Consider the following 72089-nt stretch of genomic DNA (forward strand, 5'->3'; position numbering starts at 1 on the left):
AATCATCTTCCACACAATACGGTTAATCCTTTGTTACAGCAAGCCGGTGAGATTGACAACCTCATCTGTTTCGTTGGGGCAAAGTACTTTGGTTGTGTTGTGCGGGTTCCACGTTGGCGCCGGAATCTCCGGTGTTGCGCCGCACTACATCCCGCCGCCATCAACCTTCAACGTGCTTCTTGGCTCCTCCTGGTTCGATAAACCTTGGTTTCTTTCTGAGGGAAAACTTGCTGCTGTGCGCATCATACCTTCCTCTTGGGGTTGCCCAACGAACGTGTGAAATACACGCCATCAGGGCGCCGGACACGAGTCAGTGGCTGAAGCCACGTAGGATACAGAGAGTCGGGTTCCACATGCTAGAGACATAAACCCATTCCAATCGCCACATTGCCTCCCCTCCTCCTCGAGGCCACTCCCACCGTGCGAAATAGTCAATGCCGTTGCTGCCCATTCCGACGTCGGCTATTGACGAGCCACCTCGCCTACGCCAACCGACCCTACCCCACCGCCTCCTACCCGGATCCGCTGTCTATCGTCCATGCAGAAGGTTCAAGGTGTGGGAAAAATAAATCGAAGGCAACACATGGAGGGTCATGTGATTCTCTACACCGGCTATCAACGAAGAGTTAACATATACCCCGAAGGATTTCCACGGACGATTTAGGATGAACAAGGAGTTGTTCATGAAGATACAGCATGGTGTGAGAGAATTCGATAACTACTTCGTGATGAATAAAGATGTAGTTGGAATCCCTATTTATCATCAATTTAGATTTACACTACCGCAATAAGGATGCTTGCATATGAAGTTCGTGGAGATCTAAAATATGAGTACATACGCATGTCTAAGTCCACAACTCAAGAATCCATGTACAGATTCTGCAGGTTAGTGTTTAGAAAGTTTGGTCCACACTATTTGAGAGGACCAAATACAAATGAGACAACTCATATCATGGCACATAATGAAGTGTGAGGATTTCCTGAGATCAGTGGCGGAGGACGGAAAAAAATTAAGATTGGGCGAAATCAAGAGTACTAAGAATTTTGCAAAATAAAAAAGAAATTTAGAGCATAAGAAAAAGTTGATGCAAAATGTTCAACAATGATGAGTATTTAATCCTATGAATAGAAAACGAGAATGAGGTATCTATACCTAATAATAAAGAAAATAAGGTTTCCGCGGTTCGGTCCGTACCTGTTTGTGTCGTCCGTTCGTCCGTCCAGTTTATAGCTAAAACACCTGTCAACAAATCCATAAAAGCAGCTAACGTAATCGTTTCCAAACTCCTCCACGCAGCCCACCATGGCACGTCCAGAGTCCGGTTCCAAAACTCCTCCGCGTAACACGTACAGAGTCCTATCCGAACTACAAACTGCCCAGCTAGGTCTGTATATGAGCCCGGCTCCCCGTCCCTAATCAAAATAAAAAGGATCTGCTAATTAGGTTTACAGCCCAAATAGCTCTCGGCTGAATCGTTGCACGAAATAGCTCTCGGCGGAATCTCTCCCGAACTGTCGGTTGAGTCGCCTGGGTTGTGCGACGGCTTCCCCAGGAACATGCTCCCGATGACAAACGGAGAGAGAAGGAGGATGAACAACCGCCGCGCGGATGGAAGAACCAGCGGTGGACATGCGGAGCTATCGCACCGGCACGGGTTACCGTGTTTCGATAAAGCGTATTAGTTGCGTGGACACAATGAAGTTAAGATTTAGCACAACGCCCGAGATTCCGCTGGCTGGGATTGGAGTGCCGCCTTGGGAGAATGCTTTCACGCTGCTCCTCTGCGACGGTCAGTAGTTGCTCCACAACATGAGGTTGATGAGGCGGGACGCCGGGCCGAAGAGGTTGCATAGCGCATCGGAATCTTCCCGTAGAGGCGATACCTGACAAGGTTGAGCTGCTCGACAGTCAACGTGCTTCATGACGAGGCCGCCTCCCTCCATCGCACACATCATCTCCACGGGCTGACGCAATGCGTCAGCGCCACAATCTTCATACGCAGGCCTATCATGACTTTGACGCCAAGCACACACCACGGCCCAAAGTGGTTACCTTATGCTTGCTGTGTGCCGAAGCGATGATGAACGGCGTGAGGACGGCGGCTAGCAAAACAATCTCCGCCATGAATCAGCATCAGCACCGCGCGAACGTGACTATGCTGGGTGCAAATCCGGCCTGCGCATGGTGTCCAACTTCTGCCTGTTTGTACGCTCTCGAGTCGGGATTTTCTCGGCTTCTCCAAGGCTTTAAATATGGGACCAATCAACTGCTCTTACATCAAATGGATAGTGTCGAGGTTATCCACCTGCGTATGCTTATGCGTCGGCAGCAAAGGCAGCCAAAGCAAGTGCTGGAGAAGGTCAGGGGAGATCGGCCGGTGCTGCTTCTTAAGGAGGGAGGGTGAGGGGCAGCCAGAACTAATTCTTGAATAGGAGTCGGTGATGGGGAGACCAGGAATAGCGGTCTGACCTCGTGTTGACGGACACTGTCAAGAGTTGGTGCACATAGAAGAAAGGACGTTTCTACACGGTGCCCTAGCACCGGATAGTCTACCACGGTGCCCCCCCTGTCCGGACGGAATCTTTCCGAAAATGGAAAGTGGGCCTCCCATTCGCTTTCCCCTCTCCCCAGCATTAAATGCACCGCAAACAGACAAAACAGACCGGACAAAAACAAACCGGATCAACGACCGGTCAATACAGAAAAGCGATCTCCCATCCTCCTTCGTCCAAAGAACCCTACATCGTCTTCCTCCTACAGCCGCCGGGTGCCAAGAAATCCATGGTTGTACAGCAGAGGTCAAAAACAGAGAAGAAAAAACAACAGAAAAATACATCTGTAGATCTGGAGGGAGAAGCCTGTACAGCACAACAGCAGGCCTAACACCATCTTCTACCTCTGGAAGCTCTTCTACCTGCAGGTACCAGTTCTATACATCCGAATCTGACATCCAAAAAGCAGAAGCTCTTCCAAAACTAACATCCAAAACTAGTAGCTTTTCTACTTGTTGTTACTCGGGTAACATGCAGACATGTAGTTTTTCCAGATCTAGAATTGAAATCACTGTTTTTTCCCTATATTCAGCAGTATATTTTCTACTTTCAATACCTGATGTTTGCAGTAGAAAGTATCACATAAACTACATGTTGCATAGAAATGAACAACTGAACCACTACAGATTCGAAATCCAAAATCTTTCTGTACTTGTTCTTACTGGGTAACATGCAAACCAGAATGGTTCCAATATGGCAGTAGCATGTAGAAATAACTGATGTTTGCAGTAGCATGTAAACCTGTGAGCAAGTTTTCCTACATTCTAGCACTGGAAAATCATATGGCAGTACATTACCTAGTAAGATCAGAATAATCAACTCCAAAATAGCATGTAAAAAAATAGCTTTGGCATGCTTTGATGCAAAACTGAATAGAGTGGATCACCAGATGCAAGTTTTCACCAGATGCATTAATACTTTCTCATGCTCAGTCAACTGCAGGTCCATCAGCAATGATGATCCATGCATGTAATTTTCAGGACATTGTAAAAAAAACGATGCACAAAATAACTACGCATGTAAGAACTAGTGATATAGAATGTCATGATGATGGAGCACTGCCTTCTCGCAGTAGCATCTAAGTAAGGCAAACTACATTCTGCACTAGGTAGAGCAGCAACATGATCTTTACAGCTTCGAGTTTCAGATGCAGCATCAGAAGCATGTTTCACCTTGGTTCTAACACTTGTGCTTTAGCTTCTTGCATATAACCTGTAAGAACATCAAGTAGGAAGATTATGTTAGAATGCATGCAGTTTTGTAAGGTTCAGCTATTCAAATTTTATTTCTTGAATAAGTACATATTAAATTTGACACTATGTTCAGCAATTTACATGCCCCTCCCTGTTTTTTAATTTTACAAGTGTGTTTCTTCCTTACAGATATGGATGATCGTCGTGGACTTGATCTGAATGAAGTAGCAATTGAGGCTTTGAGTGATTCAGAAAATTTGGAAAAGGGTGGTTTATCTGGCAGTAATGCAAGGATGACAAGCAGCGGTGATGTAAGAAAAGAAGCGAGATGGTAGTAAGCATGCAAGCGGTAGCAACACAAATGTATCCGTCGATACGAAGGCATAGCTCGGACAAACACCGTCGAGTGATGACTCGGAAGGTGGTGATGATGATGACGAAGAAGTCCAGTCAACACCATGCGATCAAACTAACATCCGGACACCTTACCCGGGCATGATGTTTGAATCATGGGACGAGGCGAAGTTGCACTACAACGGATATGCTCATCAAGTTGGTTTTTCCATCAAGTGTAGTACATCGAAGAACTCGACCATTGATGGACGAAGGACAAGCAGCTTTTTGTTTGCAACAAGAGTGGGAAAAATGAGGATATAAATCAACTAGATGTACCTCCAGTTAGGCAAAGGAACCGGAGCATCACTAAGAAAACAGAATGCAAGGCTCGTATGAGAGTAAGAAGGAAAGGGAAGAAGTGGCATGTAACATACTTCATTGAGGAGCACAATCACAACTTAATAAAGAAATTCTCGTTGAAGAAATACTTAAGGTCTCATAAAGGAATTCCTAAGGAGGAAAAGGATTTTGTGAGACTGTTGCATAAGGTCAGTCTCTCAGCAGGAAGGATCATGCGGATTATGGCAGAAGTATATGGAGGTCTAGGCAATGTTCCGTATGACAGTAAAGATGTGAGCAACTTAATGTCTAAGATAGATAACGAGCACTCACATAAAGACATGTCGCTGCTGTTAGCTCACTTTGCAAGGATTAAGAAGGATGATCCTGAATTCTACTTCAACTTACATACTGATCATGCAGACAAGGTTGACCGCATATTCAGGTGGATGGAGCTGCTATAGCTGCATACAAAAACTATAGCGACCGCTTGTCATTTGACACTACCTACATGACCAATATGTATGGCATGCCCTTTGCCCCATTCGTTGGTATTAACCGATATGGTCAAACTATACAACTAGGCTGCGGTTTCCTTCGAACGAGAATGTTGAGAGTTTTGTATGGCTTTTGAGGAGTTTCTTGAAGCTATGGGTGGCGTCCAACCGCAGAACATCATAACTGATCAAGATGCAGCCATGCGAACTGCTATTCTGGAAACATTTCCTGATTGTTGTCACAAGAACTGTAGGTGGCACATTATGCAAAATGCGCAACCTGTACTTGGTAATTTCATGTCTAAGCATGAGGATCTAAGGAATGAATTGAATGAAATTATTGACTACAGCATGTCAGTTGAGGAATTTGAAGGTAGGTGGGCAGATATGATAGTCAAACACAATGTTGCGGACAACACAGATTTGAGTGACCTCTATCGTATCAGACGTACATTTGTCCCTGCCTACTTTATGGACCGGTTCTTCCCGTTCCTACAGACTACTGCTCACAGTGAGGGTTTCAATGCTGTTTTGAAAAGGTACATTGACCCGCACAATAGCCTGCACAATTTCTTTGAACAGTACTTGAAGTTGCAGGAAAAAATTGATGTATCAGAGGACTCTGTTGAGTTTAAGGATGAAGATAAAACTGTTAGGGTCTGGGGAGATTTCCCTCTGGAAGAGCAAGCTTTGAATGTTTATACACGACCCATATACTTACGTTTCCGTGCTGAGATTCGGAAAGTGACATCCTACAATGTACAACAGCTTGATGCAGAAAAATTTGATGTTGTTCCAATTAAGCCTTCAGTCTTTGGTTATGGGCGGAAAAGATACAGGGTTGACGCTAACTTTGCGACGTAAACTTACAGTTGTGAGTGCTTGCAAGTTTAGTAGGGACGGGCTGCTGTGCTGCCATATAATGAGAGTTATGGTACAATTGGGTGTAATTGAGTACATTCCAGAGAAATACATTCTAAACAGATGGAGAGTACCCCAGGAAACAATCGTGGTGGAAAAGATGGATTTGCCTAAAGTGCCAGCTGATAGGAAAATGAATAACAAAGAAAGGCAGTTGCTACGGTATGGAACGTTATGCAATGATTTTACAAGTGTAGCCAAAATTGCATGTACTTCAGAGAAAGCAACAGCTGTAGCAGATAAATACATCGCCGCTCTGGAGAAGGAGTTGAAAGCAATGAAAGCTTCCGACTCGGCGAAAAGGAAAAAAAAGAAGACCGCTGGTACCACTGAAGGTGACTCACCAGGTGTACAAAACAGTGGTGATCCTGGACAAGGAAGTTCTTCCAGATTTGATCATGTTGAAGATCCTGTGTACACTACCACTAAAGGGCGTCCAGGAGAAAAAAGAAAGAAATCTGGTCTCCACTTGAAGTCTTCTAAATCCGTGAAGTGCACTGTTTGTGGTTCTATTCATCACACTGCAGCTACATGCCCCTCAAAGCTTACCCCAGGGCCAGAGCAAAAGGAAATGGACTTTTTCCGTGACATGGTGTAGATGTTGCGAACATGAAATGGCTACACACTATGCGTGCATGAAACTAAAACTGTAGTTTCTGTTGGCTGGTTCCAAATATTTGTGTAAGTTGGTTGCTGGTTCGAAATTTTTGTGTCAGTTGGTTGTAATTTTTGTGATGACAAAATTGGTGAAGTTTTGTTCTGAAGTGGTCAAGAGACTAGCAGATGTAATAATTAAGTTCCTATGGTTCTAAGTTGCATGGTCAGACTTATTATTTTGTGTGTCCAAGAATTAAATCTGAAGCGGGTTCTTAGTTCGTGTTTGCAACTAAGTTGATTTTGGAATAGTATGGACCAAACATACTGATGTTGCTTTCATGTTCTATTTGAAGAAACTAACCGACGCCTAAATTAAGTTCCTGTCGACTTATTTCTCATATTCTGTGAGTTTTCAAAGCTGTTGAGGACATCATGTGCATAAAACTACTTGCACAAACGTATTTAGGTTGAAATAGAACACACATGCCATTGAGAAAAAAAGAGAAGTATTTAGAACCTTTGCATGTAAATATTAGATAGCAAATGTAGTACAACACATACAACTTCTGAAAAAAATCAAATGATACAGCCTTTTTTCACTTAAATATGATAAGACAAAACTTTTAGAGATTGTATTCATGTCCACCACAACAGATAAGATACAAAAAGATAGCATTGTAGCATTCTGTAAAAAAACAGAATGTACCTTTGTATCAATTTGGGAAGAGCAGTTCATCCCAGTTGATGAGGTTTCTTTCAGTAGCCATCCATCTCTTGAGGTAAAGCTTCCTTAGTGCGGGCATGTCGTAGGGTGAGAATGGCAGTAACCTCCTTCCATCCCAAGATTCAATGAACTTCAAGACGAAGTAGCCGCAATCGTAACTTGGAACAAGCAAAACAAAAAGTTCATCAAAACTTTTTCCCAAAAATGCAAAAAGAATTGAAATGACAATGGAATTGGTATATGGAATGACAGAAGTCAAGAGTTTGTACTAACGTTGTCTTCTGCATTGGAGTTGTTATATGAACAGTCATGTATTTGGAGATGTCAATCTTTGAGGCGCTATAGTTAGCTTGCCAGAAGTGCTTGATGCTTCCAATGATATTTCTAGCATCTTGCATAAGTAACTTGTCTCCCTCCTTCCTCATTGAATCCATTACTTCGAACCTCCCAGCCTTCAAATTTAGCACGATTAAGTAATAGTGTCCACTCATAATTTTGAGATCAGGAGTGAGATTTTGGAGGACAGAGAACAATATCTGCAAAAAAGGGGATGATGTAGGGAAAAATATAGGTGTCACACAAGCTACTGGGTGTAAAAAAAAAGCATCAAAAGGAAGAAGTAATTAAATGAAAATACAAACACAGATTCATTTACTGGAATAAACTTACAAACACACATACTACAGAACATGTTTTCTATAGCACATACAGGGATGTATTTTATAGCCCAAGATGTATTTTATAGCACATACAGAGTAGAAAATGTTTAAAGATATAAAAAAGAAATATACATCATATATGTGCAGTTATACACATAGGAAAAAGGCATATGAGTGATATGTGTGTATAATACAGAAAAATACATCCTACATAGTTTGGTTGTGAATAGAGCATGTAATTAAATGAGTAAAAGTACATCCTACAAACAATGTAGATGGGATTTCATCATAAATCATCTTAAAAACATGCTGTTGATCAACATACAAAGAGTGATAGTTTTACATGTATTTTCAGATCATTTAATTACATGCTTTTGTGTTAAATTACATGCTCTGCGCCACTTTTCTACCAAAAACATGTCACTGGGTGTCACACAAGCTACTGGGTGTAAAAAAAAGCATCAAAAGGAAGAAGTAATTAAATGAAAATACAAACTAACCATATCTTTGTGGTCTAGCCGGTATGTAGGCTTGCATTCAAATGCTTTCTGCACCTCCTTATCTAAGTGGCATGATGGTTCCCTTAGTTTGGTCTGCACAAGTGATGTGAATGAAGAAAGTCGGTTAGGAAAATGGGAAAAGGAAGAAGAAAATCGAAAGTAGATCAGAATATAATGAGAAAGGTACATCAAGCAAAGATATAAAAGATTGTACTTACAGCAAGCCTTAGTGGCATCAGGAATTTTTTCTGCTTGGCCATCTCCTCAGACATACTAAGTAAACCTATCTCGAATGTTGAGTTGCTTATCCAACCATCTGGCTTGATTGAATCTGCCAAGTCGCGGAGATAGATGAAGAAGGTACCATAGTCAATAATTTTTTCTTTGTTCAACAGGTGCTTGGTTCTGCCACCATATGAGCACACTTTGATGTACAACTCAGCATCTGACCTAGTGACAGTAGGTTTTTTGCAGAAATTCTCATATGGCGATTTCTGTTTAGGCCCCAGTTTTACAACTCTCCTAGCTTGAGGTACTGGTGTTACACTATTTGGGTTCCTCGGCGACAACACTACCTTCTGCAACTCATTTACTTGTACTGTCGATGGCGTAATGGGCATATCAATGGTTGCAAATATTTTGTCCAGAGAGTCACCACTATCGTTGCTTGAAATGATTACTGGTTCTTCAATTGTAGCACCTTCATCATCCTTTTTCCCAGCCTCCTTCAGATCGAAGCCAAGATCGAAAGAAGGACAATCTTCCTTGAGCTCTTTAAACTTTCTCTGCTGTTCAGTTTGTGTTACAACTTTTGCGATGCTGAATTCAAGGTCAAGTTTCCTGTTAATGTCAATGCTAATGACCATCTCTCGTCGACCCAGCAGACGAGGATTACTTCGACATTCACCGGTGTAGCTTCTTGCAAGATCACATTGCCATGGTTTGGAATAGTTTCAGCGGAAGGAACCGTGTCGGATGTAACAACCGTTGTAGCGAAGAGTGCATTTTGAGGCGTTTCATGACCATCTAGAGCCAAATTCCTGTTCGAGGTCGATGCTACATGCAAGATCAACGGAGTTAACTACATTATGTCCACCAATAGATGATGACGGCCTTCCCCGGAAACTACAACTTTCTCGCCTTGTCACATTTTCAGGAGTAGAAGACCTGGTGACTCTTCTAGGGCTGGGAGAATTTTTTTTCTCCAAATCTACAGCAATATTTGACTTCATTGGAGACATGGATCTTGTAACTGGTCTCCTAGCAGTAGGAGATGAATCAGCAGAATTCCCCTGTAAATTTTGTTTCCTTTTGTCTGCAAATGTAACTTTCTTTTTTGGTTTTTCTGAAACTATGGTGGGTACTGATGCAGCCCCATCAGGTGCTTTGATTGAACTCTTGCTTGCTCCATTAGCTTGATCCACTGGAGTTGCTTCTGCACTAGATTGTGAACCAGAGCCATATAGTTGTAGATGCTTCAAAACATCAGCTGTGGTGCATACAAAACCTGGTGCATCACTCTGTGTAACTGCAACACCATCTGTGGATGAAGGAGGTAGTACTACAGGTTCAGTAATTGCTTTTGTGTTTACTGTGCTAGATTCAGCATTGACAGTCAAATCAATGACATGTGAATCCATAGTCACATCTTGTTCTTCCTCTTCCTCTAATGACTTGTCTACAACATCTTCGTTAGCGCCATCCTCGTCAAACTTCACTTCATTGTTGGGCATGCTTGTGTCCTCCATGGACTTCTTGTTATCTCTGGCTCCACCCATTCCTTTGTGTGCAAGTTTTCTTTTCTTTGATTTTGTCTCAGGTAGATGATCTGGTGCATCATTCATATCTGGTTTGACCGCTGATGCATCATTCTTATCTGGTTTGACCGCTGCACTAATTTATTCTTCATCTTTCTCATGGACTACTCTGTCATCAACAGACTGTGAAAAATGTGCTGCTCTCCTCCGTTTCGGCTTGTTTTTTGGCTGCCCTGATTCATGTGCAACATTTGTCCTTGTACTTTCCTTGCCTTGATTGTTTCCTACAGATCTAATGAACTCAGAAAGTCCAGCCTCAAAACTGTTGCACATGTTAGTGATTGCTGATCTGTAGTTTCTCATTTGCTGTTACATGGAAAAAATGAAAAAAGTACATGTAAGACTAGGTTTGTACAATGGCAGAAGGCGCAATTTATCAATGCTCTAGAATTATAAAAATATACACAAGCAGCTGTAGCACAAAAAAGAAAAATTACCTCTTCATCTGGATTGCCTGGTGCATGTCGTCGGATGAAGATATCCAACACATTCTGATCTCCCGAGAATAGAAACGGCTTGTTCCTGAAGCAAGCTTTTAGCTGAAAAAAGATACATGTTTCAGGAAAATTAGAAATAAAGAAAGGTAGCAAGAGCAAGTCAAGGAAAAAAAAAGTTCATGAAAAATAGATGTTGAATCAGTAAGTTACCGGTAAATTCCCAAATGAACCATCACTCTTAGTATCTTGATCAACAGCAGCCTTAATCATCATATTTGTCCATACAGAAATACGAGGTTCAACATCTGGCACATCTATTCCATGTGTTTCCAAAGCATCGACATATAGAACCTACAAATACAAATAGAAAAAACAGTGAAAAAAATACATTAGCCGCTGCCTCGTGAACTAAATCAGAAAATAAAATGTGTGCAGAAATACATAGAGTTATAAGAAACACTAGATAACTGACCATGAGGTAAGGCATGCAAGCTTTGAACCAGTTTTTCTTCCCCTTCGCATTTGCGATCTGGATCAAAATGTCTATGATGAATCTAGCCCAATTATATCTTGGGATGGCAGCTACGTTAATTAGCGGAGGATAACATTTTGGACTGACATGAATCCCCGTGGTAGGAGCAAACACAGATGAGATGAGGTACATGATGAACTTCCTCGAGTAAGCATCATCTCGCAGGATAATCTTCACCCAACTGCTTCTCAATGGATGCTACGGTTGGCTGCTTCCCATCATGTATCTCAAGCATCTCAAAGATAGCACTGGTTGCGTCAATGTCAGAGTAGTACGGGACAGGATGTACTCCCATTGGAACTGCCATAACTCTGACAACAGAATCAACATCTACTGGAATTCTTCCCCTGTCTCCGAAATCAAGATGACAAGAAACAGGATCAAAACACTCCATAAGGAATCTGCATAGCTCTGGATTTAATTTCGAACACTGCATGCCAAGAATTCCTGTGAAATCATATTTGCTGATCAAAGCACGCTGATCATTTGTCATTTTCTTAAGTACCCTCACAATCTTCATTGGTGAAGCGCGGTTGAATAAATTGTTCTGCAGAAAAAAGAACAACACAAATTCATACTTCACATTTGTAGGAAGGGGAGTGGAAGTACATGCGTATAAAATACTAGCACAGTAACTACAAAAAAGAGACAAATTCTGGTATCCAGTACCTTCTCCTTCTTGTCAACAACATTTTCTTCGCACGGATTCTCTGATGGACCTTCCTCTCCTTCTGGTGGCACAACAGAGATTGGTTCAACACCCACCAAAGGAGGAACACTCTGAACAGGCGGCTCAACTTTGGCAGCTCGGAACTGCAGCCTTTGTTTCATCTTCCTATATCTGGAAATACTGTTTCTCTTCTTCCCACTCTTTGGAGTCCTCGAATTTTTCTACAGAAATATGTAAGAGAAAAGCTAATTAAATGAATAATTGTAAGACTGAAGAAACCAAAACAGTGAACAAAGTAAAAAATCATACTTACCAGAGGGATAACAGGAATCATTTTGAAATATTAAGACAAGACAGCAGGTGATCCGTCCAACAAAAATGCCTGCATACACAGTATGTATATATTACAACCTTAAACACAGATTCATTTACTGGAATAAACTTACAAACACACATACTACAGAACATGTTTTCTATAGCACATACAGGGATGTATTTTATAGCCCAAGATGTATTTTATAGCACATACAGAGTAGAAAATGTTTAAAGATATAAAAAAGAAATATACATCATATATGTGCAGTTATACACATAGGAAAAAGGCATATGAGTGATATGTGTGTATAATACAGAAAAATACATCCTACATAGTTTGGTTGTGAATAGAGCATGTAATTAAATGAGTAAAAGTACATCCTACAAACAATGTAGATGGGATTTCATCATAAATCATCTTAAAAACATGCTGTTGATCAACATACAAAGAGTGATAGTTTTACATGTATTTTCAGATCATTTAATTACATGCTTTTGTGTTAAATTACATGCTCTGCGCCACTTTTCTACCAAAAACATGTTGTAAAGGAGCAGATCAGTTTTACACTGCCAATCTACACCCTGACAGCTCTACATGATGTAAAAATATCCCCTGACCATACTAATCAAGGAGGTTAAGGAACAAAACAGAAACAGAACAGATCAAAAAACTTAGAGCTGGCTTTGATCTATTTTATACAACGAAATATTTCATAAAATACATGCAGTATAATATGGTTACATGTAGTATAATCAACAAGGAGAACCCAGTAAAAACATGTAAATAAAACCATGTAAGTTACATGGAGCATGGTGCTGGTGCTATCAACACATGTAAGTATTAGGTAAAAAATACATGCCAGATAGATTGCTGCTCAGATATACACAGTTCAGTCTGAAAAAAAATACAACTAAAACCACCGTAATGCACCATCGTGTATTAACGAGCTCCAACAAATCTACTACACCTAGATAGTCGACGAGATCGAACAACACACACACAATTTCAGTTCTGAGGAACAAAACACGCACGAAATTGGCACCAGTAGAACACAAATCTAACAAGTATCTCCTCAATTTATTCTCCGCAACTAAAATGAAGACCAAATCGACGATTGAGTCCCAAACACTAGCTGCCGAACGGGACGAACACAACTAGATAGTCAACTAGATAGTCGACGAGATCGAACAACACAAACAATTTCAGTTCTGAGGAACAAACACGCACGAAATTGGCACCAGTAGAACACAAATCTAACAAGTATCTCCTCAATTTATTCTCCGCAACTAAAATGAAGACCAAATCGACGATTGAGTCCCAAACCCTAGCTGCCGAACGGGACGAACACAACTAGCGCAAGTACTGGAAGAATGGAGATCGAGCAGCTAGCAGAAGTGCTGGAAGCATCGAGATCGAGAGATAGCAACGAGATCAAAGGGACTCACCAACTGGAAGTACTGGAAGCAGCACGTCGCCGACGAAGACCTCCGACGACGCCTCAAAGTCCGACGAGCACCCACCTCGAATGCGTCGAATCCTACCCGCCTCGGATGCGTCGATCCGCGATTCAGCGACGGCGAAGATGCTCCACCAACACTCCCACTGGCCAGGAGGATCGCCCACACCGGCCCGACGACCCGCTCGTCGCCGACGAAGCCAATCCAGTGGGGAAATTTGGAAATCGCAGGAGGAAGATGAGATGGGGAGGAGAGCTGAGACGGGTGGGCGAGAATGAAGACGATGGCTCGACTTCGAACAGTCCGTCGCAGAATCCGAGCGGCAGTTGTTGGACGCTAGCGAGGAAACACAGGAGCCACAGATCCTAGATCGGACGGTGCAGAGAGGGGAGCACTCCGGTAGACAACGCGGTGCCCCAGCAAGAATTAGATTTTCCGTAGAAGAAATAGGGAGAACCGAGAGGGATAGAGAGAGCAACGAGAGACTGGGAGATCGATTGATAGCTGTGTGTCTATATCCTTTACTCTGTGTGCTTGGCTGCTGCTAACTTTTGCTTGCTACTGGCTGCTGTTAATTTGTGCAGACGCTACCGTATTGAAGCTGCATTTGGATTAGGTATATCCAAGAAAATACACCATCTGAATTTGTCATTTTTGGAGCAGCTGTTTGTCGAGCACATGCAAATGCAGTTATTTTCTGCTTGTCTGATAGATTGTGAGGGTGAAATGCATCCAGATTTAGCGGGTGAGTTGTATTGTTATGTTTCTTCTCTGAACAAAGTTGCTTTCTTTCCCATGTTATGATCGACTGTTGGTTCTGCATTATGCAAGTGCCCACTATATCAAAGCATAATATTTTAATGGACCACCGAGTGGATTTGTTTGAATTACATATTTTAGTGATATGAAACCTGGCTAAAAAACAATTTAGGTGACTGGATTTATGGATATTGCGTGTTAGACACTAGGAAAATACAAAAAAAAAACATATTCTCAATTTTTTTATGATATTTGCCTTTCCTTAAAATAATATTCAGTAAAAATCAATCCGCGGTAAGGCGCGGGCATATTTCCTAGTAACCCTATAAGGGAAAGCCTGGGCGAGCTGGGACCTGGACACCGGTGAAGATTTCTCCCCAGCCGCCACCGCGCTCTATCGGCGTCGCTGCGCCCCTTACTGCCGGCGCCGATCTGCCTGCCGGCGCAGTGCTCCTGCGCTCCGCTAGCCGCCAGGGTTCCTGGGCCGCCGCGTCGTCTTGTTTTGATTTTCATGGCTGGGCAATCATGGGTTTCTTTCATGTGGTCGTGGCTTCCCGGTCGGTTGAGCCGCACGAAGCTGCACACTGGCCCAGCCCAGTTGGCCTAGTGGAAAAGACTAGTAGCCAACGCCCAACGCACCTCCTTTTCCTTCTCTTTCTACTCCAAAGGCGACACACGTAGACTGAGAAATCTCCGGACAAAACACATCGACAGATGAATACATATATACAAGTTTTGCACAAAAATTAAGGTAGGGCGGCCACCCTACCCTGCCCAAAGGGGTCCTCCGCCACTGCCTGAGATGCTCGGAAGCATCGATATCATGAACCGGTTATGAAATAATTGTCCATTTTTCTGGCAAAGGTCTATACAAAGTACATGTGGCGAACCATGACCTCTAGATTTGACACTTTTTGGCATGGCGGGTTCTCACAATGAAATCAATGTGCCACAACACTCTCTGGTGTTTGCTAGACTTATTGAAGGCCATGCTCCACCTTGAAACTATGAGTTCAATAGACACCAATATACCAAAAGAGTGCAACCTAGCCGATGGCATCTATCCAAAGTGGTCGATATTTGGGAATACAATGAGGAATCCTCTAGGTGAGAAGAAGTCTCACTTTGCTTCGTGGTAGGAGAGTTGTAGGAAAGATTGGAGCGAGCATTTGGTGTGTAAAAGCTCGATTTGCTATTGTTAGGTGTGCTCATGCTCTTACTTGGTCTCAAGAAGAGATGTGAACGACGATGAATGGTTGCATGATTTTAAACAACATGATCATGGATAGTGAGTGTAAGAATTCAGTCATGGATGATCATCCCTATGATGTCCAGGATCCTCTTGTCGAGTTTGATTATCAGGTGCCTACAAATTTTGTGACTTTTCTCATTATGCATGCAAAAATCAGAAACTCATTCTCAACTGCAAAATGATCTTAGAGCAACTCTAGCAGAGACTGAACTCACCGAAACTGAAAACGGTGAATTCAGTCTCCCGAAAATATTTGTTCGGTTGATTTTGCCACTCACGCAGAATAGAAATCGTAAAATAGGAACTGAAAAAACGAAATTAAATTCTCGTCGGAGAATTCATCGATGAACACATATTAGACGATAGTTGTTGCTCCGATTTAGCACCAAACTTTACATAATTTGAACTACGAACCAAAATTAACTAACAGCCACAGCCGTGCAAGCTAAATTTGACCAAAATTCGGCCCCGGGGACCTCTATGCGTGGCGGCGGAGTTTGTGGCGGAGGAAGGCGAGGCGGCGGACGCGTCGAGCTCCTACTCCGAGTCGAGCTCGACGATCTCGAGCATGACGCGGCGGGCGCGTGCCTCCCGACGCGCTGCCTCGTACTCATGGACTTGGCGGACGGCGTCGGCCTCCTACCGGTGGAAGCGTGCTCGCGCCTCCGCCTCGGACACGGCCGCTACCTGCGCGATGACGGCCTCCTCCTCCTGGTCGTTGTGGACGTAGTCGCCGGTGGAGAAGAGAGGCGCCCGCGCTGGCGCCGCGTCCTCCTCGTCCTCCGAGCTATCGTACACCGGTTGGTGAGGGGGCGACACGGCCCGCCGGAGGACGAGCCCTCGCCGTCGTTTGCGTAGCGCGTGAGGCCCTAGTTCGTCCACCGGCGGGCGCTGCGCTTGCGCGCGCCCTCCGACCGATTCTATTTCCGCCGCTCCGCCTCCATGCGGAAAACGAGGGAGGGGGGCCGTGGGAAGGTCGCGGTGGAGTGAAGCGGCGCATGCGGCGCGACGATTTCTCATCGGAGGAGGTGGAGGAAGGCGGTGGAGCGGCGACCGCGACGAAGGGGAGTAGGTTTGGAAACCGAACTCCCCTCCACTGTCCGTTTTAATACAGAGCGAGCCTCACGTTTCTCGGGCCCCCGAACTGAGTTTACGGCTAGGTCACGAGTTTAGTCTCTCTTCTGAGCCACTCTCGGCCCGAACATGTAAACTCGCTGGAAAAATATGATTCCATATTCGGTCTCTGTTAGAGTTGCTCTTATTGAGTAGAGACTCAAAAGAGACACGAGTTAGATTGAATTTCAAACTACTTACTCGTATGTTCTGAACTTACTATTAAATTATTTGGAAACATTGATTGAAATTTAAAATATTCACAAACATCTACCAAATTAAAAGAAAACTCCAAAACCCTAGCCGGAGCGCCCCCATGGATCTGTCGGCGGCGTATGGCGTTGGAGGGACACGGCTGCTCTAAACCCTCATACTCTAGAACATAGCGGAAAAAGAAATGAGAGACCCTCCTCCCACACCACCAATGGCCACGCCGCCGGCGCAGTCGCCGTCGCCCGTTAGGCTCCGGCTTGTGTTCGACAACCGCCGCCTTCTACGGAAGGCGCAGCGGGAGGACGGACTCCGGCGCTGCTGGCTTCTACTCCGACCCGAGCTCGCTACTGTGGCCGATCTCTCCGCCCACGTCGCCGCCCGTTTCCACCTCCGCCGCTCCTGTCCTGGTGGCATCGTCTTCACGGTGGGACCCTCTCGCCCTCCTCTTCTTTTCCCTATTTCTGTGACCCATGTAGCATTTAATCGAATTTTCCTTCGCGTGTTGGGTTTTAATCGGAGTCTTCCCAAGTGTGGGGGACTAATTGATGTGGTTGTCTCGAAGTGTGGTGACCTCACAGGCTCACACAGACGAATGCCTACGGTTTCCTGGGCAGTTCTTAGTTTCCTATAGATTTTTTTTCATATATATTTGTTGGATTTAATGGATTGTCTCTCTGCGCAGATGGATGGATTTGTCTTGCCACCATTCGAGTCGACTTGCATATTCAGGGACAAGGATATCATAAGGTACTTGTCAAGAAATTAAATTTCTGAGTTCCGGGGCGAATCTTTGGGCTGTGGGCTTTTGGCTATGGGGAGCATCCATGTCTAATTCACCCGATGCTAATGCTATTCTTCATTCAAGTGTATCTCTGCCATTTTCTTCTGGATGTAAAAGTTGGACTGATTATCGTGGCCATGAATAAGTGAGCTGTCAACATATGAGACATCTGCATGGCAGTTAACCCTGTTCTTGTGAAGAACAAATAACAGATATTATGGACAAAATTAAAAGAAATCAAACAATTCACTAGCAGACATAGAGCTAGAATTTCACAAGAACCATAGGATTGTGGAAGTAGGAACACTTTCTTGTTTTGTGGGATGTAAACAAGTTGGATTTTCACTTGCGTGTTGAGGATGATAAGGAACTTTATGGTGAATAAACATCTTCACTTGGCTAGCAAAGTAAAACTTTTCCAGATTGTATTTCTGTTTCCATACAACCGTGTGTGTAACTTCCTGTGGAAATGATGTTATTTACAACAATGCTTGCTCCCACTCTCCTTGGATTGCAGGGTAAAACAGAAAACTTGCAAGAGTACAGTACACCATAATGACGTACACTGTATTCAAGATCCTGAGATAGTAGAAAAGCGGTCGCTTCCAACTGATGATAAAGTTCTTGCAATCGAGTATCGAATTGACTGTAGTAAGCACCAAGAAGAAGAGGTACATTGTGATCATCAACCTGAAGAGAATCCAAAATCCAACCACAATCTAGAAAATGGGCGTACAAGTTTGAAGAGGAAATGGCGAGATGGAGATGCAAGAATACCTGGGAGCTCAAAGTATCCTCCTTTATTTGTTGTTGTATTTTCGCTTCACTTTCTGCCAATGAAATATGGTATCCACACTTGTTCTAGTTTTATCCCCATCCCTTCAAAAGCTGGCGTTCTAACAAAAACTAAATAGCTTACACTCCCATTTAGATCACATCTAGTTTTCTGTTTCATCAACCATGACTACCTGTTCAACTGATCTGGCTACCTATCTGTTGATGCAGGGGCAAGGAACTGAAGATGGCAAAACACACAGGGTGCGACAACAACATTTGCCAAGACCAAGGTCGCCATGGCACCAAAGAGTCGAAGCCATCAACTATTGATATTGAAGCAAAGAAGGCAGCAGTACAAGCTGAATTAACTGTTGAATTGGATGTAAAGGAAAAAGCTGGCAGGTACTACATCATGTCCCTTATTTCAGACATCTTTCTACCCCAATCCGATAAACAAGTTTTCTTCTTCCTGGTACTACCAAGAATATGGACAGCAAAAGACTAATCAAAGAAATAAACTAATTGGTGGTAACTAAGTTTATGGTATATGATTACAGCATAGCAGGTATATCACCACAAGATCGTAAGTATAGTAGTCCCTCTGCCCATAATATAAGATGTTACTGCAACCAATATTGGTTGTGATAACATCTTATAAGTAAGTAATAATCACTTAAGAATGTACTAGTAAGTATTATAGATTGCAAAAGCATTTCTCAGAAAAATGTGATTTCATTAATTTCCATGCTGCATGTATATATTTTTACATGCAGGAAAGGTAAAAATAGAAAAAAATGTTACTGCATTTGCCATTTAGCGATACAAGAAGGAACGCTGTAGAATACATGGTAGTTTGGTAAACAAAATCCATATAACCTGTTCAAAATTATATGTCATATGAAATTACGGTTCTGTTAGTACTCCTCTCACACAATAGTAAATAGCCTTCAAGTTATAATAAATCAGTCAGTAAATGTCTAAACTTTATACAGTATACCATATCTGTTTAGTTTTCTGTGTATTAAAGCTGTATGGAAAATTTTCAGTTATCTGTATCTCTGATGTTCATTTCACCATGCCATAATGATCACGTGTTATTATATTTGCATAATGTGAGAGGATTTTTGAACAATGCATTTCTAATGATTCAGCATTCATCTTGGTTACACTGTTTTAGAGACTATTTTTGCCTTCTTTAAAATGGCAATTATGTTTTAGCAGTACATGCCAGTTACCTCCTAGTTTTCATATCTTCAACAAAAGGGGGAGGGCTGTATTGAGAAGCCAGGGACCCCAGTATGTAAAACCACCCTACATAGTATTGACATGATAAGCTAAGACTTATTGACTCCCTTGCAATTTTTCCATATAGTTTGTGCTGGAGTATCGTAAAATTAGTATTAGTCTTTGTTCTATTGCATTGCGAAAAATTCATGTTGTAATTTTTTAGGTGCAACCAGACCGAGTTGAATTGCGAAACGGAGGTCTCTGGGCAGACAACTCAAAGTCATAAAATGGTACGTGTAATCCACACTTCTGCTTGTAGATAAATCTATGTATATTAGTTTGTATGTAGTCAGTTGCAGCAAATCAACTTTGATGTTTCCTATAGTTGGCAAAGTTTATCATGCATGTATATACAGTATGTTATGATGCCCAAAATTCTAAAAGCTGATCTATAGATACCACATTGAAGAACATATTTGTTTATATCCTGATTTGCTCTTAGTGATGTATATATCAGTTTTCTCTTAACAATTCTGTAAGTATCACTTTCTCTATTTATTCTATGGTTTACTTGTTATCAGAGCAGTGAAAGTTATCTTGTACTTATGGCATGGTTGGGCATTGCGTTGCTAAACCTAGTTATTATAAAATATCTATTTTGACTAAAAACGACTTTGGTGGACTCGGCGTGTGTGTCCGACTTAGCTTTACCCGAATCACTCAATTCGGCTTTAACTGAGTCGTCCATGACAGCCGGGTCGACTTTCCGTTGTAGATTGGTCTTGGCACGTGTATTGCCCAACCCGGCCTTAACCGAGTCAGCCGTACTGGCCGAGTCAGCTTTGTTCTGTTGATTGGCTCGCAAGTCTCTATCTGCTAGCACTTCTCTTACGAGCTCTTCAGAAGATTTGAGATGTATATGAGCCAGTTCTTTGGTCATTGCCTTCCCGGCTCCCGTAAGTCTTTTTAAGCCATGACTCGTTGGTGTTGCTGAAATTCTGGGAGTGCGTGTTGGAGGTATCGCCAGCTGCCTTGTTAGCTTGCAGGGCTTCGTCTTCTGGCCTCAGTATAGCATGTACCGCAGCAGAGTCGTGAGGTTGCCTGCTATCGCGTAGCTCCTGGCGAATAGCATCAATTCTTTTGAAACAAGCTCTAATCATCCGCTTCAGGTTATCCTCTCCTTGACAAGTTAGCCCCTGGCGACTTCAGACTCTTTTGGCCATGTGTTGCTGAAATCCTGTGAGGCTACTAGTCAAGTAAGATCATGCCAGGTGGCGGTCTAAGTCACATGAGCCAGCTTGCTAACTGGGTTATAGTAGATGCTGGGTATAGCATGATTGCCCTCTGCTCTCGAACACAATTGGCCAGTAAGCCGGATTGTAGTATGACTTGATGGCAAGTAGACATGACGGTTGCCTACTATAATGATATGGCTTGCCATGTGGAAATGATAACATGCTGGCTAGAGCATGACGGCTCTCTTGCCGACTTGGATATGGCGGCCTGCCTGCGGACTTCGTGGTAGCTTACCTAGCCGGCTGATGCCCTAGGAGAGTCAGATTTGGTCACAATAGACCTTGCTTTCGCCTTGCTCCTGAGCACCGTCTATAAGTCTCTTCCCGACTTTTTCATATCCTGAGCTCCTCCCCAGGTGCGACTCACCTAGGTTGTATGTATGGAAGGATTCCGTGTTTGGCCGGCTATCGGCCAAAACCGGGTGCTAACAGCTTGCTGATATGTTCACAGTTTGTATGGTCGCACTTGTCAGGGTTGAGACGAGTAAGTCTAGAAAAGAAGTGAATGGACGATCACTAACTTGAATATTTATAAGTAGATATACAAAATAGTATGGTAAAATGTGCTTTTAGCAAGACAACCATAGTGGATAATCCCATTTTTGTGCACCAATGCGCCCTCATTCATCAATATTTCCTGGACTTGCTAGAGCTGTTATCAGAGTGTATCTATCTCTCTAGATGCTTCTGTTGTTCCCTGACAATGGGGTGTATTCGTAAGTGCATTCTTTGAGTTCCCATTACCTTCCACATGATCTAGTGTTTCATTATTGGATTATACGATTGATCCTATCCTCTGTTTGGTGCATTGCTATAATGCTATGTCCCAGCCCTTACATACTGTTTACCTGGAATGCCCCCTTTGGTCATGACAAATGCTCAACCAGATGGTGTTGAGGAGAACAGTAGGAGAGTATTCTACTGGATTGTTTCATTTATAAAATAAAATATGTACAACCAGATATTACTGCTAGAGATGCTAAGTTGCCTAGAGGTTTAGATGGAGTTGTATTTCCTCCTCTTAATTTGATTTATTCTTCCAGATTGATAAGACCATAGATAGTTTCCTTTATCTCTTTTTAATATGCTAATAGACATATACAGTTTTCTGCCTTTACATTTTGGTTAATTATCACATGTTTTTTTTGTCTTTGTTTTGTCCCATCAGAGTCGAAGTGCTCGTCGTAAGAAGCTCAAAAGGCAATTTAGGAAGAAAGCCAAAGAACAGCTGAAAGAGGTACTTTAATGATTTTATGCCTCTCTCTGTTCTGGTTTCATAGGGTATCTTTATATCCGTACAAGGGCATGTTGGGTTGGAATTCTGATTATCTGAACCACTGCCACTGACAAGCCTGCTGGATCGGTGGCAACTGAAGATATAAGATGTTTCGATAGACCAACTAGTCACAACCCATGTAGACTTTTCAAAGCAAGCTCTGTTCTTTTCTGAGATTGCACCTTTTCCCAAGTCTCCAAGAATGTTGGTGAGTTGGTATTACATTCTAAGAAAATTCGGTGCCTGTAGTCCTGTACATCTGTAGGGTGTTTGTTATTTATGAATCTGTAGTAGGGTCTATTGGGGATTTTAACAAGCATTGGTAATAAAGACTGTGAGGTTGCTGACCCCTGAGGGACACCATATGATTATTCCTCATATTTGTGCGGAAACTATATTTGTGAGAAAACTAATCGAAATTTCTCATTTCTTCTCTTCAATCTCGATCTCACCTCATGGCGCTTGTTTTGTCTCCGCCTTGTGGGTATCTCTCTCCCTCTCTGGTGAGAAAGCTTTCTCATAGCCCATGTCCTCACAAAATGACTTCTCCGTTGGCCCCACTTACTTCACTGTTTTTCTGAAGGAGACAATGGGTAGGTTGGCTTGTGTGTTTTGGCAGTGGCGAAGAAGTGGCTGAAGGTATTCGCACATCTTCCCTACTTATAAAGTCTGAGTTGGTGGTGAGCTCACTGTCCCACCAATACGATATGGTATAGCTGGGACCAACGTCCTACAAAAGGCTTGAATAAACAATTACAACCGTCCACACATGTGCACCTTGAGTTCGCACTCTCCCACCAATATTGTATAGTATTATGTGGGACCAACATCCTACAAAGGGTTTAAACAAACAACTACAACCATCCTCACATGTGGGACCAAAACTAATGTAAAAGATATCTAACAAACAAAATGCATTGTTATAATCATACGTATGACCAAATACACAAATAAATACATACACTTGTGCTCTCATAGCAACCAACACTTTTTTTGCCGGAGCCATACAACAGCCAGATAACACCAAGGCTCTTCGGAAAATCTTTGTGGCCATGGCCTAACTCCTTGTGTTTCAAGTGTTTTTCGTAGCAACACACGGGCTCGGTGCTAGTGTGGAGATTGAGGGTAAAGCCTGGTGCTGACGGAAGAGTTGCTGGTTAAATAGCTGCGCAATTTAGGAAAACGTGAGGGCCTCTTCTAAAATTGCGTGTCAGGCTGAAAGAGAACCTTCATGTATATCAACTGGTCTCTACTCCAGTGGCTCTAGATCTCTCATGAGTTGTACCTAATGTGGTTTCATATCTATAATAGGCATAAAGAATAAAGTGGTCTTAGCCAAACATATTATTAATCTACAATGTATATTTGTAGAATGTGGAGTGCCAGGAATCACCCACTGCTGCTGACTTTCCATCTTCAAGCAACCAAAATGATCTTCTTTGCCCGCCTAGCAATGAGAATGGCCTGAACTTGCCATTTTCAAAGCATGGAGCAGAGGAGGAAGAATCAGATACATCAGACGATATTGTTCCAGTTGTGGTTCGTCCTGGTCACATTCGCTTTGAACCAGCAGGTATTCCTCAGCCCGAGAAGAGCTAATTTCCCTAATACGATTAAGGGTTGATTTATTGGTTTTCGCTGATAATGTATCTGTTTACCTTCCCCATTGAGAAAGAAAAAATATTTGGAGTGCCCCTGACTGTACTCTGCATGTGAGCTTGCACACATGTCATGACGCATGGACACATGTTTATATCCTGTATGATCAACAGGAAAATGTAATTTGACATCTTGATAGTAATAATTTACTAATACTCGAGTAAGTTTTGTGGTTTATTTATAGGAGCTGGTTGCCTGCCTGTGTCCTGCTTCTTGAGTCATACTTGAAGCTCAAAATTTGGTGAAACTATTACCAAAATTACGTACTCCCTCTGTTCCATATTAGTTGTGGCAGATACACACAAAATGTGTCTAGATACATCCAAATCAGCAGCAACTAATATGGAATGGGGGGGGAGTACATAACTTTTTTGTGCTAAATTATAGTAGTTCTCCATGTTTCATTCAGATAAGAGGCAAACGGTTTATGTTGTGCCGGGAAAAAATTCCGATAAGTTGCATCATGGACCAGTTAGTCTGTATATGCCTGAAAGGTTGGATCCTCAAGGCGGATCATGTGCCGAGAAATATAAAGCAGTGCTGCTCCTCAGCCTATTTTTTTTGTTGAGAAAGGTAGCACGAGTCACGTTAAAATTCAGTTGAGTTACAACACATGTGTCTCCCCAAAACACTCCAGAAGCTCAGTTCTCTGGACACCTTACACAAAGTTCCCTAACCGGTGACCGGGGAAGATAGAATTTTTTTTGGTGAGTGCATGGTGCCGAGTTGTTGGTGTGAGAGAAAATTGCATAGTCTTACTGCACAGGAGGCTGCAAAACAGCACCGCTGGTAGATGGTGTTGTTCACTTTGTTCCCATGCACCATTAGTTGCAAATACAAATATAAAAGGCTAGTTGAGTTCTATTTGTTAGAGGTAAACTTACTTGGTATCGGAGATCGTATCTTCTTAGGTCATGGTAAGCTGTCCCTATGAAGGGAAATTCTATCTTTGCTTTCAAGCAAGAATAATGAATTAGCTTTCTCTCTCAACATCTATGTATCTCCGATTATATCTAACCTTCTCCTCTGGAAACCTTAATCCCCTTCAAGCAATGTCATCTGCCTCTTACACTTTGGCACCCTGATGTGAACAAAGGGTTTGCATCACAGTGAAACTCGGTTTGCTAACTTGAAAGTCATTTGTCTATTAGCCTACGGAGCTTGTACATATTTTCTGTGTGAATATGTAGAATTACACTTCCAGTTTCCCTTATGACTTGTATATTTTACCGTTTTATTTATCTTTCTAACAGCGCTGTTGTGTTATAGTAATTATTGTACAACCTTCAATCCCTACCTGAATAATCATATATTTTATTTAACACGGAATTCTTTGTGTTTCTAGGTGAACTAAATACATCATTAGCGGAGGAAACGCAGGTTTACATTGCTTCTCTTTGTCTTTAAATGTTATTCATGAATCATCATGGAATTGCATCAATGTTCATTTTCTCTGCAACTAAATTTTGGATATAAGTTACTGAAGCTCCCGTCCTTCTCGCTCTGTTCAATTGGATGTGTTGCCCTGCTCAAATATGCCTCAACAAATGCAAAGACTTAAATATAACTTGTGGTGGACTAGACTTTGTGTTACTTGCTATGTTTTGCTCATTAGCTTAGACTCAAAATTACTTCTGACTTGTTAGCACAATAATCTGTGTGTCTACCAAATTTCATGGGGTATCCAGTGCATATATGCAGAAGAGATATATAAGGCAGATGTCTAAGAAGTTAGATGTAGATTTGAATTATGCACTATTGATTGAAATGACCATTTTACCCAAATGAAGATAGTAAATAGAAAAGTTGTTGGTTAGTTTTACTAAAATCAGCATCGACTTCCCTTACCATTGATGCTGGGCTTGTGGTTCCAGGCAACTTTCACTTGGAGTGGAACTATGAGCAAAAAGAAGGGCCAGAAGTGGGGGATGAACAACTCAAATAAGAGAATCGCTGATATTGGCAAGTTTGGGGAAATAGTTGGAAGTAATACTGAAGATAAGCACCTTATGGTAAATAGTAAGGATGAGGAAAATGGTTTTTGTCGTGTTAGCAATCAAAAGGTCGAGAGCAATCATGATGTATTAGCGAAGGAGAAGACTGTTGCTGAGGAAGGGAAGTCTACCAGTGAACCTTTGGACTTTGATAGACTTTACCCCCTAACACGACTTCCAAAGGTAATTGTTTTCCTATCAGAATAGGAAAGAAAGCTTCTCAAATCATATAATTGTGATGGAAGAGTATAGTGATTGTTTCTGCCCCATTGAGCGTTCCAAGATTATGATGAAATATTAATTTCCAACCTGAATGATTAGCTGCATCCTAAAGGACATGTGTACATATGTTATTTTGTGTGTGTTTATGTATTCGCCTAAGAGATAGGGATCTATGATGTTCTGCTTCCAGTGGAAAGAGTCCCCCAAAATAGAGCAACCAAAGGGATTTTTTTTTTGACCATGGACTGTGAGGCAAAAGCCCCACAGTTAAATTTTATTTATATCTCACCCAACCAAGTACACCACATATACAAAAGGAAACCTCTAAGCTTGCCTGCTTACCAATACAAAGAATTAGTGCAAACTAGCTATCTAAGACATAAGGCTATCACTATGCTTAGCTTTAATCCTATGACTGAGAAGAGTAATGTCATCGATAAAATTACATTTCCACTTTGCAAAAGTGGGATGCTCATGCTGAAATATTCTCCCATTGCGTTGCTTCCAAATATGCCAACAGGCTAAAATCATCACTTCCATAAAGAAGGGCTTGCCAAAGTCTCTTTGGGCTGCTGCCACAGCTGACTGAATGTCAGTGCCTACAGACCAGTCAATTTGTAAGTAGATCCACATTCTATGACTAAATTTTCATGAGAAGAAGATATGCAATCTGTGTTCATATGTTCTGGTTGGGCATAAAATGCAATGTTTGTCTTCAGACACTTTCCAATTCTGCCTGACCAACAGGTCTCTAGTATTTAATCGATCATTGAGCAATAACCAGGCAAAGACCTTGGTCTTAAGAACACACACAGACTTCCAAAGCCATTTGAAAACTGCAGGGGCTACTAGGTGAGCATGAACATGAGTATAATGCTTGGATGGCAGATATTTCTCACCCCAATCATATTTCCAAACGTCTGGTTCAGCTGACAGAGGGCAATCAATCATGCCCTGCTGGACAGTGCAAAATTCTTGATACGCTTGGGCAGACAAAGGTAGATATAGAAGAGAAGATAGGTCAGGTGTTGCAAAAACTTATGCCACCGACAGTCTGTTGTCCAGCATGAAGGAGAACAGCCTTGGAAATCTTTTAGATAATGGTTCAGATGAACCCAAGAACTCCCATTTGTCTGTCCAGAAATCAAATGAGTCTCAAGAACCTGGCTGAATGGACGAAATCTCAGTGTACTTGTCTGATAACTGCATGATATCACGCCACCAAAAGGAGCCACAAGGTCTATTCGAATGAGGAACAGAGTTGGTATAGTAACTTCTCCAAATGAGCTGCACCCAAGGCACATCTGCTCTGTTGTAAAATTTATCTAGAATGCTTGAGAAGTAAAGCATCAATTTTTTTTTCTGAAAATTGACAATGCCTACCTCCATTTTCTTTCGGTTTGCAAACCAAAGGGATATTATGCATCCATGTAAAGAATATCCGAAATCAAACCCCTCAACTTCCTGAGAAACAACTTCACTATCATACAAGTAATTAGTTGAGAGCTTGTAACTTGTGGGAAAGGACACAAGTTATGCACTAAAGCGAATATCAGTAGTCACTTACATTGATAGCTAATACTGTAAGGAATGAAGGTTCCTGGCGGTCTGTGTTTTCGTTGGAGAATTCTGTGTTTGTTGGCAAACCACTTGCGGTCTAGTAGATAGGTACAGCAGATGGTATGCATGGGATTTCAAGGAACTAGGGGTCATTAGCAATCGCTGGCTACATCTATTCTATGAAGAGAAAGGCGAGTCTTTAGGAGGGACCTAAACCAGAGGTATTATCTAAAATTTGGTGGTATCTTTCTTTTAATTGATGACCCAAAACAAATTGATCCGAGGAGAGCTAGCGGTTCTTCCTATTGCTTTAAAGTGTCAAGCCTAGATGGAGCAATTTGGTACTTGGAGCTTTTGAAACCCCTGGACATTGTACTATTTAAGAGAGTAAAATAGTATCTTCGAAGTAATTGCTAGTGAAACAACATTCTGTAGAACTGCTGTTCAATATTAGTTGACCGGATTAATATTTCAATGACATCCTGGTCTTTTTTTAGCGATGTTCCACCTGATACCCATGTGTGTTCAGGTAAAAACTATACGTGACGTAATGTCTCTCCAAATTCATGAACTTTTTTGTCCTAAATGTGGATATGATTCTCCACTCCATAGACAATCACATATTCACATCACTTGCCATACTTGCGTACCCAAGTATGGTAGCATTGAAAATTTCTGTTAGTAGCTTTGCAAAAGTTGCTTATTACTAGGCTATATTTTATTTTGCTCTTTTAAGTCCTCTTGGTGAGCTTACCCATTTTTGTCTTTTCAGGAGGGAGATATTATTGTATATCGGTTGGTTGAATTATCTTCCTCATGGTGTCCGGAGATTTCTCCGTACCGGGTATGACATGATTTCCAATAGCAATTTCAGATTGAAACATTTCTGGCCTAGATCATTTGTTGTTTGAAACACAAGGGGCAAACATGAAAGCATAAAGCATTGTAGATACTTGAGTCATTGGCAGTGCTTAATTTGGGCAATCCTTGTTTCAAACTTACAAACTGTTTCAGGTCGGTGAAGTTCTTATACATGATTTGATATCAACGCGCATCATTCTCTTGCCTGTTCCGGAGTATCCAATCATCATGAAGGAAATGATAATCGAGGACAAGTTAGACATGCCGGTGGATATTTCACCCTACAAGGAAGATGGTTCCTTGGAGGTAATCATTAGTTCAATTTCCAATCTTACCATGTACCCACAAAGCTCGTAAACATCATGCTCAACGTCTACTGCAGATCGAGTACTCTTCCCTTCTTGATGTAAGACTACTGAAGGGTAGTGAGCCAGTATCTTCAGCTCTTAGTACTCCCATTAGAGAAACAGGAAAGAAAGGGGAACTAACAGCCGGAGAACCCTTAGACAAAAATAAAGGTATAGTTCACAGCCAGACTGGAATTTTGGTGCCAAATAACACTAAAGATCCTGAAGCGGCACCAGGTATGGAGTCATTTGTAGGCATTTCTTTTTCTCTACCCCACAAGTTTGGTTATATTCTAATCGAGAAAATGAATGTTTTGTGCAGAAAAGGAACATAATAAGGTTTGGGAGGAAAACAGCGAAATCCCAAGTGACAAGCCTGATGAAGTTCAAGAGAATGGCTGGGGAACTTGGAAACCAAATGCTAGCACGTCGGCCTGGTCATATAGAGCGCAAAGAAGCAGTGCTCTTGGTCCAACACTTGCGCTTTTGAGAGGCAAAAATGACAAGGGGGGCAAACCTAAACCTCCCAGTCGGAAGTACGCCAGGTGAGATTAGTGGGGGCATGTTAGGGAAAATGCTGATAATTCCGTATTTGATGTTTGGCTGAACGAAGATAGTCTGTTGACTGCCACTCTAGCCTGTTCGGATATAAACAACCGAACCTTGATCATGTACCTAGACCGGAGGTGAATGTTTCTTTTGCAACTTGTAAAGATTGGTGACTGCCCAATGCTGGTTTGATAGTCTGGTACTCGCCCACTGTTCGGTTGGAAATTGACCACATAGCTGATGTCAAGTCTAGTTGTTAGCTTTCTAGTTTCTGCTTTCTATAGATTCTATTTGCATATGTTATGTATATTCTGGTCTTTTGGTAAGTTGTTAGACCTAGTTCCTTGAGACTGAACCTGTCTATGAATCATTTTCTCCTTCAGTTAATGAACGGCCTTAATCGCTTTTTACGGCTCAGATGCGCACAAACAAGTTACCTCTTGCCGTGGCATTTCACTTCCTTACCGACCATCCCTAGATACCTAGGATCCCCAAACAGGTCTTCGATTTTTAGTGTAGAAGATCGATCCCTCTTGGTTGGGTCTGACGATTGGTAGGCATCGCTGGTGGGCGGACTACAATGACAGCGAAGATGGGGTTCCATCATATTGTACTGTGAGGTGCATCTCTAGCAGATCACTGAAACTGCAAACGGTAAATGCGCGTTTACAGCTGGCAAAAATGTTTACAGCCGGCAAAAATGAGATAGGCGTGCTGAAAAAAGCCTCCGCAAACCATAGCCTGAGCACAACCGCACTGAAACTTCAAACTGAACCGCAAATCAAGATTTTTGCATATTTCAACACATCTATGTGATAGTTTTATGAAAATAAAAATATGACAACAAATATAAACTAAAATTTGGTAGTATGAAACAACATATAGTACAACAATAATCCTTATTACAACAATTGTTTAAATCCTAATAATTAAAGAAATGGTTTAGAATACAAATAAATGGTTCAAATCACACCTCAATGAATATGGAACAAAATGAATTAAATAGAATCGGATCACTACCGTCCGCTGTGGCTCGGCCAATGGTGCTGAACCAAATCGAGCTGAAGCTGCTTGTGCGACCTCGTGTTCTCAAAGGTGCGCCATGTCTCAAGAAATGCTTGGACTTTGTCCGGATTCCTTGATGGCTTCACCCGGGTACTGACGTCGTCAAAGAAGAACTCCAAATTCAAATCCCTCTCATCATCGATGATCACGTTGTGAAGAATCACACAAGTGGTCATGATGTCATTGAGGGTTTCTTTATCCCAAAACCGATTGGGATCTCGAACTATTGCAAACCTAGCTTGCAAAACCCTGAAGGCTCGCTCGATGTCCTTCCGAGCTGCTTCTTGTGCCTTTGCAAACTCAGCTTCAGCGTTGCTCTTCGAATTCCCGATGGTCTTTAGAAATGTTGACCACTACGCGTATGTGCCATCGACAAGGTAGTAGCTCATAGTGTAGTCATGGCCATTGACGGTGTAGTTGCAAGCCGGAGCATCACCACGAGCTAGCCGAGCAAGAAGATGAGACCTATGTAGCACATTGGTATCACTGAGGAAACCCGGCAACCCAAAAAAAACAATGCCAAATCCATAGATCCTCGGAAGTAACTGCCTCAAGCAAGATCGTTGGATAGTGTCTTTTGACGCAATACACGCCTTGTCAAGCCTTGCTTTTGATGGTTAACTCTTATCTTTCACCATATGCTTTTTTTTTGTTGTGAAGATGATCTTGTATATACTTGAAAACTACCACCATGAATTATTTCTTAAATATCTCTTGCCTTGGACAATGGGTAATCTATCATAAGGTAGACATTTATTAATTATCTTTATATTGGCCTCTATTCTTATTTAACATACTTTTTTGCCAAGAAATTGTATTTTTTACCCACATGTGTCTTCCTTGCCTTATATGGACCCCTTTGTTTCACTAGAACCTTCATTGTGTTTCGATAGGTATCGGTGGAGTGATGATCCTACTTTTGTGCATTTTATATTAAAATGCAAAATCTTTAATAATAATGCACTAATATTTGGGGAGCTCTCCTATATTTGCTATAACACTCTCTTGTTTGAAATATTTGTTTTTGGAATACAAACCTTTTTGTTTCCGGTACTTTGTGCTATCATGAAAAGTATGGAGGGTTTGGTTTATTTGTTGGAACTTTGCTTTCTTTGGGAGTTGGTTATTTCATTACTTGATTTTTTTTTACTTCTTAAAATGAGACAAGTCTTTGATCATATGTGATTTGTGTATCCTTTATGCTCTTTGGGTTTTGTTTTGTTTATTTGTTGAACTTGTGTTCATTCTTGTGTTGATTTGACTCTTTGATATAATTTGTACAGCCGTTTGAGATGTCACACATTTGTGTGTCATCTTGTTTTTATTTGGTGTCTTGGCCAAATTATATCTCAAACAAGATGACACATCCTGGCAACTGCGTGCATTGCTGTTCGGGAGAGCACGCCTACTAAACCTCATCCGTCGAGATCACGCATGAGGAGACTTGATTTTGTGTCTCAAAACATTTAAACCCTGTGAGTTCGTCCCAGCTCATCTCAATTTCCGCCTCCGCCGCAGTTCTCAGCTAAATGACGTTACTATATCTCAGCTACAATCTATGTTGCAACTCATGACGAATTACGAAGCAAAAAACTTCTTCCGTCCCACCAAAAGCGTCTCAGCTTTGTTAAAATTTAGATGTATCTAGACACTCACTTTTGATGGGACGGAGAGTTCGGACCATTTTCCTCTATTGCATCTCACTTTTAATTGAAAATAAAATCCCAGTTGCAATTAAACTTAAACTCAGTCGTAACCTAATTTTGTAGCTTTTATGGATGATTCGCGGTGTAATTAAATGGTGTAGGATTTAATCGAGCACTAGCTAAACCTAGGAAGACCATAAACAAATACATATTAAGAAAATATACTTTATGGTGAATCTATTGATGCTGGTTCAATATTATAAATGTTCATATTTTGCGTATAAACTTGGTCAAACTTTAAAAATATTGATTTTTAACTCCTTAGACGCCTTACATTTTAGTATGGAGGGAGTAGTAAACTGGTCTGGTCTGGTGCGACATGTGTAATTTTCCCGTTGCAGATATGTACTCCCTCCGGTCTTTTTTAAATGACTCAAATTTAGTACAAAATTGTACTAAATCCGAGTCAATTAAAAGAGACCGAAAGGAGTATGAATCACGTATGTTGTAAAACTTGAGTGAGCAATAGCTTTGCTGGAACTAGCGAAACCATAAACAAATACTCCATCCGTCCACAAATAAGTGGACATCTACCTCAAAATTTTATCCACAAAAAAATGTACTCTCATTGCACTGAAATCAAACCCAATAATATTCATTACATGTTTTCCTTGATTTCAACATGCACTTAGCTCATTGGAGATGAAACAATTAAAGAGGGGAGATATATTGATTTGCATCTTTTCAATATTTTTTTTATTCCACTCATAATTTATCTTGAAAACCCCGCATGTACATTTATTCGTGGATGGAGGAAGTACTCTGATAAACTGGTGTGGCGCGACGTGTGTAATTTTCCCGTTGCAGATATGCTCTCCGTGCCTCCGTCGATCTGGTCAGACGATGAAAAACAATGTCTCAAACGATCACCAAATGCACACGCCGCTGTCGCGCAATTTAAAAGCCCCCACCCCCACCTCCATTTCAACTGTTGGCTTGTTTGCTTGTTCCGTTACGTTGAGCCAGTCACGCAGGTGCAGGTTGCAGTCAGCTCTTCTCCTCCTCCCCCGGCCGCCGGCCTTGCTACGCCCTCCACCTCCACCAAACAATCCCCAAGAACCCGCACACAACAGAATCGATCCGAGTATCCGACCCGCGCCTCGAAACCCAAGAGAGCATAATCATGTCCATGTCCTCCTCTGCCCGGCCACGGCTGCCCAAGTAGTGCGACGTATATATGGCGCTGTGGCTCACGCTGCTCCTCGGCGTGGCCCTCCCGGTCGGCGCGCTGGTCGCGGCCGGCCTCTACGTGTACCGGCGTCGACGCCTGCCTCGTAACGCGCCGCCGGAGCTGCCGATCGGTGCCGCTGGCGCGGGTGCCTCGGCCAGCCCCGGCGGGCTGGAGAAGCTCAACGCCAAGTACAACGCCAGCAGCGGCCGCGTGGGCGTCCGGTTTCAGCAGCTGCACCATCACCACCACGCCAAGCACCGTTCAGGCGCGCCGCCGCAGCAGCAGCAGCAGCAGGGCCCGTTCAAGTGGGGCGACCACCCGCGGCTGGTGATCGAGGCGGCGGAGAACGGGTGGGCGCAGTTCGTGTTCGCGGTGGCGCCGCCGCGGGCGAGGTCGGCGGCCTCGTCGCCGCTCTGGGGGCTCTGCCCGGTCTGCGACGCCGGGACCAGCGGCGAGCTGGCCGACGCCGCGTGGGACGCCCCCGTGGGGTCGTCCGAGCGGATGCAGGCCGTGCGGCTCAACCCGGCGACCGCGCCCGCCGCCGCCGCGTCCAGCAAGAAGTGGCTCCCCGGCAGCGTCACCAGCCCCCTCCGCAGCGACCAGGACCTGGCGAGCAGCAACGCGCTGAGCGTCGCCAGGATGAGCATGCCGCTGCCGGGCCCGCCCATGGCCGGCACGCCCTTCTCGCAGGACGCCTACTTCGAGATCACCATCATCTATCTCAACACGCGGCGGCCGGAGTGGTCGGCGTCGCGGGCGAGCAGGCGTGGGAAGGACGGTTCGGGCGAGAGCGACCGCTCCAAGCTCATCGATTTCGCACCGGCCGACACCGCCAGCAACGTGATCCAGGAGACCAGACCCGCGAAAGATGGCCAGGGAGACAAACAGAGGCATCAGGTCATGTCGCTGGGCCTCGCCGCCGGCTCCGCCACGCCGCCACGGCCGTCGTTGGCCGGAACGTACTCGTCTTCCATCGGCTTCCACTCCAACGGCGCGGTCTACCTCGACGGTAATACTAAGCGCGTTATGTTTCAAGAATTCTCGCCGCGATTGTTCCGTGCAAATCATGAACTTAACATTTCGTTGACCATTAATTCAGGGATGAAGCTGGTGTACGAGTCGGACAAGTCGTCGTGGGCGGCGGTGGACAAGGTGGTCGGCCTCGGCTTCGAGCCGGCGAAGCGGAAGGTGTACTTCACGGTGGACGGCCAGCAGGTGCACAAGGTGAGCTGCAACGCCGACGCCTTCTCCAGCCCGCTCTACCCGGTCCTGGCCTCCAGCTTCGACGTCATGGCGCTCGTCAACCTCGGCCAGAACAAGTTCCGGTACGCGCCGGCCAACGCGCGGCGCACGGCCAACCCGTGCTTCGTGCGGTCCGCCTCGCTGGGCAACGACGGCCGGAGCGGGTCCGTGGGGCTCGACTTCGACGACGAGAGCGGCGAGCTCTTCTCCATGGGCCGCGTCGACTCTGGCTGGACGGACACCTCGCGGGTTAGCAAGAGCAGGAAGGACAACGGCGGCGCCGGTGCCGGCGACCTCGATCCCGAGTCCGACCTCTTCGAGATCCCGCTGTGAGGCTCTGAAACGGACCGCGACGTCAGGTGGCTCAATGGTCAAGCAGGAGCGCTGGCCGCAGTAATGGCCAGCGGTGACTTGGTGAGGCTGATGCTGACACGTGCTTAGAAGATAGGACATCGCAGCTGCAGGTTTTCTTTCCCATGGCCATGGCCATGGCCGGCCGTCGTTGAATCTTCTCGCGGCTGCCATCTAGATGCTGTGAAAAGTGGTTAGATTCCAAGGATTGAAAGCTTGTCTTATGCAACGAGCTCACGATTCGTTCCTTCTTTTCCACTTTTGTCCCCTACTCGTTCCCGAGACTTTTCATATGAGGATGTAAATATACTTTTAGAATGGAGATAGATCCTGTAACTATTAATCCGAATAAAGAGGAGCTGTACAAGGTCAAGGGAAATGCTTTCAATTGATTGAAAGTGTAATAAATTCGACAACACAAAAAAGCAAAGTTCAAGTTTCATGAAACAATTTGACAACATTGGTACAACATAAACCAGTACTACCATAAAATTTCAAAACCATTTTTCTCACGATAGTTCTAGTTGTTTCTAAACTTAGCAAACTCAATAAAACACAATTGCTCGAGCTAGGATTTTTTTTAAAAAAAAAATAACCATTTTTTTGTCACAAAACCATAACTATTGGCGTAAACTGCAAAACCCAAATTTCACGATTTAACCCAAAATAAGCCGATACTGCTATAAAATTTCAATCCTAATCTGTCAAGACACAAAAAGCGTTTTTCTTGTGAATAGCTCTCAACGGTTTTAACCGATCAAACATCAATAAACCAAAACTATTTGGTCTAAGTTTTTTTTTTGAAAAAAATCACAATCCAAGAACATTTTGTCAGAAAAACTATAACTATTGGCGTAATTGTTTTACAAAACCTAAATTTTTTTTTGAATCAGAAGACTTTATAGATTAACTGATAGAATTACAATCACTCACAACAGTGTTACTAAGAAAACTAAATTATAGTTGATCCACATGCATCTCGTCCTATCACTACTAGCTGCTTAGTACATACGCCCAAATCTCAGATAGTCTGTTTGACACCATTTGTGACACCTATGCCCACAAGTCACGTTAACGTGGCACAAGCAATTTGGTTTGTTTGTTTGTTCGAGACATGACATGACTTGAACCAAACCATTTCGAGATTTTCACAGTTTTTTTTAACTCATGACTATAATTAGTTTAAATTTTCAAACATTTTGTTTTTTATGTTTAGTAATTTAAAATTCATGCAGTGAGTAAAATACAAAACTTCGAGCTCAACTCTCCCTGCCATTTTCTATAACTTTTGGCCAAAATGTTCAAAATTCAATAAAAATCAAAAGTTTTGAAAATATTTCAGCAACTCAAACTATGGGTAGCGAGTTAACTAGAAAATTTTATTGTCATTTAAAGCCGATTAAAGTTTTCTTAGTTTTCAAAACTTTTAGTCAAAAACTGATAGTTTAGAAGAAAATTTGGGAAAATACATTCGCTTAATTCGAGCCACTCACTCCACAAGCTAAGGATTTAAATTAATTTTGACCAAAAGTTGAAAATAAAATTAGTACTTCTAAATGGTACGGAACAAGTCTAGTCTTGTATTTGGAAGGAAATGAAGAGAAACCGATGTCCGAAACTGTGAGAGATGAAGTAGATCTTCTATTTGGGTTCTTCGAAATAAATTACTCTACATGAATTGCGGTTTTCGTTCGTGAGTGGTTTTGTGAAACTTTCAGCCACAATATTTGTGGTATTGTAATATTCGATCTATAAACTACGCAACACATTTTAAGAAGTTGATTTATTAGCCAAGACGCATCCATTTATGCATGGTTTTAAAAAAAATGCATTTATCAAACTGAAAAAGAAAAGTGCTTAAGCATCGTCCACTGAATTCTTGTAGCGATAACATGGACACGTCAAGCGCTACTTTGCATTAAAGGCAGGACGGATGGAATGGAATTTGGTGTCTCGAGCGATAATTACGCCAAGAAAAGAACTTGGAATTTGGCTAAGCCGCAGCGCAAGCAAGCAGTATCCCACCAAGAACTCGCGATGTTGTGGCGAAAGATCGAACCATGTGGCAGAGGAACCACCAGCAGTTCCCCTCACCAAAGCAAACGCAACGCAAAGCATCGGAACAATTGTTCAAGTTGTGCCATTTGGCTCCTCCGTTGTGCGTCAGTTCCGAGATAAGTATTCGAAGAGAACAGAAGCGTGGCTAGGAGATAAGATATGCGTTCTTGCGACTCTAGCTAGCTGCCGATTGACGCTATCCAGGAGAGAAAGTACAAGACAGAGAGTACAGCAGAACCCGAGAAGTGACAATCGGCTGCCGTCAGTCTCTTAAAAATCATAAAGCAAGGACGATAAAAGACAAGCTCTTGCCGTCCCAGGCGTCACCGGAGCTACGTAGAGTAGTTGAGAAACGGTAGACTTAACCGCCATGGCTGAGGTCTTATGGCTGGACGATAACCTAAATATTACGGGTTTCCATCCATGTGTCTCCCCGTCGGCCTTGAGGCGCAGGCGATATAAAGATTGCGACTTCGAAACTGCACGCGGACGCAGTGCGGCCCCTTTTTGTATTCCACGACACCTAACATTCGGTGATCGTCTCTTGCAACAAGTCAGCGTGTGGAATTCGTGGTGCTGTATTCTGTGCATTAAGCCTAGCACTAGAATATAGCCGTCCACTGTAATGTAACCTGGTCGAAATCTTCTAGAACACGAGATCTGAGGTCTAGGCCAATTAGGTTCCACTTCTTTTATGAGATCAGCTGTGGCCGGGGTGGTTAATTATGATATGCTGCATGATTAGTATGTATCACCAACGACATGATCTTTGCATTATGCCACTGCTTTAAGTAATGAAAGTCAGAGAATCACCTGCACGTGACAGCGATCCTTCTTGGGGCAGACACCATGCCGCGCCTAAAAAATCTTGAAATGCATTTGCATCCAAATACCTACGCCGACAGTGATGTATCTCAACCATGGCTGAAAAGGCTTCTTGATGGGAAAAGTTGTTAAAGAAGCACATTGTTTGTGTGACCTGACCTGTATAAAAAACAAAATTTGGTGCTAGAATAAGGCTTTTCATAAGGGGCATGTTTTGCCTTGTTTACCAGGGCCAAAATAATGAGGAGATATACTCTCGTAATTTTTTTAACATTTTAAAATGCGTCTAAACCCTAAACTTCCAGGCAAAATGTCGCAACTTTTCTGAGTGAATTAGTATTGTCTCTATCACAACTAGCTAGAGAGTGAATTATAGAGTATACTCTGAAAATAATTATATTTCGTTTGTTAAACATACATTTACATGACAACGGATTCCATAAAATACCCAAATGGAAAACATGTTGATGTCAAACGAAAACAAGTGCACCAGAATTTCTCTCAACACCAGTCTTCAGATTATGCAATGGAACAGATGGCCTAGGAGCAGGATCCCACAGCTCCGAACTGCTGGCCGCATGCTAGTGGTGCTAGCTAACCAGATCGCACATCGCACGAGCACAGTGTGTCCACTACCAGCCGAACACAGCCTAGGAGGAGCTTGCTTCCACTCTCTTCCTGAAGATCGTCCTGCCCAGTAAACTCGGACCCCGCTTCTTCTTCCTAGGATCAGCAAGAGTCTCGTCAAGATTCTTGAAGGGGATAAATGTTATCACGATATCACAACTAGTAGAGTAAAATATAGAATACAGTCTGAAAAAAACATTTCATTAAATAAACATTTACACAACAACGGATTCCATAAATACACAAAGGCAAAACATGTTCATGTTAAACAAAATGATGCACAAATGTGACAGAATCTTTCTCAACACCGGTCTTCAGAGTTCAGACTCTGCAATGGAACATGTGGCCAAAAAGGATGCAACCTAGGAGCAGGAGCGCAGAGCTCCAAACTGCTGGTCGCATGCTAGTGGTACTAGCCAGTGTGTTCACCACCAGGTCAAAACAGTCTAGGAGGAGCTGCCTTCCACTCTCTTCCTGAAGATCATCCTGCCCAGCAAGCTTGGACCCCGCTTCTTCTTCTTAGGATCAGTTGGAGTATCATCACGGTGCAGCTCCAAGATCACTGGCTGAACAACAGCTTGCGCCGATGCCTCGCTGTCGGCGTCAACAACCTGCTCTTGTGCCATGCTCCTTAGTGCTGCAACGTCAGGATCGCATTGTTCCTTCTTGGTGTGCACTTGTTTTGGCGTGGGAGGGATGGTACCCTCAGCTGTGCTAGTGGCCTCATCAGCAAGGATGCTTCCAAGTGACTGGGGCTTGTAGTCAGCCGAGCTTGGTCTCGGGCTGAACATTGAGATATCTATAATGTCTGAATTAGGGGGAGTCTGGAGAGCATGCAGCTGTTTACTCAGATTTGTGATGGTTTCCTGGCACTCTGCAAGCTTGTGAGCTGCTGCAGATATCTCTGAGTTCTACATGAAACACAAATACGTTAAATTTCATCCTGATGGAATGATGGTCATAGAGGTGAACACAGAAAATGGTGGAATAAACATATAAATAAAATTAGAAAATTGTGAAATGACCACATCAGGTATAGTTGCTATTTTTACTGTGAAAAAAAGGAGCAACATGCGAACGTACTGTTGCTAGCTGTTTTCCCTCTTGTGCCAAATTTTCTGTTCCATCGTCAGTGGGACTGCTTTACAGAGAATCAATATCATAATTGAGAATAATTGACTTCAGCTATGCAGAAATTGTTACTCGATACATTTTTAAAATATACAAAAAAAAAAGGTTAGTTACCTTTCTATCTTATAGTATGATGACTTCCTCCCTGGTTCCATACCATAATCCTTATGTAGCACTATAGCAAGTTCTTCATTAAGCTGTCTCTCTTCGATATTTTCAGGTAGCTGACCTGCCAATTGAATTGGTTCTTGATGTGCTTCTGTTTGGATGTCTAGTGCTGCTGCTGATGTTGCACTCTGCATTCCATGTTCACCATTTGTGTTTACTGTACTTGATGACTCGTCTCCATCAGAATTCTTTATGTTATCATCCTTCGGTCCAACTTGGCTTGAAAAGTACTGGCCCGCTATATAGTCTAGTACCAGGCAAACCTCATCAACGAAAATTTCAAGCTTGGCCTTCTCATGGAGCACATCGTGACAGACATGAACCAGGTACTCGAGGCGAGCAATGAATTGAGGCTTGTCATGAAACCACGGCGGCCCACATTTTGCAGCATTGTCTTCCACGGAAAAGCAGATCATGGCATTTATTTTTTCAGCAAGATTGCTCACCATTTTTTCTATCTTGGCCCGGTCATGCAGTTCATCAGAAGTATTTCCTTTGGTATGATCAGGACTCTGGTCCAATGCACGTCTGATTTCCTCAAGAATGATGCCAATGCTTTCTCCACTTGCTTCCTGCTTTCGTTTTACGAGTTCCCAAACATCCTGAACCCAATCAGGATGACCATTTTGATCAGGAAATTTGGTGACACCGCCATTTTGATCAGGAAATTTGTCGTTCTTCTCTGACACAACCGATCCCGAATCCGCCTTGTTCTGTCTGGACGTTTGATGATCACCTGATGCCATCTCCAGCTTCTCAATCTCAGCGAAATCATCAAGCAAGCTCATCTCAGACACGATGACGGATGAAGCTCCATGTCCCTGCTTCCCAGCCCTGAAGTTATCCAGTTCAGAGACCAAAGCAGAGGCCCACGACTCGGTCTTTGCATTTGCATCGGTCAGACGCTTGCTCTCCTCAGTCAGCTCCTTGAGCTGCCTCTGCACTGCCGAGAGCTTGCAGGCCTCGTCCGCGAACTTCATCCGTGCGAACTGCAGCTCCGTGTCCCTCGTCGCCAGCACCCGCTTCAGCGCGTTGTTCTCGTCCTCGATCGCGCGCAGCCTGACGGCGTGGCTCTGGTCAGGCAGATCAGGAGCGCGCCGTGACATCGGCGTCACGGATCGCGGCGACATCGGCGGCGTCGCAGAACGCTGCCTCCTCGGGCTAGCACCGGCCCTGCTGGGTGGCTGCTGCTGCTCGACCTCGTCTCTCATCTTGGCCAGGGCTGCCGGACCGGGGAGCCGCTTCCGGACCATGGCGCGCAGCCGCTGGCACTCGGCTTCCAGTTGCGCGATCTTCTTCAAGCTCTCCGCGTGCTGCACGCGGGCGGCGTCCACGGACTTGAGGTCGTACTCCCGCTCCTGGCTCCTCACCTCCAGCTCCTTCTGCAGCATGCGCACCTCGTAATGCAGCGATGCGCTCTGCTTCCGCGCTGCCTCGAGCTTCGCCGTCGCGCCGGTGAGCTGCTCGTCCAAGGCTGCCTTGGACTCCCTGAGCTCCCTGGCCAGCTTGTCCTTGGCGTCGATGGCCTTGCAGAGGTTGTTATTTTCGGTGGCCAGCTTCTCGGCCTTCTTGTTTGCAACCTCGAGACCATGCTGCAGATCCCACACTTTCTTTTGCTGGGAGGATATCTCACTGGCTGCTTCCAGGATGATTTGCTCCCGCTCCTCTCTCGCAATGAGCAGCTGCTCCATGCAGGATCTCAGAGCATCTTCCATTTCAGCCATTGTTCTTATATGCCTTGAGATGAATCACCAACAGTTTTTATGAGAGTAACGGTCCTCTTAGCATATATCACTAGTCTCAGCCTGAAATAAATAGCAGAGTACCACATTGTTTATTTATAACAAGTGAAACTACTCCAACATGTTTAACAGTTAGAATAACTGAATCAATGGATCAAAGAAATTTCGAAAAAAAAGGATGATTGCAGTTTAGGAGAAGCTCTTTATTTCTACCATTTGGATCGTAGATTGCACCAAAGGAATTTTCATAGGACGTACCCGGTGCTGAGAGCTCCCGCACTGTGCGGGGTCTGGGGAAGGTGTTAGTGGCAAGCCTTACCCTCACGAAGTGCAATGTGAGGAGACCGTGACTCGAACCTGGGACCTCTCGGTCACAGGCGGTGAGGCTCTACCGCTGCACCAGGCCCGCCATTCAAAGGAATTTTCATAGGATGGGATTTATTTTCCTACAAGTTTTGGCAGAAACCAACATGAGAACTAACCTAATGGAAAAATTCATTTGAAAGTTTTCAATGCATCGTGTGTCTCTCTTACTCCCCTCTCCCTCTCTCTAATATATAAGCACCCAATTTTATTGCGAAGTTTAAAGGTCATCGTTTACATCCGATATTTAAAATACCGTGCTACAGGAAATAGCGGTGGTCAAGCATTTTTGGTACACTCTAAGAAATATAGCACATGATTGGATGTAACAAAAAGTGCATTTGTATCATTGAGTCGTCTAAAAAGCCACATGTTTAATTGCTTCTTCTTGTAATAAAAAAATGCTTCTTCTCTAACTTTTGTATATCTTTTAAATTTCACGTAGGAGTACTGTGCCATGAAATTCTAATACTGATTTTTTAAATTTCTATATTTCATAATCCTACGTTGAAGAACCATTGACTTAGTAAACGCATTTGCTATAAGCCCAAAAAGGACTGAATTGCTTGAATCTCCCCTCCACACAATATTACTATTAATTTGAATATTTTTCATGTAATTGCTTAGATAGTTACTACCGTAATTCGAGTAGCATGTTGATCTATATAACTCCACTTTATTAGGAGATGTAGTATATCATATGGTCTCCATGTTTTATCTTTCGGTGCAAGAAGCTTGAAAGTATCCAACAGACAAATTTATGAGAAAATTGCACTAGTTTGGATGTTGGTATTGGCATGGTAGAAATGAATTGAGCACCCAAAATCAAATCAACGCTGAAACGGAAATGGGCTAGGATACCAATTTGGACGTTTGGTTGCTAAAGAATCTGCGGTATACTGTAGAAATGAACCACAGTACTGGGCTCACCTTCATCGCTATAGCTTCCGGCCTGCTTCCATGGCTCCACCTGTGGTACTGCTACACGCCTCCTCTGTCATGCTGACACTGCAGCCACGAATCTTGAGCTCGCCGGAGTGACGCGCATAGATCGATTCTGCCAGGGAGGTCGCTTTGTCCATGGGGAAGAAGAGATAGAGCGGTGATGGTCTGGCGGAGGCGGCGGGGAACCGGTGGCGGCCGGCGGTTGGGAAGTGGAATATGTGACGACAAGGAACCGGCGGCGGCGGCCGACAGAGAACTGGAGGATGTGGTGGTGGATCCGGCGGCGACGGTCGGGAAGGAATTAGAGGACGCGGCATCGGGGATCGGCGGCGGTAGTTGACGGGGATCTCCGGGTGGTGGTGGAGGTTGGCGGCGGTCCTACTCGTGCCGTGCGGTCGTGTACACCGCTCGGAAACGAGAATGATGGGGGATCGGGAGATGTTTCCAAATTTCAATTTGCCGGCCATCCAAACGCTGGATTCGGCGCCGGTAGTTCCAATTCCCCAAGGCTCGTTTGGCTGTTCGGGACCAAAATTTCCCGGGAAAATATTTCCGACCGGAAATAGACTGAAACAGGAGCAAAACTCCGGGATTATATTCCCGACCTCCGGACTAAGGAAAAAATCTTCCCGGAAAAAGGTCGGGAAACCGCCGGGATTCGAGTAACCAAACGAGCCCTAATGAGTTGAATACCAACTTGCATTTTAGACATAACCTAGCTCCGCCTCTAACCCTAGTGATGCCTCCACCTCCGCCTTTTTTATAGGTCGGTTATACCTCCTTTGACCGACCTTGCCAGTATCGGGAGGGGTGGGGAACCCCCATCTATATGTGGAGTTTTTAATAGAAGTAGTGATTTCTAAGTATTTGGTAGCCAAATGTTTTTTGGCATCCGCCTCAACGGAGATGACATTGTCCGATCTTCGATTTTTCATTTGATAACAAGATCTTTTTTCTAGATATCAATAGTGGTGTTGGAAGATCAGAGTTTTCCAGGTATGGACATTCAGATCTTTGTTCGCCGGGTTGATTTTGGATCTTTTCTCATGGTTGTTGCGATGAGATTTTCCCTTGCAATGTTTATCCCGCCTACTATGTCATTGATAATGGTGATTCGTACTCTCGACTTCCCATTGATGTCGACCAGGTTGTTTTTCCCTGGTATACTGGTGTTGGTGTTCTTGCCGATGTTGATTTACTACTTTAATGGTTGTGTGGTGCGCGTAGGCTTGGCATTGCAGCTCAAATTCAAATTATAGGAGAAATTTTGTTGGTATTTGCAGGTTTATGATTCAGTATCTACCTTCGACGGCCTTCATAAAAGTATAAGATTGCGTCATGAAAAAGAAAAGTTTAAATACCTCGAAGATTTTCTCCCTTTTTAGACATTATTTTGTAATTACTAGAGATAACTCGTATATCTTTATCATGTCATATTTGCTACTATAAATATATATGGCATTGATTGTTAAAAATAATACCACTTATGTTGCTAAATGTGAAAGGTATCAAGAACAGTCACAAGATTCCAATCATGTGTAAGTTTATGGAGCTGGAGCCACCACACCCCTGGGCCAACTTTACCCCCGTTAGACGAAAATCCATAACGGCATGGACAATGGAAGCTGCTTAGATGGGAGTTTAGAAAAATAAACCAGTTTTTGGTCTAAGCGCCGGTGCTTATTTGTACTAGAGAGATGTCTAACTAAGCACTTCTCATGTATAAATAAACACCAATGCTTAGAAAAGGGTTGGTTCATTTTTCTAAGCACCCCTCTAAGCATATCCTATTATACATGCCGTAAGTGGGTTCAAAGAGTGGTTTTATCGGTAAAGTGTTCTTATTAATACTTTCTCCGGTCTCTTTTAATTGACTCAAATTTACTACAACTTTACACTAAATTCGAATCAATTAAAAAGGACCGAAGGAAGTAAATTTTCGCAAAGTTCCGTGATGGAGTTATTTCTAATAGGAAATCTGCATACGCTTCCTATGCATATGAAATGGCATAACTAAATAATCACAGCAAGTTTGGCGTGCCTCATTATAGGTGGATTTGCATGCTTTTGCGCTTGATAAATACAACTCAACATTCCAAGAATTATTTTTGACAAAAACAGCAGGACTTTGTTGTATATTTTTATTTATTTCATTATAGGTGGATTTGCATGCTTTTGCGCTTGATAAATACAACTCAACATTTCAAGAATTATTTTTGACAAAAACAGCAGGACTTTGTTGTATATTTTTATTTATTTCTCAACATTGCAATTGCTTGTAGCTTCAGTTTATTTTCTTAAGCGCTGGAAGCCTGTGTCTTTTCACCACATGTTATGCGAGTGTTTTGTCCCAAGGTGGTAAACTGAAACATATTTTGTATCATAGAAATCACAACATTGTACCAAAATTGATATTCATTTTGTAAGAAAAAAGTGTCCAATTTTACACGTGTAAACTATTAGTAAACTTTAGCACTCAGTACATCTGCCGCACCCTCGTCCCAAATCAAGAAATATATAATATGATACCAACTATATGCCACATCAGTACCACACATGTTAGAAAAGCCTGTTGGTACCGTAAACATCGCCGACATTAGTGCACAATTTCTACATTTGTGTGTGTGTGTGTGTGTTCATATTTAATTTTTGGGTTCATTTTTGTTGTATTGTTTGGAAAGAGAAAAAATGATGTCAATCTATTATGTCTGGACTTTAGAATATCAAAAGATGGGTGCACTCAAGCAGAGCGCCATGCATAAAAAAAGTACTAACATAATTACGTTTGTTTTTGCGTGATCTTTTCAACACTATCCCGATTGGATATGATTTGATGTCATTTTTGTATACTGCATTTTACACTCATTTCAATTGTAGTATAATATAAGAAACTTATTGTTGATGGGAGGAAGTACTATTTTGTACTGACTTTTTTTTACATATGTTGTCGACTGTACCAAAAGTATGTTTAGATATTGGAAAAACCATATATCCTCTGTGTGTCTTCATCGATCATATATTTTGTTCATTACAGTTACTACATATCAATGGAAAAAAAAAAGGAAAGGTATAAATCGAGGATTGTATCACCTAGAGTGAATAGTGGGGAGCTAGAAAAAACAATGAAGTCACAGAACTCAAGGACGAACAAGATAGCAGAAAAATTGCCGGAAGATCAATACAACCAGAGGTAATAGATATTCAGTTCTTTAAAAAAGAGGTGGCAGATATTCCAGCACCAACCTGGATAAGCAGCTTATGGCACTACACCACAGGTGTTCATTGCTCCCCTCTGTAAACAGAACAGCATTTTGCTGGCATGCAGAACAGGAAGACGGAGATAACCAGGTAGCACGATCGATCTCGCTCACCCGCGGCTCTATCTCCAAGCCATGATTTTATTGGCAATAAGGTGGAGCTGGAGGGAGTTTGGTCGGCGCGTTGAGGCGTCAGAGCGATTGGGGGAAAGGGCGAGTGCCTCTTTCAGCGAGGCGACGGATCGAGGGGAAGAAGGCATGGTGTCGATCTCAAACCCCAAATCCTCCCAACTCAAGCGGTTGGGCTGTTAAGTTCTGTCCCGCCGCACGACCCCACCGGAAAGGAAGTATGTGCTTCTTCCGGAGCTTTATTTTCCCTGATACCTCGGTTTATTTGGCTAGACTATGAGTAGTAGTACATTCTTGTTGCGGGCTACAACCTGACGAGCAATCTCAACTACCTATCCCAATAGCATATTGGCTAGTTCTTTTCATGGCGGATCAAACGTGGAATGCACCTCGTGGCTGCTAGGCTAATGGAGACAATTTGGTCAAAAGATGCTGTCAGCTTTCGATGTTTAAGAAGAAATCACTGAACCGTACGTACATGGCGTAAGCTATTAGACTGTCAAGAAAGCAAGCAAACTCATAAATCAAATGTGGAGGCACAACGTTCAATCCAGGAATTAGGTAAGCACATATATATAAATCTACAAACAAAGACAAATGGTCATGAGTTCGGTATGATGGTACCGAAAGGCAGCCACAATATGTATAAACCGGCCAAGTCCTGTATTTAGTACTATGTTTATAACCACCAACTAACTGTTTTGATCATCACTGCTACAATCTTTGTTTGATGCTTGGATGTGGACATTAACATATGCAAAAGATCCTGAAAACATAAGTACTCTCTCCGGTCAATAAAAGATTTAGTGGGTTTAGTTCATTTTTTGGCCAACTAACTGTTTGATCATCACTGGTACAGTCTTTGTTTGATGCTTGGATGTGGACATTAACATATGCAAAAGATACTGAAAAAAATAAGTACTCCATCCGATCCATAAAAATCAAAAAATAAACTAAAGACGCCATATTTTTATGGATCGGAGTGAGTAATAAAGATTAAATTGTTCTGCATTTATCATCCAATTGGAGAATCGCATCCATCTGCGGGTTAGGATGTAACATCTTGGATCGAAGATAAGCACAATTTTTCTTTTGATGGAAAGCCAGAAAAGATTAGCAGAATGTTACTATTGTGTGTAGTGCGGAGTGGATGCATGGTGGGTCTTGTGAAGTAAGCTCCGCACCAAACCTGTCTCGAGCTAGCTAGCTCGCTTCAGAAAGCAAAATAAGAACCTGTCTTCAGAAAGCAATTAGCTCATCTTTCATTCAGTCTCACAGCACAGCCAGAATATGTATAAACCGACCAAGTCATGTACTATGTTTATAAGCACCGACTAATTGTATGATCATCACTGCTACAATCTTTGTTTGATGCTTGGATGTGGACCTTAAAAATGAAGTAAAGATCAAATTGTTCTGCATTTATCATCCAATTGGAGGGTTTCATTGATCTGGAGAAAGGATGTAACATCTTGGATGAAAAAATCATAGTTTCAATAGCCGTTTATAGTCTCGTTATAGCTCGGCTATAGCCCTTCAAAAAGGTGTGGCTTAGTGAATTAGCCCGGTAAAGGATCACGCTATAGCCCTTCTAACAGCATACGGCTATAGCCTATAGCCCACTATTTATAACTTTTAAAAAGTACAACCTATCGTTAGTCTAGGTAATAGATGCAATCAGCTGATCTTTCATTCAGTGGCACAACACAGTGGCTGATGAGCGATTGCAATCGAGTTAGAGCAATTCTAATAGTATAGCCAACTGCTGGCTATAACAAGATGCCATATCATTTGTAGTCATCATATAGCTAACATGTATAATAGTTGGCTATAAGAATGAAACACTTTACTAACATATGACCCACCTTTTACTCTCATAAAGTGCCTAGGAGCACGTGCAAGAACTGGCTATTGCATGAGCGCTGCTATACGTACGACATGTTTCGTCCGATACCTGTACGACGCTAGGAGGCAGCGAGCTTCTCACACGCGAGGCAACGGAAGCAAAGAATTGACTGGGTTTGTGTTTGGGCCGGGGCTAGGAACTTGGGAAAAGATCCGGTAATCATTTATTTTTACAAAAGCAGCTATGTCTTATGCCCATCGCTCGGCTTTGAGCTATTCTGCCATTGCTACACATGTGTAAGGTGATCTCCATGAGAGGAGCGACTTGCAAAAGGCACAAAGGGCACGGGGCAGAGGATTAATTAACCACCTCACCTTGTAGATGAGTTATTAGCATAAAATCATCACTTTATAGCTAAATTTATCATTTTGTATGATTATATATTTTTTAGATAAAAATCAACCGGAAATTTGGGATGCGATGGATGGGGCCAAGGGCGATGAGGAGGTCGTGGAACTGCGCATGGCCGCATGGAGCGCGAGCGGAAGCAGAGGGGTCTCAGCGGCCGGGTCAACGGAAAAGCCACCAACCATGAGAAAGGAAGGCATACACACCAACAGAAAGGACACACACCGAACGGGCAGCACCGCCCAAGGGAGGAGCGCCACTATTTCCCACGCAGGCCCACAAACAGATAGGCGAAACGGTAGAGGCCATCCAGGCCCACAAGTTAGCGATGCACGCACCGTTCAATCCCTGAGAAGGCATGGATTGCAACAACGTTATATCTTGTATCTAATGTGTAACCGTTAGCCTATGGTTGCATCCATAACCATAGGCTCCTGCGGATCAACCAGAAATTTTTAGGTAAGTTTTTTGCATAAAGAACTAATCATCCGTTGAAAGATATATTTTTTCCTACTTGTCTACCCAATTTAAATATAAAATATCCATGCAATAGAACCGTTGCCTCCGCCCACGCCCCGCTCTAGACTAGGCGACCTACCGCACCCCACTCTAAATTCCAGCTATGTCGGGCCGCGAGCAGGAAGGAGTGACAACGTCGCCTCTAGGCCATCCCCGCTACACAGGGATGCTGCGGGGCAGCGGACGGAGCTAAAACCCGCATCGCGCTAGGTGGACCATGCACAGGAGGTTTAACCCGCCGTCTATCCCTGGTCCGCGAGCCGGTGCCCCAACTGCGGGCTACCCGTGGCCGCGCTGCTCTGCTCGCCCCGAAGGTGCAGGTGAAAGAGGAAGAGGATGAGGTGACGGCGCTCCTCCGCCAACAGCGCCTCGCTGCAAGCAACGACGATCCCGAAGACATGCCAGGGGTACAACGCCGCCTTCATGTCGTCGTTGAACGACCACAAGGCCTGGGAGGGGAACATCAAGGACGTGATCACCATGTCGATCTGCGAGAGCGGCAGGCCACTCGTCGACCTGGCGCGCGACGACAGCGAAGCTGATCCCAGCGGTGCGGTGAAAGACGGGCCCACTGACTAGGACTACAACTTCTTCCAGGGCTACGAGCGCTTCGGCCTCCGTAGACGCCATTAGTTTATTTTATGTTTAAATTTGCTCGAATTTCATTCAAAACGTTGTAATATATACCAATTTGAATGAATTAGAGTGTTTTTGGTAAAATTTAAATTTCTTAAAGTCTTATTAGGGTGATGTGACTGGAAACAGGCGCGCCCCAAAAGCAGCAACACGCGGCGGCGTTCCCCAAGCGCTCGATCCGACGCTATTTCTGTACGGGTTTTGGGAGAGGCTGCTAGAAATCTCTAAATTAGCATTTTAAAGTGGTGATTTTATGTTATATATACTCTTTGTAGATTGGAGGAACTGGGCACTAGGTCATGGTTTGGCCTGGGCTCGGACTTCACTGGGCTGGGGATTAATTAGCGTGGTGGGTCTAAAGGAAAGTTAGCAGTATGGAGAGCATCGTACAGAGTTCGTACCTCAATCGTCGTGTGTGGAGCAATTTCCCTATTGCATAGTAGCCCACCTCTCTTCTCTCTCCTCCAACTCATCTAAAATATATTATTTAATGTCTTATAGTCAGCTGACTGGACTCTATTGTACTTGCTCTTATACTCCGTATTGCCCTAGGGAGGCCCTACCGAGGTAGTAAGCTGTGAGGTGCTTTGCACGTGAAAGATGGTGAGGAGCTAGAAAATGACCAGCGCATGCTCCATTAGTTCAGATGTTCACATTTTTGGGAAGAAAGCGGCAGGTGGGGCTGTGAGCCGGTGAACAGCTTCTGTCACCGCTACCGAGTTATGCTGCATTTTGTCCACAAGAAAAGATCTGCCATGGTTAGGACTTAGGACCTCTTGTCATTCTTGCTGAAGAGTTTTGTTTTCTTTATTTTCCTTTTTTCAGATGACGGTCCTTGGTGGTCTCAAATGGCGACGTCTGTGGTACAGTAGTCAAGTGAGCCGGTCCTATGTTGTATTCTGGTGGTTCATGTCATGTGGTTGCCCGGCCAGACAGCTCACGCTTCCTCTGAGATTGTAATGTGAAGAAGGTGTTTGGCTTAACTTCAAGAGTCGCGGCTCAGTTGTCATCAGCTTGCGCTTCCAAATTGAGTCGATGCCTAATCTTACGATCTGTAGACAGATCTATATATGCTACCAAAGCTCGTATTTCTCAGTGGAGTTGTCACTGAAACTGAGGCACAACTTGTTTGAAGTCCAAACGTGCGCTGCTTGGTTGCAGCGTATCGTTGTGCATTCGACGGTACTCTGGTAAGCGGCAAATCACGGAGGGAAGAGAGAGGGGGTTATTGGGCGAGGAGTCACCGGGATAGGGCAAACGAGTTACTCATCGTCGAAAATCTCACGACGGTGACAGAGCCTACAACTGATTGTCTGGAATTATCCATCCACAAGTGTGATCACAATAAGTTGAGTTGTCCCTACAATTGTAGAGATCCAATCATATACTACGCTAAGTTATCTTGTCATATACGTCAAGGATTTGACGTACTTTTACCATGGACCGGATCCGACTACTTATATGCGTGATGGAATCCTCCGCCTTGGTTTTCCGGCAACTGAGGCGCCTGGTTGGGCCATTGGACTCACTACCATATGTGGGTCACCGGGCCGAGATCTTGCTTGGTATATCTAGTTATCATATCCACAACATGGCGTGTGGTGAAACATTGTTATCTAAGCTTTTTTTTTACAATGTGTTATAAAAGTACATACTTCTTATGCGATGAAAATATATTTTTTTTAAAAATAATTTGGTAGGGAAGCTCTTTTTAAAAATAACAAGAACTCAACTCTAGATACTAAGAACTTACAATGGGTGAGTGGGTTATAAATCCACTTTCTTAATCTAGTAAGCTCTTCTTGTAATGGAAACGGTTATGAAAAATCAAAACAACAACAACAACAACAACAACAACAACAACAACAACAACAACAACAACAACAACAACAACAACAACAACAACAACAATATGACACCCAACAGAAATAAAAAGAAGCCAAAACAAGAAGGAGAAGGAGAAAAAGAGTAAACTAAGATTTCGGCATATGGATCGCTGATCTCCATGCCGTCCTATCAAGAGCCAAAATTTTAAGTACATTCCAATCCCTCATGTCTTTCTTAACCGCCTCCACCCAAGTCAACTTTGGTCATCCTCTACCCCTTCTAGTCTCCTCCATACACCTTAAAATTCTACTGTTCACTGGAGCTTTAGGAAGCCTTCGTTGGATATGTGTGGTGACCCTGCATACCACTGCATGTTGTAGTATGCCAGTCGTTGATATAACATTCACGAAGTACCATTCCGCAAATATTACATCCCTCAGAGTAGTACAACAGAACATAGCAGGTCCATAACTCATTCACTTATTATTACAAGCATAATACACATATCGTCTCGGAGCTCCTCTTGGGTCCTAAGAGGGATACTCCTGGGTTCGAGGCGAACCCAACTTAGCTTACAATATAGAAGTCTCATTAAGTTATACATTTATTCTCTCGAGCGGCTAAGTATTAAGAGTTCGTGCTGCTTCGGCTACTACTACTACTCGATGCTTCTAGGCTTGATCTCCTCCCGAAGCCTCCCCGGTTCCGTAGACTATGAGGTAGTCTACGCCTTCAATACCTCCGAGAGAGGTCCGGTTCTTCATAGCCGATGATCTCGGCTCCTTCAGGGTTGTCGTAGTCCTCCTCCAGACGATTCAGACAATCTAAGCAAGGGATTTAAGAGTGGGATGAGTACGAGCGTACTCAACAAGTTCATTATAAGAAAGAGGTGTTTAATGCACTAACTACGATATTAGACCAGAAAGTCTAATACCAATGCGAGTTTTGATAAACATTTCTTCAAGAGATTGCTTTTAATTCAAAGAGCTATGTCCGTCGACCTTCACCGGTTTACTAGAACTTCATGGAGTTCCTTTCCGGCCGCGTTCGCAGCTTCCATATCCCGAACGAGGAGTGACAGAGTCACGGTTCTTTACACTCTGCGAGAGGTGTGTTGCTTTACCCATAAGAGATCTTAACCTTGGTGCCAACCGGGCAGCTTTCCCGTCCACACTTCCTATGGTGTGAGGCCCGGTATAAGGTCTAGCCAATCATGTTCCTCCGCTACCTCGAACACCCACCCTTTGTTGCATGGCCCGACCCTGGGTCCACGCCGGTCCCATTATTCCCGTAGATTTCGGGGTGGACCCCGACCACGACGTCAATGCGGGCTCTACCATACATTCCTACGCCGATAGCTGCAACCCATCATAGACCGCAATACCGTGGGGACTTAGGACTCCCCGGCCTCACCGCTTGCTCCTTCGGGCGACAAGTGTACTACGGACAATGCCGTGGGGACTTAGGACTCCCCGACCTCACCGCTTGCCCCCTTGGATTACAAGTGTACTACGGTAAAGCGCATTCGTTGATGAACGAGAGGTGGAAACACTTTTGACTACTCCGTCCCACTCCGGATCTTATGGTTAACACGGGTATTACGGCACAAGAATCACTGGACGACATTTGTTGTTTAATCCTAGATGGATATAAACCCTTGCAATGGAACCTCCACCATATCAACACAATCCATGGTTCCATTGCCAACCACATAGTCATATTCATAGTTATGAAAATAGTGGTTTTGGGTTTTTATGCAATAGTGATAATCATAGTACTTTGCAAGTAATTTGATAAAGATACTCAAATGACATGAGCAAGCGATGAACTTGCTCGAACACCGCAAAGTTTTGCAGCTTGGATGGTGTGGATCGACCCTTGTCCTCTCGGTTCCGAAAAATAGCATCATTGTCCGATAAGGGCAATGGTTAAAGAAGCAATTATGCATGATTCCAGTTTTTAGAGTTTGCTCCCCCCTTCCGATGTCGTTATTATTTCATGTGAGAGGTTAATACTAAGAATAATTTGGAGATACTTTATTTAAAGTAAAATACAACCTTGAAATGTTGTCAAGGTGTTTTTCTAGTCCAAAACATTAATGGACTTATTTTCATTATAGAAAATAATATGTGTGATTTAAATGTTTATTTAAATCATCAAATTATGACTTATTCATATTTGTCTTTAATAATTCTCTTTAATATTTTATTTAGGTAGAGAATTTTATGATGATCAGTTTTCATATTTTTAATTATTTTTTAGAGCTATTAATAAATTTCTATGATTTTTCAAAGTTTCAGCATTTTTATTTGTTTGTGAAAAGACAAAAACACCCCTGGGCCCACCTGTCGGTGCAACCCAGTGGGTTAGGTCGAACCGACCGGCCTGGTCCGGCTCGACCAGCCCCACTCCTCTCTCTTCCCCTCACGCGCTGATACGTCCCCGACGTATCCATAATTTCTGTCGTTCCATGCTTGTTTTATGACAATACTTACATGATTTGCTTGCACTTTATAATGTTTTTATGCATTTTCCGGAACTAACCTATTAACAAGATGCCACGATGCCAGTTCTCGTTTCTCGTCGTTTTTGGTTCCGGAAAGGCTGTTCGGGCAATATTCTCGGAATTCGACGAAACGAAGACCAAACCTCCTATTTTTCCGGAAGCATCCGAACACCGAAGAAGAGTCGGAGAGGGGCCGAGGGCCACCACACCATAGGGCGGCGCGGCCCGGCCCGGGCCCGCGCCGGCCGTGGTGGGGAGCCCCAGTGTGCCCCCTGCGCCGCCTCTTCGCCTATAAAATCCCTTTCGACCTAAAAACACCGAAACTACGGGACGAAACTCCGGAAAGACTCCGGGGGTGCCGCCACCATCGCGAAACTCCAATTCGGGGGACGAAGTCTCCGTCCCGGCACCTCGCCGGACGGGGAAGTGCCCCGGAAGCCATCTCCATCAACGCCATCGCCTCCATCATGCTCCGTGAGTAGTTCCCCCATGGACTACGGGTTCTAGCCGTAGCTAGTTGGTATTCTCTCCCCCATGTACTTCAATACAATGATCTCATGAGCTGCCTTACATGATTGAGATTCATCTCGATGTAATCGGTGTTGTGTTTGTCGGGATCCGATGGATTGTTACGTTATGATTGTCTATCTACAAAGTTTATGAAGTTATTGTTGCTGCAATCTTGTTTTGTTTAATGCTTGTCACTAGGGCCCGAGTGGCATGATCTTAGATTTGAGCTCTATACTTATTGCTTAGATTGTATCTACAAGTTGTATGCACATGTCACTGTCCGGAACCAAAGGCCCCGAAGTGACAGAAATCGGGACAACCGGAGGGGATGGTGGTGATGTGAGGGACACATGTTTTCACGGAGTGTTAATGCTTTGCTCCAGTACTCTATTAAAAGGAGTACCTTAATATCCAGATAGTTTCCCTTGAGGCCATGCTGCCACCGGTCCGGTAGGACAAAAGATGTTGTACAAGTTTCTCATTGCGAGCACGTACGACTATTATTGGGAAACATGCCTACATGATTAATGATCTTGATATTCTGTCTTAATGCTATTTCAATCCTATCAATTGCCCGACCGTAATTTGTTCACCCAACGCTTGTTATTGGAGAGTTACCACTAGTGTAGATAGCCGGAACCCCGGTCCATCTTTCATCATCATATACTTGTTCTACATGTCAATCGTTTTCACGGTGCCATTGCTCTCATACTACTATTACTGCTGTCGTATTCTTGTTACTATTGCTCTCATATCGTTGCTACTTTCACATCACCCCTGTTGCTAGTGCTTTTCCAGTGCGAGCTGAATTGACAACTCAATTGTTAAGGCTTATAAGTATTCTTTACCTCCCCTTGTGTCGAATCAATAAATTTGGGTTTTACTTCCCTCGAAGACTGTTGCGATCCCCTATACTTGTGGGTCATCACGCGCGACTGAACCCTAACCCTAACCTGCTCTGGCGACCCGCGTCGCCTCCGCAGTCGCCGCTCGTCTCCGGTGAGCTCCGCCGGACTTAGCCTCCGCCATGGTGCGCAATCGACGCGCCCCACGACGGCGGTCAATCCTATCCGCGTCGATTTGACGCGGGTGACCTACTGCTCTCGTCCTCGACCCTCCTCTGGTGCTAGGGTTTCGGGATCTGCTCGATCCCGACGTTCCTGGTGCTCCTGGTGCTCGGACGCCGCCCTGGCTACGCCGCCGTGGTGCGGTTGGTGCCGCGGTGTCACCATGGCCCGGCTTGGCTCGGCGCCGCCGCGCTCCGGCGTGTGCCGCCGTGGCCGCCATGACTCGGCCTCGCCTACTCGACCACGGTAAGTGTGCCATCTCTTCTTCTCTACGTGTTCGTTTCTTCTTCTCCTTCTCCTAGCTTGGTCACCGGCCCGCCTCTACTCATAGAGGTGTGGCCGTGCCCCGATGTTGTTGCTTGTGTTGCTGTGTCTTCGCTGTGTCATGGTGCGATTGCTCTCATCGCTTATGCATATCTGTCTGCTTCGTCGTTGCTACCATGGCCATTTCTTCCGTATCTAAGCTTGTGCTTGTCTGCTGCTTCCCTGTGCTTCTATTCTTGATGCTCGTACTTGCCAATTACTCAAATGTGTTCATATATGCTGCACCGGCTTGATTGCGAGTGTGCAATCCTTGCAAGTTTGCAAGAGTCCAGTGCCTCTGGTGTGCTTTCCTGTGTGATATAATTCATGGAACTGCTCCATTGAGCATAGCTGTGCTTGCACAGCTCTATCTCTTGATGAACTGCTATTGGATACTATCATATCTAGCTTATTTGATTATATGTTATGCCATTGTTCCAGTTCTGTGGTTAATTCAGTTATCTGGACATGTATTGGTGCTATAATTGATGATTAGCATGCTGTAGCATGCTCTTGCAAGCTTCTGGTGGTCATATGATCACCAGTTGCTTGCAGAAACTGCTCTTTGTTGTCAGTGCCTCACTGAGGTCCACTCAGTGTTGTGTGTGTATCACACAGGCTTGGCCTGTGTATGCTGGTGCTTGTCCAAGCATTAGTGGATGCTTGCAATGATCCATTGGATCATCTGCAAGATTCTGTGCATAAGTAGCTTGACTATTTCATTTATCTGTGTAGTTCTGATTGCTTAAATAGATAAATGATGTGAAACTGTGACACAGTGATGATCATAACAATTTAATTTGCTTGGGCTAGAGGGATGCCAACACTTGTTGGGGACCCTAGCCCACTCTGAACCCACCTGGGTGATGATGCATGTCTTGGGCTTGGTGGTTTGACTGTTTTGGGTGGTTGAGGTGGCCTCAGCAGCCATTCTTGGCTGCTCAGGAAGCTCCCACCTTAGTTGGCTTGATGTGTATGGACAAATGCTTTCTGGTTTAACCATATTTGGTTGCCAGATGCTTTTAATGTTGACAAACATGTATAGACACTTGATTGTCTATCTGTCTGATGGCTTAGCTAGCTATAGGTTGTCAAGTGAACTTGTGTAGCTAGCTAGGGATTAAATCCATGTTGGATTTCTCTGATTGTGTCCCTGTGTGGACACAACCAGTGTTCCCTGGATAAATTTCCTACTGGCTTTTTCTATGTTTGCTTGTACCAAATGGCTAGATAGCCATATGATGACACAAACAGGGCTTCCTACCCTTTTGGTGTGCTTGAGATCATGCCTGTGCAATTTATGAACAAAACCATCTGGTTTGTTCATGATGATGTGTATACCTCACTCCAGCTCCTAGAATTGGTGTTGGTGTAGAGGTTTTGCTTCTGGTGGTTTATTTGGCTTGCCCTGTCGCTCTCGGCTTCGTCGGTGATGCTTGGTGAATTTCTGGTGATTGAGAAATAGATTGAACTGCAGTAGCTGTTCTTGTGTTCTTGTGTTCTTGAGACTTACCCTATGAGGCTGCTGTCGATGCAATGGTTAGGGTTTGCTTCTGAAAAGTTTATATATGATCAGCCATTCCTTCCCTGGTCGACAGCAAGGCCTGACCTCTCATGGTGACACACGGAGCTATGTGTGTGTGTTGTGCTTGCATGCACACAGCCTTGTGAGCAGGCTGTGTGTGTGTGTATCCTGATGCTTTGCATCTGGCTTGGGACTTGGCTGTGAGCTGATCAGCTCGGCAGCTTTGGTCATATCCTCTCCCTTTTCATTTGATTTCTAACCTGCCACTTGGCATAACTTGTATTTGTTGTGATTATGTGCAGGGAGCAAAGTGATGATCCAATGATCATGAAGATCATCAAGTACAAGACTAAATGAAGTTTAGTTTGTAGTGTTAGGATAGGTTCTGGAATTGTAATTTCCTTTTCTTTTCTTTTTCTATTTTTGTCCAATTCTTGTAATATGTTGTAATATTCATTTGTTCCAATTCTGAATATTGTAATTGACAATGTATCTTGTGTGATTATTAATAAAGCTCAAGTTTTACTTAATGAGCTTTACTTAGTTGTTGTATTATTTATAATCTTGATTAATGATAACTATTTATTAAATTATCTCAAGTTTGAATTATGTGATGTCCAATTGATGTTTGAATTTGAAATTCAAATTCAAATTTGGTTTGAATTCAATCATACAACTTAACTTAGAATTCAATCATGCAACTTAAGGTTGTGATGCAAACTCTCCCCTCTCTTCTCAAAACCCTAGTTTAGTTAAATAAGGAACAGGTTTGTCGCACTCTCGAAACCCTAACCCTGTGAGGTGTCGAGAGAGAAACTTGTCCCCCTTCGATGCAGTGTTTGTTTAAAAGCGCGAAATTTCCCCAGAATTTGCAATGCAATGCACATCCCTTTCTAAAATCTACCCCTCGATCGTCTCTAAACCTGGGACATTACAATATGCCCAAACCACCTTAGTCAGTGTTGGACTAGCTTCTCGTTGATCGGTGCCACCCCTAGCCTATCGCGGATTATCTCGTTCCTGATACGGTCTTTTCTTGTATGGCCGCACATCCATCGTTGCGCATCTCCACAACACTCATTTGTTGGATGTGTTGTCTTTTTATTGGCCAACATTCCACCCTATATAGCATCGCCGGCCTGACTGCCGTCCTATAGAACTTACCTTTTAACTTTTGTGGGACCTTCTTGTCACACATGATACCAGATGCTTGCCGCCACTTCATCCACCCTGCCTTGATCCTGTGGCAAACATCCTCATCGATATCACCAATTATTTGCAACATTGATCCAAAATATCGGAAGGTTTCATTCTTTGGCACAATCTGTCCTTCTAATCTGACATCTCTGTCTTCGTCGCCAACACCACTAATGCTGCATCACATGTGTGGCGCCCCAAAACCGGTACCATGAGGACCCCAGCGAATCCGCCGAAATCCGCACGATATCGATTTTAGGAGACGCACCACCAAGCGCCTCGTACACGCCGAAGCATGCACGCGATGCGGGTGGAATCAATCACGAGAGGTAACATTACAACAGGTTTACAATAGAACCCACAAGAGACATATATTACAACAACGACTCCAACGAGGCAAGATACAAATATGTACATACAAAGATCCAAATCATACAGAAGATCAAATACATCCGAGTACGGACAAGATACAAATTGGACTAAGAGTCCTGAAGATAACCAGTGGCGTCCATAACCCTGCCCAGGCCAAGCCGGAAGGGTAACCTTGCTAGCGTCGTTCTTCATCGTACCGATCTTCATATCTGCCCGGTTATGTCCCGTAGAAGCAGCAATAAGTACGGGTTCGTACTTAACAAGACTTCAAGACGTATAAGCATTCGTCAACCAGTCATCCTTTGTACTTAAGGCACGCAGGGGACTTAGAGGACGCAAGAGGAACGTCATAGGCAATATGGTGGGGTTAAGTGGCAGCGCAAGCACTAAAAACCTATAGAGACACTCTACAACAGTCGTCTATCAGAGAAGGTGAGAGAGCGCATAAACTAACAGTTCTATACTCTGCAAACAAAACACAGCCGATGCGTTCCCCCTTCGCCAAGAAGTACTTACAAAGGCACTCACACGGTTGTCAAGTTTTAACCATTTATTATTGAAGTTGTGCTACTTACTACACAAGTTATTAGTATTGAAACAACATGTGTAAATTGTCTATGGTCGAGTCATACAGCTCCAAGTCGTCCATAACCGCGGACACGGCTTATCGATAAGATTTTACCCTGCAGGGGTGCTCAAATGTGCCCACACGCACGATCAATCCAACCTAGCAAGGGAAAGATATCACGACTCGCACTCTCCTTCACGACAACAATGTCCAGGAAGCCACCTAACTAAGTTGAACCCGAATCGAAGTCCGGCCGAATCTCCGAGACGGACCTAGGCGTTTGCGACCACGACTTCAGAGGGTCAAAACACACATCGGGGCGAATGACCCGCTTCGAGCACGCGATAAACGCTCGTGCCGCACCTATACGTGCATACCAGAAACAAGGGATACAAGGCACCCAGGGGCTTCCCAAAGTAAATAAGTAACAAGCTGGCATGCACGCAACAACAAATGGTAAAACATTGCAAACTAATTGTGGCCACTGGACAAAGCTGTAGATTCCGGCAGTGATCGCGGGGAGACCCATAGGCATACCCACGTGTGGTTAGAGCGCTCAGTCTCGGAACAGATAACAAGAACTCGGGGTCCTAGGTTTTATGGAAACACAAGTGAGCCGTCACAAAACGATCAGCTGACCCACCGATGCCCCCACTTAATAAGTATTAACTAGTAATCATGATACCCTCAACAGATATATCCATAAACCATGTGTCATGGTTCCCCAACAGATAAACCGATAAGATAGCGATAACGGTAACACGATATAAACAGCACTAGCATGCACTACGACTCGCAAGGCAGACCCGATAACCAAACAACAGCTGTAGGAGGTTGGTGGAGGCAATATAGGCTGCTTGAGATAACAAGTGGATAGGACACGTGACAAGAACGCAACTTAAAGCTAGCATGAGGGAGAAGGCAAAATAAAATAGGTGAGCGACTCCTGCAGGGACAGGAGTATAGGGGAAATGCTTGCCTGTTAAAGCTTGCCGAGGAACATCCGGAGAACTTGTCGTATCTCACAACACCACTTCGCGATCCTATCCGGAAAGAAGCAAACGCTGCACACACAACGTATGCAAGTCTTACTACTACGGATAAAGAAGATCCAGCATGATTAGAATGATATGCATGACATGGTAGACATGGTGCAACGCATCTTATCCAAATTAAGCGGGATCGGAACCCGGACAAACAAATTAAGGTTGAAGTTGCATTTCTACCGACAAAGTTTAAGGGTGATTAGCATGGCAGTAGCATGGCAAGGGTGAGCTACTTCAGTATTAAATGGATCGGGTAATTCTTATCCGGTAATTCCAAAATACTCCGCGTTTATTTATTAGGTGCGATGCAAACTATAACGGTACGTTATGATGCGAGATGCAAGCAAGTATATAGATTGCGTATTCAGATTCATTATATTTTTCTGATAAAATTCAATATATGAACATTTTATTTAGAGTTGTAGAATAAAAGGTATGGCAAAAAAAAAAACAGACTTGCAAAAGAATAAAGGGCCAAAGAATAGATAGCAGAGGATCAATTGGAGTGCAGCGCTACGCTACAGTATGATTGATGTACATGGACGAGTACTTATGATCTTCATTGTGAGATTTGCTATACAAAGAATAGAGGAAAAGAACCCAAGTCGCTACGACCTGGGAGCACAAGTGCAACCACTGCACACTGCAACACTGAATGTTATTGATGGAGTGAACTCGCACAATTTGTACCACCTGCAGATCGGAGCTAGGACAACAAAAGAAAGGCTGTTGATTTTTCTGTCGGAGATGCAGATCGAACAAGGGTCTCCCAGGTTGAACAGCTACAGGATCACAGACATGTAAAACGATAGGGGATGTAGCTGAAACAAAAACGGAGAGGAAAAGCCCAGCTGATGTCTTGTTGATATATACTGTAACGTGTAGAGTTGGGTTAGATCAAACATAAGAAAAGGGAAGGGATTATACGGTGGCTTGTAGGGATCGATCTTTATTCTGTTGCACGACAACGATTTTGGCTCGTTGGGACGATGGACTTAACTGAAGAAACTGACAATGTCAACGAATGGAGGCATGGTGCGTGACCTGCATGGTGAGACAGAGAGTTTGCTTCGTGCGCATAAGGGCATCTCCAGCCGCGCGACGCATTTCGGACACCCAAAATGTTCGCGGGCGTCCGTTTGCGTCGCGAGGCGGACGCGGAAATAGTCGCGTGTCCGTTTGCGTCTGGGGCTGGCTCCAGCGGGGCGACGCATTTTGGGCGCAGGCCAGAATTCAAAAAATAGAAGCACGCATAAACTTTTGCACCATACAGCCGCATTTTGAGGGCTGAAACAAGTTCACCCCACTTTGCATATCGGACTGCGCAAAGTGGAGACCAAAAGGGGCACAACAAGGTCTGTGCAGCAATAAAAATGTCCAAAAGGAGGCCAAGGTGTTGGGCGCATGGCGCCGGCGATCAGGCGTCTCGCGCGCGGATTTCGGCGCGCCTCTTCATGAACCAGGCCCTGGTGTCGTCGTCGACGCTGCTCAAGTCGGCTAGCATGATCCTAGTGTCCTCCGCAAGGATCTTGGCCTTGGCGTCCATCCTCCTAGCCTCGGCGTCAAGCAATTTGGCCTCGGCGTCCGCCTTTTGGACCTCAATTACCTCTTTGGCGAGGTTGTGGTAGATGGCAGCTGCGGCCTCTTTTTCCAGACGCCTCTTCTCGTCCCTAGCAGCCAAGGCGGCACGATTGTCGGCCATCATCTTCTCCATGCTCATAGTGAACGCAAGGGCCTGCGCCTCCCGCTGTAGATCGGCCTTGGTAGCCTTGTGGCCTCGTGGACGAGGTGGAAGGGCTGGACGGCCTTGATCGTCGTCCTCGCCGTCGAGGTTGATCGCTGTCCCATTCCTCGCAGCTTCGTTGTAGGCCGCATAGCTTGTCATCCACTTGTTGGCGTTCTTGAGCACGTCCCGGCAATGGACCATATGGAAGCCCTTCTTATGCGTCGCCCGAACTTCTTCAAGGCGCGGGATACCCGCATTCATAGCCGCCAATGATGTACATAGAATGATGCACATAGTGTTGAATGATGATGGTTCTATCGTGTTTACCACTGTCATGACGCCGGCGCCGCTTACGGGGTTGTTAACAGCATGTTCGACCGCCGAGCAAAACTTGGCTGTCTCTTGCTTGATGTAGTTCCATCTTTTTCGGAGGGACTCTAACGTCCGAGGGCTTGTGATAATGTAGGGCGGGTGCCGCCTGGTCTCATTGTACTGCTGCGAGACCTTGGCCCAATAGACCTTGCCCTTTTGCTGCGCGCCATTAATGCAATCATTGCTCGATGCAAGCCATGCTTCGCACAAGCACTTGTCCTCCTCGTCGACGAAGCCTTGTGTCCTGTGGCTCTCCCCTTTCTTCTTCGCAGGCTTTGTTGGCGCGTCGTCGAAGTCGTCCACCGACACGGGTGTTGGCTGCGTCTGCTGGGTGGCGAACAGGCGTGCGGTTTCGATGTCCTCCGCGCGTTCATCCGCCGTTGGCTCCCGGTCATCCGGCGGGGTCCCGGCCGGATCACCGCGAACGAAGCCGCCGCCGAAGATAATTTCCTGGATGTCAGCCTCACGGCGGTCCTTCCAATACTCCTACGAATCACCGGACGTCAGACGCATGAAACACGGCGAACGCACACATTGAGAGAGCTCACGTACCGGGTCGTCCATCGTCGGGGCAGCCGGCGCCATTTCGTCGAACATGATGCGGGGCTGCCGCATGCTCTCCTCCGGCACCTGGCGCGTCTTCTGTGTCGCGCCCGAGCTGGAGTCACCGCTTCTAGGAGTCCGGTTGAGGTCGGGAACAGCCGCCCCGTTGAACTGCTCCGCCGCCCGGTCCAACTCCACCGGCGGCAGGCCGGACGCGAACCGCGACGCCGGGTGGCCCCGCAAGGGAGCGGGAGTTCCGGGACGCAGCTGGGAACTTACCGAGCTGACCGACGAGGACGGAGGAGCGACGCCGACGATCCCTCTCTCTTGACGAGCATGTAGCCCTCCGCCAAGGTCGGATGGAGGGCTACTTGCGCGACGCCGGCTTTGATCTCGCATCCGCCACGCCTCGCTGGTTGGCGGCCGCGGAAATCTTCATCTTCGGTTCCCGCGCCGGCAGCGACGTTTCGCGGCCTCGATCACTTCTCCTCCGGGAGAGCACCTTCTTTGCGGTCTTCGCCTTTGCCTCCCGGCCGCCGCCGGTGCCGGCCCGCTTGCTTCCGGCGGACCCTCCATTGTGGCTACGGTCGTGGCTACGGGGAGTGTGGGGCGGCGGCGGGTGCGGCGGCGAGGGTTTGATCCGCATCCATGGCGGTGGGCTGCGGCGGCGAGGACGTCCATCGCTTCTGGAATGTTTCGCGCCGGTCTAGTTTGCTTTTTCGCGCGGGGAATGGCCAGTGGCAGGAATTATATCGGCCTCGCTGCCACTGACGCGCGGGTCCTACGTCTTTTTCGGCGGTTACTCGGCGCGACCGCCGAGCGTCCGCGGAGACGCAAACCTGGCGCATATTTGAGCCAGGTTTGCGTCTCCGCGGACGGGCCGGTCACTTTGCGTCGCCCCGCTGGAGCAGAGCCCAGACGCATTTCCGGTCACGGCGGACGAAAACGATCGCTCAGCGACCATTTGCGTCGCGCCGCTGGAGATGCCCTAATGTGCAAGAGGGGATGCAACGACATGGAGAAGTCGTGCGCACGCAGGCGCATCAACAGAAGCAACAAAGCAGCGTCAGCTCATGGCCATGCTTGTCACTGACGGTGTCCACGGCAGCGTACTTGGACGCGATCGGAAACGAACCTACCGAGAAACAAAGAAGCAGGGAAAGGGATGGATTGAGGCGGCTGCTCACCGAGAGGTTGCCGCTGTTGTCGTACGGGTCGAAGGAGATGGTGCTAGCACGGCGCAGCGAGGCCCATGGTGACGGCAAGGACAGAGAACTCCGGCGGCGTATCTCGGACAGAAAAGGGTGACAGTCCCGTCAGAATTTGGCGACGCCAAACAGCGAGCAAACAGGACGGGGAAGAGAGGGAAAAGGGGCGCCATCTCACCAGGAAGATGAAGAACACCTTGGCAGGGGCGGACGAGGTCGGAGGCGGCCGAAAACTTCGCCGGAGCGCGGCGGCCGGAGATAAAGACGGCAACCTTCGCGTTAATTGGAGCGGAACCAACTCGATTCCTTTGGGGATGATGACGAGGGCGACGAGGTGCAGCTCATGGTGGTCTCGTCTTGGCGACGGACGCTCTGGAACGACGGCGCGACGGTGGACTGCCGCAGTGGTGTTCTTTCGTTGTTCTCAGAGAAAGGAAAAAAAAGGTGGAGAAGAAAAGGAGAGTGGCGGCGGCCAGAGGTAGGAAGATGGATGCGAGCTAGGTTTTGGTGGGGATCAAAAGGATGGGAAAAGGAGTGGTTGAGAGGAGGCGTTGTGGAGCGGCTGAGCTAAGCACGAGCAGGCTCCTCTCGTGCCATGCCCACGAAGATGACAAGGAGAAAGCTAAAAACCTGGGCTGACTTGGTCTGTATTGCGTCTGTGGCTGGTTTTCTTCTTTCCCTCTTCTTCTGAATAGCTCCAACCTTATTTTCTTTTTCTTGCTGAAATTCTTGGACAAGAAGAGGATGATGGGATGTGTTCTAGAAAAGATTTGAAAGCTTCATTACATTTTAAAAAAGTTTTGCAAGACTTTAAAAGAAATATTTGTTTAGTAAAATAAAGCGGGAGGTAAGATTTTATAAACGTAGGGATATTTTCAAAACCAAAACAAGATTTTAAATTAAATATTTATTTTTTAGAGATTTTTAATGAAACACACAAGGCGAGAGATGAATGATGCCATGATGTCATGATGATGCATAAAAGAGAAATAACAAACAAATCTAATATGGGGATTTTCCTGGGTCGCTACAACATGTACTCAGTCTTGGTTCTACTAAGTCTAAGTCTCCATAGCTCTAACTTCCTATTTACGCCGGCCCTGGTCTCATCTACTAGCACCACATCATCAGCAAAGAGCATACACCAAGGAATACCTCCTTGTATATCCTTGGTCACCTCATCCAACACCAAGGAAAACATGTATGGGCATAAGGCTGACCCTTGATGTAGACCTATCGTGATTGGGAAGGTATCAGTCTTGCCATCACCTGCGAACACTTGTCACAACATGATTGTACATATCTCTGAGGAGGGTAATGTACTTTGTTGGAAATTTGTGTTTCTCCAGCGCCCATCACATGACCGTCCTTGGTATCTTGTCATACACCTTCTCCAAGTCGATGAACACCATATGTAGGTCCTTATTTTGCTCCCTATACCTCTCCATAAGTTGGTGAAGTAAGAAAATCGCCTCTGTAGTCGACCTCTCAGGCATAAAACCGAACTAGTTTTTAGTGAGATTCGTCAATCTCCTCAAGCGATGCTCGATGATTCTCTCCCAAAGTTTCATAGTATGGCTCATAAGCTTAATTTCTTGATAGTTAGTACAACTTTGAATATCTCCTTTATTCTTGAAGATAGGTACTAATATGCTTTTCCGCCACTCTTCAGGCATCTCGTTCGACCGAAAAATGTGGTTGAATAGCTTAGTTAGCCATACTATTGCCACGTCTCCAAGGCTTCTCCACACCTCGATTGGGACATCATCAGGGCCAAGGGAGTTTCCTCCCTTCATCCTTTTGAGGGCCTCTTTAACCTCAAGCTCTTGGATCCTCCGCACAAAATGCCTATTGGCGTCATCAAAGGAGTCATCCAGCTTGGGAATAGTGTCATCGTTCCCATCATTGAATAACCCATCAAAGTACTCCCTCCATCTATTCTTGATCTCTTCATCTTTCACCAGAAGTCGATTAGCCTCATCGACCTTGATGCACTTAACTTGGTTGAGGTCCCTTGTCTTCCTCTCCCAAATTTTTGCCATCTTGTAGATATCCTTCTCTCCTTCCTTTGTGCCTAGTCTGTCATATAGCTCATCATAGGCCCGTCCCCTTGCTCCACTCACAACTCGCCTTGCATTCTTCTTGGCCTCTTTATACTTCACCATCTTGCTTGTGCTTCTATCGTGGTGCCACCTCTTGTAGCACTCATTCTTCTCCTTGATATCCATTTGGACATCCTCATTCCACCACCATGTGTCCTTAGCTTCCGGCTTCTGACCCTTTGTCACTCCAAGAACCTCCCTAGCTACTTTTCGAATGCAAGTACTCATCTTCACTCACATACTATCTGCATCTCGCTCTCCGTCCCAAGGTCCTTCCATGATCATCCTCTCCCGAAAGGTCTGTTGTGCTTTCCCTTTGAGCTTCCACCACTTCGTTCTTGTGATTTTGATGCCTTTATCCCGCATCACACGAGCGTGAAAACGGAACTCGGCTACCACAAGCTTATGTTGCGCCACAACACACTCCCCAGGATCACCTTGCAATCCAAACAAGCCCTCCTATCACTTCTTCTAGTGAGGACAAAGCCAATCTGGCTAGAGTATTGGGCACTACTAAATGTCACTAAGTGACATAGGCATCCCCAATGGGCCTGCCGAACAAGGTACCCGGGGTTTACTGAAGGCCCACGACCCGAAGGATAAGAAGATTCGGAAGCCCAAGATACTATTAAGGAAAGCTAGAGTTGTAATAGGAAGCATTATTTGTAATCTTGTGGGACGGGTTAGAAACCCTCCCGGACTCTGTAAACTTGTGTATCATGAATCCCTCGGCTCCACCTCCTATATAAGGGGGAGTCGAGGGACAAAGAAAGGATCGAATCATTGTCTCGCAAACCCTAGCTTTTACATCGTCGAGCACTTTTCGGCTGAAACCTTCGAGATCTGCTTGCCCTCTACATCCAACGAAACCCTAGTCTACTACTTGTAGGCATTGACAAGTTAATACCTTGTCAATTGGCGCCGTCTGTGGGCTCTAGAGGCGACAAGGAGTTGATCTCGATGGCACGTTCAAGATCGTCGACTTCGTCGATAGCAAGCAACATCATGGACAGAGGTAAACAGATCGAAACTGGTCTCGTTGATTTTGTTCCTCACCCGCCCTCCCGTTTGGATGCATATGCGTATCTGGAGGAGCCCATGGAGATGACGTTCGGAAAGTTCCACTTCCGCGTCGAGAAAGAAGGAGCGTATCGTCTCGAAGTTCCGATCTCGTCGGGATTATTGGCGGTCGATCCCGATTTTTCAAGCTCAGCATCATCCATCGAGTCAGGCGACGAGGAGATTTCGTCGCCACGCTTCATCAGCACCAAAGCAAGCGAAAAACTTGCCAAGATCTTCAGCGACATGTCCTTCGAGTCATCCGCGGACTCCTATATAAGCGATGACTCGAATAGCGTCGACAGCTTCGACTTCATCGACAAATCCATCACTGTTGGAAAGGTCTTCACCAATCTCTATGATGGTGTCACCAAACCCAGCAAGGTTCAGAATCCAAAATATCATCAGATTTACGCTATTGGAGAAGCAAGTCGCGATCAGGAGGAAACATCAGAGGCTTTCGATGACTTGGGAAATCCATATGTCGATCCCTCTGACCTAAGGCGAGGTTTGGGCAATAAATATGTCGGGCCTACACCACGTGTTAGGGTTCAACTCCCACAAGCAGCATGGGATAGAGCCGCAAGAGCTATGGATGGTTTAGAACCAATGGCAACAACTGCTACGACTGAAGAATTGCAGGCCTACCAATATAGGCTCGCTCGAGCTGGAAGGGAATTAGAAAAACAGACACGCTTGCTCGAACGGAAGAAAGGAGGCAGCCTCGAGCATCAAGCGGTGCGAAGAGCGGAGTTAAGTCGACAATCGGGAACTTCGGGAGATAGCCACAGAGAAGCTCGACGGAGAGCAAGATCGCGGCTGCAAAATATACCTGAAGCTGAAAGAGAGACTTTAATTCAAAACCTCGACATGTCTTTTATGTCAATCGACACGAGGGGGAATATCATTCCAAAAACACCGGAAGCAGGGTACATGGCAACGCAAGCTTTCATCTTAGCGTCTAGGCCACCTCCCGGGGATCCAGGAGAGGTGTTGTACAACATGGCCATGGCAGGATGTGGAGCCATGGGAGCAGCATTCGCAGCCACACCCCCCGAAGGAGCTGCAAGACAAAATAGCACGAGACCTACTGCAGCAGTGCAAGATCCACCAATAGCAAGTGGAGTCAGAGATACGGCGGCTCAGGCCAGGGTAGATAGAGCGCGACAAGGTAGAAGGGAACATCGGCATTCACCAGAACTTGCTGAAGAAGATATGTGTGGACTCCCGTGTTTTACGCGACGGGTCCGAAAAACTCGAGTCCCCTCAGGATTCAAGTTACCCGATAGTTTCAAGAAATTCGATGGCCTACAAGATCCCGAGGATTGGCTAGTCGATTACCTCGAGACGGTAAAGCTGATAGGTGGAACCAGAGCAACAGCCATGCAAAGCATTCAAATACACCTAGGCGGAGCCGCAAGATCGTGGATAAAGAAGCTTCCCCCAGGCTCCATCGACAACTGGGACAGTTTTGAGGATGTGTTTGTCAAGAACTTCCGATCAACCTGCAAAAAGCCTGCGACACTAGAGGAATTGAGATCATGTCGACAAAAGCATGATGAATCAATGAGAAAGTACATTCAAAGGTGGAACATCATTAAAAACTCGGCAGAGAATATATCTGACGAAAGAGCGATAGATGCGTTCGTAGCAGGAGTTCGACGAGGCGATTTTGTGGAGGACTTGGGAAGAACCAACCCAAGGACAGTATCAGCATTAATGGAAATAGCAAACAGATGGGCAGATGGCGAGGATGCTGTACATAATAAACGACACAGGCCACCAGAGGAGGACCGCAGTCGAAATTTTCAAAATAGACGACGATTTTCTCGGCAATTTTCGAGTTACGATGCCCCTGGCCAAATATCGGCTGGGTTTCGGGGAAACAATGGAGGAAACAATAGAGATGATTATCAAAGGAGTAATGCACAGCAAGGCGACAATAGAGATGACTCTCGAAATAACAGGCAAAATAGCGGGTCGAGATTTCAGAGACCTTTCGTAACTCCCGAAGATATGATGAACGGGCCATGTCAGATGCATTTTTACCTCGACAGAGCAATGGGAGAAGGCAGTCAGGACATCTGCAGAAGGACTACCGAAATTTCCAAGCAATGCTGCGAGTTGCAGGAATAACCAATGCACAAACAATAAATAGAAACCCCCAGGGGCCCAGGAGTGAGATTCACTTGCCACCTCCTCCCGCAATTACGGACGAAAATCGACATCAGCTCAGAATAGCGGCAGCACCAGCACCACCACCTTACGTTGATCCCAACTCTCATGGAGCGGTCTCGATGATTCAGAAAGGCAGGCCATCCAATAGAGCTCAGAAAGTAATCTCGCGACAGGTGTTCACGGCAGAGAAGAAACCTCCACCAACGGTTGAGTACCTCAATTGGTCAGGGCAAGATATTGGCTTCACAATAGTGGATCATCCGCAGCAAGTTCCTCGACCAGGGCAGTCAGCACTTATTTTACCAGCAGTAATCGCGGGATTTGACGTATCGCGAGTATTCATAGACGGCGGCAGCAGCCTAAACCTTATGTACGCAGATACGCTAAGGAAGATGAACATCTCCCTAGCAAATTTGAAGCCAACTGATACGCGTTTCCATGGAATTACGCCGGATAAGCCAAGTTATCCGTTGGGGAAGATCAATCTCGACGTTCAGTTTGGGACCCGAGAAAATTACAGGATAGAGAAGCTGGAGTTCGAAGTCGTGGATTTCCCATCACAGTATCACGCCTTGTTGGGGCGGCCAGCATATGCCAGGTTTATGGCAGTACCACATTATACATATTTATTGTGGAGGTTACCTGGACCTAAGGGGTCAATCACAGTCAAAGGAAGCTTTGCGCTACCCGATAAATGTGACAAAGATTTTCATCGACTGTCAGAAACTTTCGGGATGCAAGCAGAATACATGGAGTCAAGGCTTACGACTGATTATGATGTACTACCAGATGTAGGGAGACCTAACAAGGAGCCAACATTTAACACTGCAAAGGATTCCAAGGAGGTGTAGATTCACCCGACAGATCCGAAGAAGATGACGTCCATCGCGACAAACATGGACCTCGCATAGGAAAGCGCGCTCGTCGAGTTCCTCCGTGAGCACTAGAAAATCTTCGCATGGTGTCCAGCTGACATGCCAGGAGTACCCAGGGAACTTGCCGAGCACCACCTAAACTTGGATCCAATAGCAAGACCAATTAAGCAACCTCTGAGGCGTTTTTCGGAGCCAAACCGTAAAGCTATGCTGTCAGAAATTGATCGACTAAGAGAAGCTGGTTTCATTAAGGAATTGCATACAGAGGCCACATGGGTAGCAAACCCAGTACTGGTCCCGAAGAAAAACACCAAAGTCCTTGCATGTGCGTCGACTTTACGTGTCTCAACAAACACTGTCCAAAGGATCACTTTCCCCTCCCAAGGATCGATCAAATTATCGACTCCACGGCAGGATGTGAACGTCTTTCCTTCCTGGATGCATACTCTGGTTATAATCAGATCAGATTAAAAGAAGAGGACGAGGTCAAAACAGCATTCATCACACTTTACGGCGTGTTTTGCTATAGAACAATGCCCTTTGGTTTGAAAAACGCGGGATCAACATATCAGCGGATGATGCAGAAGTGCTTAGCAACACAGATCGGGAAAAACGTACAAGTGTACATCGACGACATCGTCATAACATCAAAAAAGGGGGACACGCTAATCGAGGACTTGAAGGAAACTTTCGATAATCTCGACAAGTTCTATCTCAAGCTGAACCCGACGAAGTGTTCTTTCGGCGTCCCTGCAGGAGAACTTCTCGGGTTCTTAGTTTCAACAAGAGGGATTGAAGCAAATCCCGAAAAAATCCAAGCTATCGTAACAATGAGGAAGCCAACAAAGTTGAAAGAAATACAGCAGCTAACTGGGCGAGTCGCAGCTTTGAGCAGATTCGTCGCCAGGTTGGGAGAAAAGGCATTACCGTTCTACGCCTTAATCAAACAAGGAGAGAAGTTTTAGTGGAATGAAGAGGCAGATAGAGCCTTCGAGGATCTTAAACGCACAATATCGACACCACCAATCTTGGTGGCGCCTAAAGAGAAGGAACCCCTCCTGTTATATATTGCGGCTACACCCCAAGTGGTCAGCACAACACTCGTTGTCGAAAGGGAAGAAGAAGGAAAACTTCATGGAGTGCAGAGGCCGGTATATTTCATCAGTGAAGTATTATCGCCTTCAAAACAGCGGTACCCGCAGTACCAGAAACTAGCATATGGAGTGTTTACAACCGCAAGAAAACTGCGGCACTATTTTTCGGCGCATCCGATAATAGTGGTCAACGAGGCACCTTTATCCAATATAATAAACAATCCAGAAGCTACGGGTCGTGTCTCCCTTTGGGGAATAGAACTTTCTCCTCGGGACATCACGTATGAAAAAAGAAAAGCAATAAAGTCGCAAATCCTGCCAGATTTCATCGCAGAATGGATGGAGCTGCAAAATACAGGACCTCCGGATTTATCGAGAACCTGGACTAT

The 72089-nt window shown here is 44.6% G+C and overlaps 3 protein-coding genes and 1 pseudogene across 4 annotated transcripts; 2 read left to right on the top strand and 2 right to left on the bottom strand.

The window, feature by feature from the left end:
- The first annotated feature begins 16995 nt into the window (after positions 1 to 16995).
- LOC124687770 (coilin-like) lies at positions 16996 to 29700 on the top strand. The gene is made up of 13 exons (XM_047221519.1): positions 16996 to 17309; positions 17568 to 17632; positions 18184 to 18456; positions 18672 to 18845; positions 19894 to 19960; positions 22134 to 22202; positions 23613 to 23814; positions 25246 to 25280; positions 25775 to 26077; positions 28449 to 28520; positions 28691 to 28843; positions 28920 to 29121; positions 29207 to 29700. The coding sequence occupies exons 1-13, from the start codon at positions 17070 to 17072 to the stop codon at positions 29431 to 29433; spliced, it is 2082 nt and encodes a 693-aa protein (XP_047077475.1). The 5' UTR covers positions 16996 to 17069; the 3' UTR covers positions 29434 to 29700.
- A 3446-nt stretch (positions 29701 to 33146) lies between these two features.
- Positions 33147 to 35360, top strand: LOC124687772. The gene is made up of 2 exons (XM_047221520.1): positions 33147 to 34384; positions 34475 to 35360. The coding sequence occupies exons 1-2, from the start codon at positions 33382 to 33384 to the stop codon at positions 34948 to 34950; spliced, it is 1479 nt and encodes a 492-aa protein (XP_047077476.1). The 5' UTR covers positions 33147 to 33381; the 3' UTR covers positions 34951 to 35360.
- Positions 35361 to 38658: 3298 nt separating this feature from the next.
- On the bottom strand, positions 38659 to 46283 carry LOC124687773 (filament-like plant protein 7). Of its 2 annotated transcripts, XM_047221521.1 has the most exons (5): positions 46071 to 46283; positions 42813 to 42939; positions 39724 to 41582; positions 39562 to 39616; positions 38659 to 39389 (listed from the first exon to the last, which is right to left on the bottom strand). In XM_047221521.1, exons 3-5 carry the CDS (start codon positions 41499 to 41501, stop codon positions 38925 to 38927), a joined length of 2298 nt encoding a protein of 765 aa, XP_047077477.1. In that variant the 5' UTR covers positions 41502 to 41582; positions 42813 to 42939; positions 46071 to 46283; the 3' UTR covers positions 38659 to 38924. The 2 variants fall into 2 exon arrangements, with proteins under 2 accessions (XP_047077477.1, XP_047077478.1); XM_047221522.1 differs by lacking the exon at positions 42813 to 42939.
- A 19136-nt stretch (positions 46284 to 65419) lies between these two features.
- Positions 65420 to 72089, bottom strand: part of LOC124690339 — a 34003-nt pseudogene continuing 27333 nt past the window's right edge.

Source organism: Lolium rigidum, chromosome 2, assembly GCF_022539505.1.
Source record: "Lolium rigidum isolate FL_2022 chromosome 2, APGP_CSIRO_Lrig_0.1, whole genome shotgun sequence".
NCBI classification, from domain to species: Eukaryota; Viridiplantae; Streptophyta; class Magnoliopsida; order Poales; family Poaceae; genus Lolium; species Lolium rigidum.

Excerpts from the sequence above, each read along its gene's own strand:
- LOC124687770 (XM_047221519.1), top strand. The coding sequence starts at position 17,070 with ATGAGAGACCCTCCTCCCACACCACCAATGGCCACGCCGCCGGCGCAG. Across the intron at positions 19,961-22,133 it reads CAACTCAAAGTCATAAAATG|AGTCGAAGTGCTCGTCGTAA; the intron begins GTACGTGTAATC and ends TTGTCCCATCAG. Across the intron at positions 22,203-23,612 it reads CCAAAGAACAGCTGAAAGAG|AATGTGGAGTGCCAGGAATC; the intron begins GTACTTTAATGA and ends GTATATTTGTAG.
- LOC124687772 (XM_047221520.1), top strand. The coding sequence starts at position 33,382 with ATGGCGCTGTGGCTCACGCTGCTCCTCGGCGTGGCCCTCCCGGTCGGC. Across the intron at positions 34,385-34,474 it reads CGGCGCGGTCTACCTCGACG|GGATGAAGCTGGTGTACGAG; the intron begins GTAATACTAAGC and ends CCATTAATTCAG.
- LOC124687773 (XM_047221522.1), bottom strand. The coding sequence starts at position 41,501 with ATGGCTGAAATGGAAGATGCTCTGAGATCCTGCATGGAGCAGCTGCTC. Across the intron at positions 39,617-39,723 it reads TCATACTATAAGATAGAAAG|TCCCACTGACGATGGAACAG; the intron begins GTAACTAACCTT and ends TCTGTAAAGCAG. Across the intron at positions 39,390-39,561 it reads AGGGAAAACAGCTAGCAACA|AACTCAGAGATATCTGCAGC; the intron begins GTACGTTCGCAT and ends TGTTTCATGTAG.